Raw genomic sequence first — 72,089 nt, 5'->3', positions numbered from 1 at the left:
GTCCAACCACCAATTCTTTTAATACATTTTTATAAAAACCCTGGAGATTCATATATTTTGGGGCCTTAGTTTATAAAATAAAGTTTTGGGTGAAAATCCCACGTTAAAATAATGAAAAACGGAGTTAAAACGAAGTCGTAGTCGAAAAACCGGTAAAAAGGGGCCGTCTGCGAGGCCTCTCGCATGGGCTGTCTGAGAGGCTTCTCATGCGAGGCTTCTGTCCTGAGAGGCTTCTAATGAGAGGCTTCGGTCTTGAGAGGCTTCTCATGAGAGTTTTCGCTTCTAATAGGAGGGTTTTGGTTCCTTAAGGTTATTTTACCCGTTTTTACCCCGTTTCAAGTGGTTTTTTACCCGGTTAAGGGTCGAGATGACCCAAATGATTACAAAAAGTTAAAGTAACTTTTGAGAGAGATTCGGGAGAGATTTGGGAGAGATTTGGGAGAGATTTCAAATAGAAATAGATAGAGTGAAAACGATTTAGAGAGGTTTCGTTTGTGATTAATTTGAGTGTCCGGCTTCACAACGCAAGGTTCGTAAACCCCGTTAAACCGTCTTTTAGTGTCGTACACAATCCCGATGATTGTGCAATAGTGTTTTATCGCTTTGGTTCGTTGTTTAGCACTGTTAAGGCTAAGGAAAATCAAACACATGAACTTTCCAAATGATGATTTCTCATTAAAATAGCGAATTGTATAGTGATTACATAACGTAAACCCTAACATACAAGGGTTATTGGAGTTGACCGGTTTGACTTGTTGACTTTGTTTGACTTTGACTTGACCGAAATTTGACGGTTGTCACATCATCCCCCCGTTAGAAGGAATTTCGTCCCGAAATTTTCATTTTGACTGGGATTTCAAGAGTTTGGGAAGAGATGTGGATACTTTTGTTTCATCTGATCCTCGCGTTCCCAGGTGAATTCGGGTCCTCGTTTAGCGTTCCAACGGACCTTCACGATGGGAATACGACTTTGTTTCGTTCGTTTGATTTCCCGATCCATGATTTCGACTGGTTCCTCCACGAAGTGGAGATTTTCGTTAACTTCGATTTCGTCGAGTGGTATTACGAGTGTCTCATCAGACAAACACTTCTTTAGGTTCGACACGTGAAATGTGGGATGTACTTTGTCGAGTTCTTGAGGTAATCGAAGTTTGTATGCTACTGGCCCAATCCTAGCAAGGATTTCGAATGGCCCGATGTACCTTGGATTTAGTTTCCCGCGTTTGCCGAATCGTATCATTCCTTTCCAAGGGGAAACTTTTAGTAGTACACGATCACCCACCTGGAATTCCAAGGGTTTGCGTCGTTTGTCTGCGTAACTCTTTTGCCGATCGCGAGACGCTTTCAGTCTTTCTCGAATTTGAACGATCTTTTCTGTGGTTTCCCTTATGATTTCAGGGCCAGTGAGGGTGCTATTAGAGACTTGCCCTCTAGCTAGCTGTGTATCCCCCACCTCAGCCCAACACAGGGGTGATCTGCATTTGCGACCGTAAAGAGCTTCGAATGGAGCGACTTTGATGCTAGTATGATAGCTGTTATTGTAGGAGAATTCGATAAGCGGTAGATGGGTATCCCATGCTTTACCGAAGTCTATCACACAAGCTCTTAACATGTCTTCCAACGTTTGAATGGTTTGTTCGCTCTGTCCGTCGGTTTGTGGGTGGTAGGTCGTACTCATGTCAAGCCTAGTTCCCAATGATTTTTGTAGAGACTGCCAAAACCGTGAGGTAAATCTACTATCTCTATCGGAGATAATGGATATCGGCACACCATGGAGTCGTACAATCTCTTTGATGTACGTTCTAGTCAGCTTCTCCATCTTGTCGGTTTCTTTTATCGGTAGGAAGTGTGCTGATTTGGTCAATCTGTCTACGATTACCCATATGGTGTCAAGCCCGCCCGATGTCTTAGGCAGCTTGGTTATGAAGTCCATGGTTATTCGTTCCCACTTCCACTCAGGTATATCCGGCTGTTGTAATAGCCCGGATGGTTTCTGGTATTCGATTTTGACCTTGGCGCAAGTCAGACACTTGCTCACATAGGTAGCAATCTCAGCTTTCATGTTCGGCCACCAGTATAATTTCTTGAGGTCCAGATACATCTTATCCGACCCGGGATGGATGGAGTATCGAGTCTTGTGTGCTTCATTCATGACGACGTCTCGGAGTCCACCGAACTTCGGTGTCTAAATCCGGTTCATGATATAACGTGCTCCATCATCCTTGACTTCTAAGTTTTTATCCATTCCCCTTAATGTCTCTCCTGCCACCTTTTCTGGTTTCAAAGCTTCCAGTTGAGCTTCCTTGATTTGTATGGTCAGGTGGGAATGGATTGTCATTGTTAAGGATTTTACTCGGCGGCCCGAGTACTCCTTCCTGCTTAGAGCATCGGCCACTACATTGGCCTTGCCCGGATGATAACGAATTTCGCACTCGTAGTCATTCAGCAACTCTACCCATCTCCTCTGTCGCATGTTGAGCTCTTTCTGATTGAGGATATGCTGAAGACTTTTGTGATCAGTGAAGATAGTGCATTTCGTGCCGTAGAGGTAGTGTCTCCAGATCTTCAAAGCGAATACTACTGCTCCTAATTCCAGGTCGTGCGTAGTATAATTAACCTCGTGCGTCTTAAGCTGTCTTGATGCATACGCGATAACCTTCCCTCTCTGCATGAGCACACATCCGAGGCCTTGATTCGAAGCATCACAGTACACTACGAAGTCTTCGGTTCCTTCTGGGAGAGACAAGATCGGTGCGCTGCATAGGGCTTGTTTTAACGTTTGGAAAGCAGTTTCTTGTTTATTTTCCCACTTGAATATCACACCTTTCTGCGTCAAGGTGGTGAGTGGTTTCGCAATCTTGGAGAAGTTTTGTATAAATCTTCGGTAGTAGCCAGCAAGCCCAAGGAATTGTCGAATTTCGGTTGGCGTCTTGGGTGATGACCAATTCTCGATTGCCTTGATCTTGGAGAGATCCACATGTATGCCTTTCTCACTTACCACATGGCCAAGGAAATCCACTTCTCTAATCCAGAATTCACACTTAGAGAACTTAGCATAAAGCTTCTCCGCTCTTAGTGTTTCTAGCACTTGGCGTAGATGTAGGCGATGCTCTTCTTCGCTTCGCGAGTAGATCAAGATATCGTCGATGAATACGATTACAAACTTGTCTAGGTAGGGTCGACACACTCTATTCATTAGGTCCATGAATACCGCAGGTGCGTTTGTTAAACCGAAGGACATCACCACAAACTCGTAGTGCCCATAGCGAGTTCTGAATGTAGTTTTGGGAATATCTTCTTCTTGAACTCGTAGCTGATGGTAACCTGACCTTAGGTCGATCTTTGAGAAGAAATTTGCTCCTTGGAGTTGGTCGAAAAGGTCGTCGATTCGGGGTAGAGGATATCGGTTCTTGATGGTGAGTTTGTTTAGTTCCCGATAGTCGATGCACATGCGAAAGGATCCGTCCTTCTTCTTTACAAAAAGGACTGGTGCTCCCCAAGGTGAGAAGCTTGGTCTGATGAACCCTTTGCTCAAAAGCTCGTTCAACTGACTGGACAACTCTTGCATTTCTGTTGGTGCGAGGCGGTATGGAGCTCTGGCTACGGGGGTAGCTCCGGGTATTAAGTCAATTCTGAAATCGACTTGTCGTGCGAGTGGTACACCAGGAAGATCTTATGGGAACACATCCGGGAAGTTACACACTTCGGGGATGTCTTTGATGTCTTTCACGTCTTGTTTCTTGTCTACTACGTGGGCCAAGAAGGCGTGGTACTCCTTCCGGAGATACTTTTGGGCTTTGATGCATGAGATGATTTGTAAATTCGCACTAGGTTTGTCACCATAGATGAGAAGGGTTTCGTCATTTGGTAGATTGAGGCGAACGGCCCTTTCGTAACATAGAATGTCGGCACGGTGAGGAACTAACCAATCCATCCCGATGATTACGTCGAAGCTTTTTATGGTGATCGGCATCAGGTCAATTTTAAATGTATGGTTGTCTAGAGTGAGAGTACACTCTGAGTATATATCGCTAGTGCGTTCTACTTTCCCATTTGCCATTTCTACTACATAAGTATCCTTTAGTGCTTGGGTATTTTGTTCACGTAATTGTTTATATTGGTGGCTCACGAAACTCCTCTCCGCTCCACTATCGAATAGTACGCATGCATAAGAGTTATTGAGGAGAAACGTACCGGTAACCACCGCGGGATCCTCAACTGCTTCCCCATGTCCTATTGCCAGAATTCTTCCTACTCCACCAGCATTAGGGGCTTGTGCTTTGGGGCAGTTTCTTTTGAAGTGACCGGCGTCTCCACAGTTGTAGCAGGTTCGGGTTGCCCCCGTACTGGCGACTTGGTTGATTGGTCGAGCCGGCGCTTTACAGAAACGAGCAGTGTGCCCCTTCCTGTCGCAGTTGTTACAGTGCATCTCCCTACAAGCACCATTGTGGTGAAAGTTGCACTTGTTGCACTTGGGTAGGGTTCCAGCATATGGCTTCGGTGGTGCTGGAGTGGTAGCAGTAGTTGCACTTTTTACTCAAAGGATTATCTGAGCCTCGTCACATGTGATGGTATTCAGGTGATGACTAATTGGCATTACAAGGAGGCCTTCAGCAGTTGAGGACTGGTTTGGGTAGAGTCAGAGATATCTCTAGGGCAAGCCTAGGATGAGAGTAGCAGAGATCAGTAGTAGTAGATGTTGGGTTATGAGCATTCTAACACTCCTAAGTGTACATGAAACCCTAAATACCTTGGATCTATGTTTTCTCTATTATACATACAATTATGAACATTCAAGGTATTATCCTAATCTAGCATACAAAATAATAAATATAACAAGATAGAATACATACCTCTTTGATGTAGAATGTCTTCATGAAGCTTGAGTGCCTAGTGCCCCAAGTGTGACACCTCAAATGGTTCACACAACACCAAATACACTTGGAATAACTTGAGAGAAACTTGAACACTCCTTGAAATCGTCTAGCCCTCACACTCACATATTAGTGTACGATTTCTTGAGCCATGGGATTCTTTTATATGGTGGCTATTAGGGTTACACCATGTAACTCATAACTTTACCCATTCCTTATGCTCCATGGATTTTAACCTCCATGGAGTATCCATGGGTCACCCCATGGACTTAGTCCAACATAAGGAATCTTGGATCACAAGCCCACATATATAAGAATGAATGATTTACACAATCAACCCATATATTTAATTAGTCTCCTTTTCATCATTTAATTAATTCCAAATTAATTCTTGATCAATACTAATTAAATAACCTTATTAATATATTAGAACTTATAATATATTAACCAACCTTAAGTGTTATTTCTCTCATTATAGTCTATCCAAATGCATGATGCCATGCAACCCAAATGGACCATGCCGGGTCGGGTCAAGTCTTACCAATTATAGTTATGGACTTAGACATTAATCCAACAGTCTCCCACTTGGATAAGTCTAAAACTATTATTGCGTATGACTTCAGGAACCGATCAGCAATCGTAGCTCTCAAAAGCTGCTGTCGAACTCTGACCTTGTCGATGAACTCTGACCTTTGTCAATGACTTGTCCATTAGATAAGGGATCATATATTCCTCTATTCTAGATACCATATGGACTGAGACATGGATTATCAATCATTTTCTCTATCCATTTGTTGTTTCCCGATTTCCGATTCATGATGACTGACTGATTGAACAAATCAAATCAGTCCTGGCTTGGCCAAGCACTCACATGTATCATCTTTAAATTATCGAGGGGCCTACAGATATCGCTTTTATCCCGAAGGTAAAAGGAATGGATAAACTTCGACTCATATGGCTTGTTCTACTACTTGTTGAATCATACACAAAGGCACGTTTTATAACATCGAGTTACCGAATGCGTTTTCGTGCAATCAATATACAACCAACTCATAGTAACAACTCATATCTCTAGGTTTGAAGAATATAAGATATTATCGTCTCATGATCACTCGTGATAAAATCCATGAAGTGATTCAAATGAGCGCGGGTTGAATCCAATACTCAGAACTTATGAGCACTCATGAGTGTTGTAGCACCACTTTGTCCACCAACTTGGACCTCTACAAACCAACCCATGACAGTCTTGATTCATATCTACTTCCAACATATGACCGACTGTGGATGGTTTGAATAACTTAATCATTCAGGAAGAGCGACTTAGTTATTCTGGAAGTCAAAACATGCAAAGTGAAACACAAGAATAAATTAATCAAATATGGTATCAAACCCTATGAATATAAATAAACACTTTTATTTATCACCATACTGATTACTCATTATTCATTGTTTCGGTTTTATCAACTTTATACTTGAATTTAAAACAATAGTTGTCCCATGCTCCAAGCATGTACACTATGTTTTCTAAACACTAGTCATGCCATACACCAAGTATGCATACTATGTTTGTCTATGATCTTTACTTTGTAAAATAGATCAATTGAACATCACTTCAATGATCCTCTTTTCACAGTCCCAAATCCTTACTGCAAATGCAAGAATTCCAAATTCATGCATTTACTGAAATCTGTTAGATTCTAAACTTATATGCATTGATCCTCTTAATGATTATGCACAAAGTCAGAAAGACTTGACAACAATCATTACAGAGCATTCCAAAGGAGATCAGCTCCTTGGAAACATCCTTCTTTCATTAAGTTTCCTAATCTTACACAGATTGAATAATTTCTAACTTTGAAACATTTCCATATTCCATTTTGACTATCACTTCTGAACAAGAGTTGCCTCCTTACAGATTATGTCAATATGGTCCTTCCAGAATTAACATTATACTTGCAACTGTCCTTGAGCAACCAATCTTTGGTAAACCTTAGATTGTCCTCGACAATTGCTTAATCATTTTAGTCATATCCAATTCTAGACCTTTTCCCTTCATAATTCCCCAGGCATTTGGAAAATTTTAGAAAGGATGAATATAGCACATGTAATCGATCCTATATCCGAAGCATATGGGACACGATTCATGATGTCTCACATAAAGACTAAACCAGTCTTTTGCTATAATATTTCCATTTCAATTTGCCAAGTTCTCAAAATTCAGATTATGAAAAGGGATGTCGTAATCATAATCGAATTTTAGAACGCAAATAATGGACCCATATATAGAATTTCCTTATGTTGAGCCATTCCAACATGAAATTCATATATATATATCCTTGATTAAATACGATTAAAATCTCAATCTAAGCTTTTAGAATTGAAATGAAGTATAATTTCCTCTCCCTTAATTATAGCAAAACAACTTTTTCAACCCCTGCAACCTCACGAATTGAAACTTTTGTTTTCTATAATTAACATTGGTAACTTGCAACCTTTGTCATAATTATCATGCTCCCACTAACATGATGATTATTAGCATAACACTTATGCTCCCACTAGCTTTGACATGTACTCAGAAATCAGCTGACTTTCTTACCAAAGTTCAGATTTCTGATACTAGATTGTTTTGATAAAACTTTATCAAAATCATACACCTCTCTTAGATAGCTCACATGTGTGTCTAAACAATTTTAGAACTATGAAAAGGGATGCCGTAATCATAGTCTCAATTGTTTAGACCTTTGCCACTTCTCACAAGTCCATGTTAGTGTGCCGGTAAACCACACACGCTCCACTAACGACTTTGAGAATGCAAATATCACAATTGCTATCTAGCTAAAATCTACTTAGTGAAAGTGTTTCCTCACCATCATTTTCATGAATCGGAGAGAAACCTTATGACACTTAGATTTAATAGTATATGTGTTCTTATCCATGTGAATTTGTCAAAACCATAATCACAAGACAAGGTTAGTGACAAATCCAAACTCATATTGATTAAACTTGTGCAATCTTAAATTCTTGCCATTTGGCAGCTCAGGTGCCTGCCATTGCTTCCAAGTAGTTGTGCAACCAATTGAGAACTCTCAGAACTCCTATGCAAAGCCAACTTGAATAGGCACAAAAATTTCAACACGATAGGTTATAAACCTCAAGTCGTGTGCTAGTGAAGGACTTTAGGTTTTATTCTTGATTAAGTCTTGAAACTTTCAAGAGCTTTAAGACTCCCACTGTCCTCTTGACATATAAGACTCCCTTGTCAAATATTCAAGAGATAGCGCAGATTCTTTATCAAGACTAACACTTTACACAATTGGCCTAAGTTGGTCTCTATTTTATCCAAAACATCACAACTTACCAATTTCAAATGTACAAGAGTAGATAACCTTTTACTCTTACATTTGACTAGTGTTAAGAAACCCTCTTTAAGATATGTCACTCAAGTTACAATCTTGGAGTATGACTCTAAGAATTGTTTTGGAACGAAGTATGACTCATCTTTTTGATTTAACCATTTCAACAATTCATGACTCCTCTTCTTAGTCATAAGAATGCACTAAGATGACTTTAGAGGACCAATTGTGATATGGTATCTTAATCATTAAGATGATCATAAACATGATACTAAAGTACTCTCCCATCTTTTCAGATTTGAGAAACTTTTATCATTCTGCCATACTTTGATTCTTCTTATTCGTTCTGTCTCACATTGAAACTTCTCCAATGCTAAAGACTTATACTTAAACTTATAAGTATAACCATATTTACTGAACTTAAGTAAATCATGACGAATAGTCTTCTTGATCTTTTGTGGTGGACTTGACCAGTGCACAAGAATGTGTACTCGATCCCTTAGTCCTTTCCTTATTCACATAAGGAATTAGTCTTAATTTTCCAAGCTGAAAGTTCTCATTCATCATACTATACAACTTGCATGATTCCAAGTTTCGGTCCAATTGAACCTTGGGTGATGAGAATCTTTCCTTATTTGGTAATATTAGACACTACCACAACCGAAAGAATCAAATCCATTTTTCCAATATTGCTATCAATGGAATCTTATAAGCAACAACTTTTCACAAATGCCATTGTAAGGATACTTAAAATAAATAAAATCAAAACCTTTTTCTTTTATTTTAAAACTTTGCGGAAAAACTTATCCTTACAATCCATATGAAAACCTTGTTGTTATCTATTCCTAAGCAATATAAATATCATAACTCTTAAGTAATAGCCCAAAATTCTGATCACCGAACCATGCGATTGAAATCCATCTTCGCGATCAGAATCAGCATGTACTTAATAGAGTTAGACAATGGACTTTACCTGAAGTAGAGCCAAACTTATTGACTTTAACATCCTTAGGTAAATTTGGCAGCTTCGTAACCAATGCCCCTTCCTTTGGCAATAATTACCTATGGACCCTTGATAATGGGACTATCTCAGACTTCGCCTCTCTCTTTACCATTGGGTCAACCGAGTTGACTATGGCCGATCCCTTTCCATTGGGAAGAGAGAGCTTTACTGGATATCCAATGTCATCATTGTCAATGTCCATAGCGTTTTAGGAAGTTGATCTTAGCAAATAGATAAGATCATTAAGGGTCTTGTCTTAGTCTGTTTCATAGGATTCCCAAAAGAACTCACTATGCGACTTAGAAAGTAGTTGAGCCACCAACTTTCTCAAGACTTTGACACCCAACTCTCCCGGCTTGTCAATATGTGACTACATCTCCAAGATGTGATCACACCTAGACCTTGCCTTGCCAATAGGGCTTGAGTGACCTTAAACTTTTTAGGAACTTATGGGTTAGGGAGAATAATTGGAGGAGGTGAAAGAAGTATGATATCCATGGGACATCATCTTCATTTAGGAAAGCTTGTTTCAAGAGATTTGGGAAGATCATAAATGTCTAGACCAGACATCTTTTTGGGAGATATTCAAGATAGTTGATTTAAAGTCCTTAATATGACACCCAATATGAAATATTAAGGCTAGAACCCAACAAACTATTTTATAACTTAGAAGAGGGATGCCGTAATCCAAGCTATAAAATATTTGAAGGTAGGTGAATGACGATTCACCAATTTCCACCATGAAAAACGAAATAATTTATTAGGTTTTAATTGGATTTGAAAGTCCTAGATCTTTGAGATTCATTGAACTGTTCAAAGGCATGTTTCAATCTCGAGTGTCCCCTTCAGGTTTTGTGACTGGGATGCCGAGGATCACAAAACAAGGTGTGAATAACCATGCAAATATACTTGGTACCCTTAATATTTACCTCTTAATCAGTGTGCCGGTTAACCACACACGCTCCACCGATACTATGATAAATATTAAGTTACCCTTTGCCTACCTTGTTAAGTCCAGGTTAGTGTGCCGGTTAACCACACACGCTCCACTAACGACTTAAGCAAAGTGCAAAGTGTAATTTCATGGGTTAGCACCAAATTCACATTTTCCTAAGTAACTAAGATTGGGTATTAATAAGAGTTTAGTTACTTAGTATTTATCATTAATACTTTTAATGAAAGGAGAATTATAGTCCTTGTCCTACCCGTTCGGCTAACGACCCTCCACCAGTCAAGGAAGCGGTGGGTGAGAGTGGACACCCATTAAACTGTCATTTTATAGGCAGTAACCTTATACCCCCCTTATAGACCGGCTTCGTGAATGAGGCCTACTAACGGTAAGACTGGCTTTACTCTTATACATATATATATAAATATTATTAACTTATAATATTATAAAGTATAAGGGTTGAATTTTAACTTTTAAAATTCTAAGGGCTAACTTGGAATTAAAGTATTCATAAGTGAAAACTTTTCAAATTCCAAAACTTGAGGGCAAGTTTTGAAACTATTCAAAACTAATTAATTTCATAACTTATGAGTTTAAAGTAGTTTTAATTAAAAAAAATTAAAAAAAACTCTTCAAGTTCCATAACTTGAGGACAAGTTATGGAAGACTGTAAACTAATTAATAAAAAAAATAACTTTTTTTTTATTGTAACTTATGGAACTAATTAAGGTTACACTTTTTTTTTTTAATTTAATGAAGAGACTCTTGAACCTCCATAACTTGAGGACAAGTTATGGAGTCATAAAACCATTTAATTAGAACTAGACTCTTCATTTTGTAACCTTTGCCAACTTTTATGAGTTTTATGATTCTTAAATGTGACTTTTCATATAACTTGAGGACAAGTTACAAAAACACACTTTGGAATCAACTCGTAGATTAAAATGGATTGAAAACAACTATTTCACACAACTTTTCTATTAATCTAAGAACCTCATAAGAACAAGATAATTCAAATCATCAATCTTCAAGAAATTAGCATGAACATACAAACTAATACAAATCTTGAAATTATGACAATTATCTTAGAAATTGGATTAGCACGAACATTACCACATCAAAAACAAGCTTATAAGTCCAAAAACATCTTAGGGTAATGTTCCTAGTCCAATTCCAGCCAAAACAATCGAATATATGCATCCAACTCGATTTTTCAGCTACTTTTGCAAGTATAACAAGAAAACAAGCCTAGGCTCTGATACCACTGTTGGGTTATGAGCATTCTAACACTCCTAAGTGTACATGCAACCCTAAATACCTTGGATCTATGTTTTCTCTATTATACATACAATTATGAACATCCAAGGTATTATCCTAATCTAGCATACAAAATAATAAATATAACAAGATAGAATACATACCTCTTTGATGTAGAATGTCTTCATGAAGCTTGAGTGCCTAGTGCCCCAAGTGTGACACCTCAAATGGTTCACACAACACCAAATACACTTGGAATAACTTGAGAGAAACTTGAACACTCCTTGAAATCGTCTAGCCCTCACACTCACACATTAGTGTACGATTTCTTGAGCCATGGGATTCTTTTATATGGTGGCTATTAGGGTTACACCATGTAACTCATAACTTTACCCATTCCTTATGCTCCATGGATTTTAACCTCCATGGAGTATCCATGGGTCACCCCATGGACTTAGTCCAACATAAGGAATCTTGGATCACAAGCCCACATATATAAGAATGAATGATTTACACAATCAACCCATATATTTAATTAGTCTCCTTTTGATCACTTAATTAATTCCAAATTAATTCTTGATCAATACTAATTAAATAACCTTATTAATATATTAGAACTTATAATATATTAACCAACCTTAAGTGTTATTTCTCTCATTATAGTCTATCCAAATGCATGATGCCATGCAACCCAAATGGACCATGCCGGGTCGGGTCAAGTCTTACCAATTATAGTTATGGACTTAGACATTAATCCAATAGTAGAAGGGACTTGGTTGAGTTAAGGTAACTCTTGAGGAAAGTACGGATAGATGTGGAAGGTAGTATGGGCCCGCACTACTGAAAGCAGAGGATCCGTACTCGATTCAAGAGGGGCCAAGACGAAACCAGGGAAATTGTAGAGTATGTGTGAGATCCCTCAGCAGCGATGAGTATTTTGACAGTTATTGTGATATGTTTTCAGCGTGGTGATGTTACGCGAGATACCAGTTGGCAGTCCAGGTGTCGGGGAGGGATCTGGATCTGGCTCTAGAGCCGGGCAGCTTGATGGTCGGATGAGAGAGTTTATTTCAGCAGAAATTATGCGCAACATCATTGATCAGACTCCTGTGATTTTCGGTTCGGTCAAGAACGTCGTTGTGGAGCTTTTGGATAGCCGCCTCGGGGCCTTTCGGGCCGAGATTGTAGCAGAGCAGGTGGGGACTCATCTAGAGCCCGAAGCTTGTGGACCTCTGGGATCCTTCTGGAAGGAGGATCTTACCCCTAGCGTTTGTAGCTTGGGTTCAAAAGTGAATGGTGCACCATGTTTTCAGGGGAGTCAATTACAGGATTAGATTGCTGCAAAGGTTTCGCGGGCCCTCCACGAAGAGTTACCAGACACCATCGGGCGAGTCACCGATAGAGTGGTCGCCGGGATTGAAAGACGGACCTCAGCTATTCAGGCGATGGGTGAAATGGTCACTGTGACCCGGGAACAGGGGATTGGTTCAGATAGTCAGCTAAGGAAGAGGAAGCGGTCTTCCGGTCTAGTTCGGCAAGACGGGCATGTGGACACTGCCGTAGTTGGTGTCAGGGACCCACAGGGTCGAGATGGTTGCACAGGGAAGGAGGGAGCACGGGATGACGTGCGTAGCAAGTCTAAGTGCGGCAGATACGGATGGAAGGGTCATAGACGCCAAGAATGCACAATAGAAGTAGAGTTATGCCATCGTTGCCATCAGCCTGGTCACGTCAGGGCAAATTGCGCCGCTCAGCGGATGGGGCAGCCTCAGTATCATCGCAGGCCTCGGAAGGAAGGAGGATTCAGGGGTTCTTTAGAGCAGGTTGCGGGTATGAATCTTCCTCTCTCTATCAGCTTATGTTATGATTTTATTTTATGGTTCTGCATCAGTAAGGATAATGATATTTCAGAATTTTGTGGCCTGCTTGTGATTGAGTTATATGCCAATTGCATACCGAAAATTATTAGCGGATAGCGAAAGATCATATCCCAAATCGTGGGATTGGGAGAGTATAACGTCATCTTGGTTTATTCCAAGACTGAGGAGCAGCACGAGAAGCACCTGAGGGAGGTGCTAGAGACTTTGAGGAAGGAGAGACTTTTTGCAGGATACTCCAAATGTGAGTTCTGGTGGCGCGAGGTGCAATTTCTTGGGCACCTTGTCAATCAGAAGGGTATTTTAGTCGTTCCGGCCAAGATGGAGGCCGTGATGCAGTGGGAGATTCCGAGGTCTCCAATTGAGATTCGGAGTTTCCTGGGTCTAGCGGGTTATTACCGGAGATTTATTCGGGTTCTTGAAAGTGGTGTGATCTTTTGGACTGACTGGTGTTGAAAACACTAGCAATGGTAAGCCTGGTTTCTAGCAGATTGGTCATGGGTGGTGAGAAGGATTGGGAATTCTTCCAGTTTTGTGTGCTGTAAGGCATTAACTGAATCAAAGTGGGGGAGAATCATCCAAGGATTCAGAAGTAGGAGCAATTTTGAGTCTAGGATAAGTTTTGCATCCTTGTCTGAAAGGAAGACAGCCTATGTGGTTGTATGGTTCGAGGAGAATGTGAGATGGAAGTTCGGAAAAACTTGCCAAGGATGAGATCGAGTTCTTGGAATGTTTGCTAGCAAGTCTTAGGAAATCAAGTTGGGGATTCCAGTCAGGACATGAGTTCAGTTGAGTGCGGGTCAAGCGCGTGTCGATCCAGTATTAGAGTGTTGTAAGTCTGCGGGTGTAGCCGTAGCATTCACTAGCAGCCAGATAGTGTTAGAGTTCTGTAAGTCTGCGGGTGTAGCCGTAGCATTCACTAGGTTGGTAGATAGCGTGAGTGCGTTGTTAAGACGCGGAAGGAACAGTAGTACCCACCAGTTCGGGTGTAGCAGTGAGGATATGGAAATCCACGGATTGGATTTCGGAATTACCTAGACGGATTAGACCTGGTTAAGCCAGTGATAAGACTAGAGAAGCGCCACTACATCTATGAAAGCAAGGAAGCAGGGGTCTGCTTAAGGTCATTCATGACATGAGGCTACCAATGGCCATGTAGCAATCACATTTAGCCTTGGGTTTGGTGACGTCAGGATTCAACGTATGGACTCGATCAGTTAGATCAGAAAGTTATTAGAGCCTCAGGGGCATGGTAACTAGTGGTAACTAGTTCTAGAGAAGGAATTCGTTCAGAAGACGTGTGAGGCGACTAAGTGGGAGTCCTTTGGCTCTGCAGCTGGGCCGGAACCCGATATTTCGGATGACTGACGAATGAATTAAGACCAGGAGGGCCTAGATAGATTTTGGAAAGCAGCCATGTAGCAGCATGCTGTTTCAGGCAGTTCAATGTTTCAGGCAGTTCAGTTTTTCAGGCAGTTCAGTGTTTCAGGCAGTTCAGTTTTTCAGGCAGTTCAGTGTTTCAGGCAGTTCAATGTTTCAGGCAAAGCAGTGTTTCAGACAGTTTTGGGTCTCCAGCAGTAATAGTATTTTGGGATTTTATGTGCGGTTCACGTCCAGGTTTTGGAAGAAGTTTCATGACGAGCTGGGTACTCGTCTGCACTTTAGCACTAAATTTCTTCCACAGACAGATGGTCAGAGCGAGCGGACCATCCAGACTCTGGAGGATATGCTGCGGGCATGTGTGTTAGATTTCGGTGGTAGTTGGGATGCTTACCTCCCATTGGCTGAGTTCTCGTACAACGACAGCTACCACGCGAGTATTGACCGTCCTCCCTTCGATATGTTATACGAGAGGAAGTGCAGGACCCCGATATGTTCGGGTGAGGTTGGCCAGAGAGTCATGGGGAGCACCGAAGTGGTGCTCAAGACGACAAAGAGGATTCAGCAGGTTCGGAGCAGGCTTCAGACTGCTCAGAATCGGCAGAAAAGTTATGCCGACAAGCGCCGATCAGACCTGGAGTTCTAGGTCGGGGATATGGTTCTCCTGACGGTGTCGCCATGGAAAGGCGTCATCCGATTCTGGAAACGGGGCAAGTTAGGCCCCAGGTACATTGGACCGTTCAGAGTCTTAGCCCGGGTGGGCAAGGTGGCGTACAGGTTGGATCTGCCAGCCGAACTCAGCCAGATCCACAGCACTTTCCACGTCTCCCAGCTGCGGAAGTGCCTGGTGGAAGACTCAGCAGTGGTACCCTTAGAGGATATTCAGGTTGATGACAGCCTGAGTTACATCGAGCGACCTGTAGCAATCCTCGACCGGAAGACGAAGGATTTGAGGAACAAGAGGGTCGAGCTGGTGAAGGTGCAATGGCAACACCGGAAGGGATCGGAATGGACTTGGGAACCAGTGGACGAGATGATGGAGCATTACCCAGGACTTTTCCAGGAACGAGTAGCAGACTTCGAGGACGAAGTCTAAAATAAGTGGGGGAGATTTGTAGCACCCAATTTCTGGTACGCATTTAATTCAAGCATTTTTATGTTTTTCTCTGGGACTCGACGAGTCGAAGGACCCACTCGTCGAGTAGATTCGAGATCCGCAGACATCTTAAGTGACCTACTCGACGAGTCGGAAGACGGACTCGGCGAGTAGGCGCTGTGCGAGTAAAACCCTAAATCTGAGGGTTTGCACCCTATATAAACACCTTAACTCAGCTTCCCTTGTCCCTAACACTCCCTTAGAGCTGGATATCGAAACCCTAGCCGTTTGTGTGTGTGTTAAGGCCATTTTGGTGTTCTTGGTTGGTTTGTGAAGCTTGGAAGGAAAGAGGAAGCTTGGGATTTCGAGTTGGGACTTGTAGATTCAGATACCTTACTTCATCTTCAGCTTAAGCAAGGTAAATGCCCCCTGTTTTGGTCTTCCTTTTTGATTGTTCATCTTTAGGGCCTAGATTCATAGTGCAATTAGGGCTTCTTAAGCCATTTTCGGATTTGTAAGGTGATTCATGGGGTTCTACTTCCAGATCTGAGTCAGCATAAAGGTGCCAACTCTATGGCCATGAGAGCCCCATGCACATTGTAGAGCACCTTCTATGGACTTTTGAGCTAAAAACCCCATGCATGTGCATCAAGTTTGGAACTTTACGTATAAAATGGACATTAGGAGGCCAGATCTATGGTTTTGGTGTGTTAAATCCCATTTAGATCGACTGTATAGAAATGGTCAAGGTTGGACTCGGCGAGTCGTTCTTGGGACTCGGCGAGTCGGTGCGCTTTCAGCCATCTTAAACCCTTCTGCGATGGTCAGTTGTTAGAAGAGGGAGTCCCATAGCTGTTTAGACGTGTTGGGAGACCTGGAGTTCATGGGACTCGACGAGTGCTAGAACAGACTCGGCGAGTCCAAGGCAATCTCCTTATAGTCGAAGATGAACTCGACGAGTTGTTCATACAACTCGGTGAGTCGGATGAAGGTTCATTCGAGGTTCGTATAGAAGGAGAACTCGTCGAGTCATTCCTAAACTCGACGAGTAGAGTCGTAGATGAAGCCAGTTAAAAGGATTGGGACTCGACGAGTTGGCGGTCCAACTCGGCGAGTCAGGTCAACTGGAAGTTGACTTTGACTTTGACTTTGACTTGGACTTGGCCAGGGGTAAAACAGTCATTTTACCCTAAAAGTAGATATCAGATTCTGACTGAATGTTTTGTAGGGATAGTAGTCGGAGGATTTCCGGAGCAGCCGCAGACAGAGATTTCCCGAGCAAGTTATCAGCAGCTACTTGTGCGAGGTGAGTTACCTTCCAGTAGCGGTGGGTCTACGGCCACAATGCCGGCCCACCAGTAGGAGTTGGTGTAGATGATTGTCTTTGTGATAATTGTCTATGTTTGCTACTACCTGATATGTTTATGTGCTAGCATGATATGTTATATGTGATAGTGGTAGTAGGGGGAGATTAGTCCCCAAGTTCGGTCGTTAGGACCGACGGGTAGGTCGGGCACCCCAGAATTGCTTGACAGTATGTTCATGCTATGATATTATGTGGTAGTAGTAGGAGGTGAAATAGTCCTCGGATGTCGGGTGAAATAGACCGACGGGTAAGTCAAGCACCCCAGAATGGCTTGACCTGGGTAGTCAGGCACCCCAGAATTGACTGGCAGTATATGTGTGTTATATGGTAGTGGTAGGGGGTGAAATAGTCCCCGGTAGTCGGGTGAAATAGACCGACGGGTAAGTCAAGCACCCCAGAATGGCTTGACCTGGGTTCGTCAAGCACCCCAGAATGGCTTGAACTGGGTTCGTCAAACACCCCAGAATGGCTTGACCTGGGTAGTCAGGCACCCCAGAATTGCCTGACAGTATGTTATTGTATGGTGTGTGGTACGATGGGGGAACTCACTAAGCTTCGTACTTACAGTTTATAGTTTTGGTTTCAGGTACCTCTTCAGCGAAGGGGAAGGAGCTGGCGCGGTAGCCGCACATCATACACACTCGCTTAGATTTTCCGCACTTGAGATATTCTGGGATTGTACTCTGACATGATACTATTTTATGACTTGGGTTTTCAGACATGATATATGGATTACGGAATGATATCTCTTATGTGGTTTTCTTATGAATGCTTTTATAATTAGTTAATTAAAATGAAATTTTTGGACTCGAAATTTTGGGGATGTTACACTATAACTCATTTCTATGTCGTTTATGTCAATTGTATGCTAGTTGTAGGCTTAATGCTTTGGAAACAATATTGAATGTATAATTAGAGAAAACATAGATCCAAAGCATTTAGGGTTGCATGTATGCGCACCATAGGATCTTGTAGTATATAAAACCCAAACAATAACTCACCTCACACTGCTGAAGTCCATTGCAGGAAATCCTTCGCTACTGTCCTGACAACTCCCTGGGCCGTCAATACCAAAACATCACCCATTTAGCAATTGGGTTCCAAACTGTAATGGCCGTATTTCTAGCCTAGGCATTAATGATGATGTAATAGTCTAGGTCAACCTTTGTAATTTGTTTTGAAATAATAAATGGTATTATTTGAGTATTATGCTTAATTATTATGATTTAATGAATTAAGAATAAAAATAAGCGTCGAAAATAAATATTAGATAAACCCAATATCTATGAAGGAAGTTGTAGTGGTCGTGACATGGATTCCGGATATATAAAGAATACCGAAATCCGAGTTATAACGAAGAAGTTATGACATGTCGAAGTTTCGTGACAGAACCGACACGACACTCCTCGACGTAAATAGTGAATTTACGATAGAGCGATATTTGGACTTAGAGATCTAAACGAAATTCGTAGAATACGTTAAACCGAGAGCGTGCATAAAAACAACGTCCAAATCTGACTTTGTATGAGGAAGTTATTATTTTTCTAAGTTTCAGCTTAGCAGTATGCAGCCCAAAACTCGATATTTAGATCGAGTGATTTTTATCCAAAACAATCTAAACGAGAATCGAAGATCTCGTTAATAGTAGTGCAACGGTAAAAAGACATACGAAAACGGACGTCAGATGAAGAAGTTATGAATTTATAACGGACTTTTCCTGTCCCGACCTACTAAACATATAATATTAAAAATAAAGTCAAAATTAGCTGACGGAGTCTAAATGAAAGTTATAGAGCATAACCTCACCTACGCGTGGATATAAAGAACGTCGAAAACGGAGCTCGTATGCGAAAGATATGAATTTTTGAAGTTTGGGGCACAAACTTCAACCTGTGTCAGAACGCACGACGTGAACATAGAGTTCACGACATGAACTCGGTGATTGACACCTTCAGAGCCTGACAGACTGATGTCGCGACTACGCACCTGATGAAGACCAAGTTCACGACGTGAACAAGCCTGGTTCACGATGTGAATAGCGAAATTCAGCCCTATAAATAGAAATCGAAGGCAGCCGGTTTTGGTTGCTAATTTCTCAGCCTCTCTCCTACTTTTCTCACCATTAAGCCTACTTTTAGCCCCCCGAAGTCCCGATATCATCCCGACACCCGAAGCAAGTCCTGAAGCCTCGAAGATCCCGAGAAAAAGAGTTTTCGAGCCGAAACTCTGCCGGCGAGAAGCCCGATTTTTGGAGAAAACATCCCGGTTTCAACGAAGAATATTACTTTATAGAGCCGTAGTGCTGTCCGATCATCGTCTTATTATGTGAGTGCATAGTCCCTTTCATGAACATGATTTTAATACAAGTATTGTTTTAATGTATTAAATATATGTTTTGTGTGAGTTATTTGATGATGTCTGAATTAAGTGTTAAAGAACATACCTGATTGTTTATGATAACTTAGGTTAAAGAGTAAACCTAAGGTTTGTTATAATGGTTATGGGGTAGTATCTCTTTATGAGTACGAGTGAGACATATACGGAGAATAGAACTTTAAAATATGTCATTGATCCGGAACCATGGATTAGATATACTTATTCGTCCCTAGTCCGAGAGTATGGATTGGACTTAGTTAATTGTCATTAATCCGGGAGTATGGATTAAGACTTAGTCAGTTGTCATTAATCCGGGAGTATGGATTAAGACATAGTCAGATGTCCTTAGTCTGGGAGTATGGACAGGACATAGAATTTGTCATTAATCCGGGAGTATGGATTTAGACATAGACCAATTGTCCCTTATCCGAGAGTATGGAATGGACACAATCATGGATTCGAGAACATGGATTAGATTCGGGAGTAAGAGTTATAATTTAAGGTCCGAGAGTATGGATAGTCTCGTTGAGAGGATTGATGGGGTGGGGTAAGAGTCTGTTAAAGAGTTAAATATATGCTAAAGAGTTAAATATATGTTAAAGAGTTTATGTGTAAGCGCATAGTCCCTTTCATGAACATGATTTTAATACAAGTATTGATTAAAGTATTAAATATATGTTTGTGTGTGAAATATATATTTAATGATATACAATGTGCAAACCAGTTGTGATTCTATATGTGTTAAGATGTGTATATATATGATATTATTACTTAAAACGTTGTGTTAAGTATACACTAGTTAGCGTTGCCTAACGGAGATAGTATTGAAAATCGATTATAAGCATTGTAGTTTCGCCTAGTGATGGGTTAGGACTTAAAAAGGGATGTTTAGTTCAATTAAGTTTGGACATTGGGTAGCCTTTTATTAATAGTACGTGTGTGGTGCGATTGATGATCAGTGGAGTATGTCCTACGTACAGAAGTACAGTTTATGTACGAAGTCTTTTTCAAAGCTCTGTGTCTTAGGTGCTGCTTGTGCTGGGGTATTATTATGTTCTCGGGTACGAGTCCTACTCATACCAGGGTACTATAATGTGCCAGAAGTACTATCATGTACAAAGTCTTTTTTGACACTATTGTGTGTCGATTGCGAGAGCGTACGGGAGTACTCTATTAGTATTTCCCCATACTTTTTATTTTGAAAGAGCTTTGGAGTCATCGTTTCTTTTATGAAGTGATCAGACGAGCTTCATGTGTCAGCGTTTCCTTTGACGAAGTAATTGAGGGAACTCCGTAGACTGCCTAATAAAGTGTGTCGGTAATAGACCACTACTAGGTATGTATATTGCCGGATAGGGTGAGTCTGGGGGTAAAATACCTCACGATGTCAGACCACTGCTAGGCACAATTATCTAGATAACTACCCCTGACTTAACTGTCTTGTGGTTTTTACGAACGGAGGTTCGTGGTGAAATTTATTCCATTCCCCTCATTTGATGTCTTTATTGATCCTCGTTTGCTGCCAGGGAATTTCCGAAGCAGCTTCGTCAGTTTGTTGTTCATATCGATCCTCTAGGCTAGATCTCGTAAGATGATTAGGATCAGTACGTGGGGATCGAAGGGATGGGATAGATTGTTTTAGAGATATGATATATCTGTTTTAAATATAATAGTGGTTTTGCAGGTTTGAGATATATATTATTATCACATTGTGGGATTGAAAACCCTATGTATCTCACCAGGTTTCCCAACCTGACCCACTCAGTTTTTCTTTGTATTACAGGTAGTGGCACCAGAGCGTAAGTTGGATGAATTATCAAGATATTTCGGATTATAGGCCAGTAGTTGTAAATAACTGTTGTAAGGCTTATAATCTGCCGTTTATGCTTTTGGTCTGTATCGGAACATGACATCCCAAGATTTTGTTATATAATGAAAATACATTACTTTAAGAAATGCTTTGATAAATTTTTATCATATTTTGTTTTGGGAAAAAATTCCGCAACTCTTTTAATCAAACGATTACTTTGATTTTATTTTAAAAGCATAAATTAAATCGGTCTTTTCTGGTCGTGAAATTGGGGATGTCACACAAACTATGATCCCTAATCCTTACTTGGGGTAAAATGACCATTTTGTTGGGTTTTATGTACTCTAACATCCCTATGGTGCACATACAACCGTAATGATTTGGATCTAAGTTTTCTCTAGTTATACATGCAATATTCTTTTCCAAAGCATGAAGCCTAACTAGCATGCACATTTGATATTTGAATCATAAAACCTAATTAGATGATTACCTTTTGTTATAACTTGTAGAAGTTGTCCTTTCAAGAGCTTAACACCTCAAGTGTGATGCCTCAAATAGTTCACAAAACACCACCAACAATTGGAGGATAATGAGAGAGAGAGAGAGGCTAGGAACCACCAAAATCGTCTAGGGTTTCCTCATGGAACACAAGTCACCTGTTTAGGGTTGAAGGGGTTACATATATAGTGTAGAATTCCAAGGGTCACTTGTAAACCCTAATTCATACACTTAGGCTTTTGATCCAATAATTCATTTCATGGACTCCATATAAACTTAGTCCATTACTAATCAATCATGGATCATTAGCCCAAACTATATGTATCACTGATTTACATAATCAGCCCCTGTCAATTTAATTAGACTCTTTTGATCACTAAATTAATTCCAAATTAATTCTTGATCAATACCAATTAAATAATATGATTTCTCAATTAATATATTATACTCATAATATATTAATAAATCACAAATAACCTCTTTCTCAAATATTCATCCTATCAAATTGTTCTGGTGAATGCAACCCAAAATGGACCATGCTACTATCGGGTCAAGTACATACCAATTATAGTTATGGGCTTAGATACCTAATCCAACACATTTTACCCCTGGACCAACAAGATACATAACTAAGGCCCAATTCTGAAACCAATCAAGCCCAAAACTCCAAAATCCATAAAGGCCTACTAATAGCCCAATTTCCAAATTGGGCCCTAAACCCTTACATGGGCCTTTCCTAAAGCCCATTTACTTTTCTGAATCATTATACATGTCCATAGCTAGCCTAAAGAAATCCATGTACTTACAATCCCATTAATGGCCCAATTTTCCAAATTGGGCCCAGACTCCTTATTGGGCCTTATCCTATGATCCAATCCTTCAATTAGCCCATAACACAACCAACCAGATAGCCATTAGGGTCCAAGAATCTAGGCCCAAACAGATGGCCCAAACCCGAAGTCCGAAATCTGAAATCCCAAACAGAGGCGTACCCCTTTGGTACGCTGGGCGTACCCTCGCCTCGCATTGACCACCTACGGGATGGTTTACTCTGTACGCGGGGCGTACACCGACTTAGGCGGGGCATACTCGTTGTTTCCTCAAGACTCATGTTAGGACTTAATCCGTTAAGTCCTTTGCATCCAAACTTCCGGGGAACCTCAAATAAGGCTCTTAATGCATAAAGTCGGCACCTTTATACATTTGCATGACTCAAAGGGACCCAATGACCAACTTAACACAATAATACTCATCTAGAACATGCATGAATGGTTTCTAGCCTCAAAGATGACAACTTTATGGACTTATAACCTCTGAAATGCTAGGAGTAGCAACTCAAAGCTTCTGAAGTGGTGTCTAACCACTAGATCTTGCTCATGAGGCCTAAAAGGGACCAAAAACCCACATATTCATAAATAACAACATCTAGTGATCAAGCTCAGAACTTTTTACCTTCTTTGAGCTGAAAATGTAGCAAGAAGTCCAGATCTACAAGTCCTCCCTTAAACCACAACATTGTGTTGAGCTTCCACTTCTTGAAATGCACCAAAAACCACCCAAAATGCACCCACAAAGCTCACAACACTCTTGGATGAAGCTACCACTCGAAATTAGGGTTTAAGGCTCTGAGAATGAAAGAGATGCGCACCCCTTGGACTTAAGGTGCTTTAAATAGTGAGCCAACCCTTGAAAATTAGGGTTTGAAGATCTTGGGCGTATGTTGGGCGTACACCCTGTACGCTGGGCGTACGTCTTTCGCATCCGTGTTTCACTTATCCAGCACTATGCTTGGCGTACTCACTTGTTTGCCACCTTTGCATGCATGGGCTGATTTGCCAAGTATCTCCATTAGGGACCAAAATTGCCAATAATTTCAAAGTGCCATAACTTCCTCATCTGAGGTCCGTTTCCAACGACCTTATATCCACGAAAAGGTGGCGAGAAGTCCTACGCTCCTAACCACACACCCAAGACTTAAGACCTTCCGAATAAGACCCAAAACGCGAGATATCCATTTACAGTCGTACCCTTGGCTCCCGAAGACACAATCAGATATATGGATCACTTAAATCACAACAACAACATCCAAAATGGATAAACCCTTCATTTCCTAAAGCTCTAATCCCCATGGCAGCTGATGATTGAGCCGCATCCCCAATTAATAAGGCAAATCTGAAACCGGGTGTTACAGTCGCCAGGTCCAAAAAATCTAAGATATTCGTGAAACTTCTTAATGGCAGTCCACACCAATTGAGAATCCACTCATGGATGGTCCGGACAAACTCACAATGTAGCAAGAGATAATCAACTGTTTCCAGACACATATTAGAAGGTGGACACAACTGACTTTGACTATAAACACCTCGACCTGCCAATGCAACAACCACCGGAATACAGCCCATTGAAGCTCGCCACACAAAACATGTAACATCCGGATTTCCAGGTATTATGTTTGATCATTTATTCTTTTGAGTAAAAGGGAGGGACTCGACGAGTTGAGGCGTAGACTCGTCGAGTAGGAGCGCGTGTGCTGACTGGATTAATGACCGGACTCGACGAGTCAGAAAGGGTGGACTCGACGAGTCCGCGCTGTAATTTGAAACCCTAATTCTCGGGGTCTGTGCCCTATTTAAAGGCCTTTATGGCCTCCATTTGCAGCCACTTCATCCCAGAGAAACCCTAGAGAGAGCAGTAGGAGAGTTTGAGAGCAAGAAGAGGTTAATACATCACTTTTGGTGTAGTTTTGCTAGAAGGAAGAAGGAAACACCAATCTAGAGCGTGAAGGGGGCTTGGATCTGGGCTAATCATCTTGAGATTTCATCTCTGGAGGTATAATCCTTTCTATTTCATGTTGATATGATAGATTTCATGATTTTAGGGTTTTTACCTCCATTTTATGTAAGATCTAGTGAGTATGAGGTCTCCTTTGTGCTAATAGCATCAGATCTGGACCATGAAAGGTCCATAGAGTCACTATCCCTCAGCTTTATGCAAGCAAATGAGAGATTGGAGACTAGGTTGCCATTTTTAGAGTCATTTCTCCATTTGTGACTTGATGTGGGTTGCATGCACGTAAAGGTTGCACCTTTACGTGACATTTGAGCACTTGAAGGGTAGATCTGATAGTTAGGGAAGCAGATCTGACCTTAGAAGGTCATTTGAGTATGAACATGGAAGCAACTCGTCGAGTCCATAAGTGGACTCGACGATTCGAGTCGGGGTTGCCCCGCGATTCGTGACAGGAGAAACCCGTCGAGTGGAAGGATGACTCGACGAGCCAAGAGAGGCTAGAAGGATTCAGAGGACCCGCATGGACTCGCCGAGTCGCCCATGTGCACTCGACGAGTCGGGTCAAAGTTTGACCGTTGACTTTCGTTGACCTTAGGGTTCTGATCAAGACTGATTCAAGAGAGTTCAGGGAGGGGTAGAACGGCCTTCTACCCAATCTTTTAGAGATGAGACTATGAGAGAGTATTGATCGGGGATGTTATTTGAATGATAGGAGGAGGCTAGGTCGGGACGTTGAGCACGAGGGTTATCCGACTTCATCGAGGTGAGTCTTCTCACTATATTGTACCTGGAAGGGTACCTATGTGTGACCGGACGGTCTTGTATGCTATGAGATGTATGTGTTATATGCGGTTATGTGATGTGTGTGTGCTATGTATGTTATGTATGGTAAGGACCGGAAGGTCAAGATGATATGGACCGGAATGTCAAGAGGTTACGGACCGGAAGGTCGATACGGGTAGGACCGGAAGGTCTACCGGGATTCGGGACGGAAGTCCCCTGAGACACATGGATCGGAAGATCCTACAGAGTTATGGCCTGGAAAGGCGTATGTGTTGTATGTGGTATTTTGGGGAACTCACTAAGCATTTATGCTTACAGTTGTTGTGTTATGTGTTTCAGGTACTAGCGAGGATCGCGGGAAGGCGCCGGCATGATCCGTACACACTCATAGAGATTATGTTTTGAGATTCTGGGATTTGTTTGTTATGATGACATTGGATACAGTTTGTTGATATTGTTTTTGATGATTTAAAAACGAAAAATTGTTTTGAAAATTTACGTTGTTACAAAACACCTTACTTCCAGAGGGATCAATTATTGTTATGAATTTGTAATTAGATAAATTTAAATTACAATCACGTCTTTAATGATTAGTAAGTCAAAGGTAAACTTTTTTTTTTTTGAAAATTGGAATAGGGTAACGGATTCCAAACAAGGAAACAAATAATTCTGCATGAGTATGAGTTTAGCTGGTAAACTCAAGTTTACGTCTGTTAGTTCCTAAAACGCTTTGATTGCTTTAATTTAGGCATCTATCTTGTCACATTTTATCAATTTTTATGTAGTTTTAAATTTTAAATTGGTTGCTTAAGGTTGTTTCTTTTGTCCCACGGTAAGTACTCATGGGACATGTAGGCCTGGAAAGACTAAAAAAAGCTAGTAACAAATGGATTACCACCTAATCTTCATGATTTTTAGTTTGTTAACTTTTAACACATTGTTTAACGCAACCACCTTAAGAAGCAATACTATTTCTTTCCTAAATGAGTAATTTCATAATTTTTTTTACTTAAAAAATATCGAAAAGGTTACGTACCTTTGAGTCACGAAAGACCGACTCATGAACACGTATCTGTCATACACCAAATAATCTTTGCTTAATTATCAGAAACACTTGGTGTTCTAATCAATCACAACTCAACATAGATGTGGTGCTTGTTATGGAACTCAATCTCAATCCGACGCATTCAATACCCAATTCTACTTGATAGACTTATAATATATAGTACAAGCTATATCTACGTTAGGGATGTATATCTTTTATGAAGAAACTTGAGACTAAATATGTCTATAACATCTATTACAGATCAAAATAAATACCCGGAACGCTCACACTCAAACGCCTACATGCATATATAATGTTCAAATACAATATGTCCTCTACAGTAGAATAATTAGGAATCATCATCATAATTCACTAATCAACCTTTTGCTCTTCACTTTCTTTTCTTCAAATAATTTGATAAATGAATCATTAGAGGGCATCAAACAAACAATGTGCACATAGACCTACCTTTTTTTTAGCAAGAGGTATATAGAAACTAAAAATTGTGACCTACCTTTATTATTTTTAGTGAATTACCTTCATATTTTGGAAAAAAAAAAAGTATAAATCAAGATTTTTAAAGTCCATATTTTATATTTCAATAGCCCAAATAAATAATCTATATATTCAAGGTAAAGGTGTACAAACGTTAGTTGTAACCAAAACAAGTTTTTTTAAAAACCGGTTCGGTTTTTAACCAATTTTTTGAGATAGGTTTCGGTTTTAAAAAAAAAAGTATTCGTAATGATATAATTGTGAAAATATATCAATGTATAAGACATCGTCAGGTATTGTAAGAACTTGTTTTTGCTTATACGACCAGAGGCCGGACCCGCAACTAATTTTTTTTATTTTGATTTTATTTTCTATCGATATCATTTAAATAGGGAACCATATGGTTTTAGGTTCTAGACTCGTCATTGATGTTAAGCTCCATAATAGAGTTGCAAAAAGATTTTTATATATCAGTTTTTCTTTTTTTTTAGTATTATTAACATATTTTAGAGTAGTTATGGTTAATATCGAGATAAACTGAATTTTATTTACTCACCGAGACTGGAGGTGCAGAATGCACACTCAAAGTGATAAATGTGAACTCAGGAATACGATGATCTGGGGACATCGCCTACCCAGGGTCTCAAGAGGCAGTGTTGCGTGGTCCAAGGGACAGAGTCCCTAGCTAACCGTGGTTCCGCTTCTGACATCATGATGATGTAATTAGGTGGTTGTGTCTTATAACTACCTTTCTGACCACCAATTTTGGTGCCAAATGGAAGATTAACCGCCTTATAACCACCAACTTCCTTCTATATAAGGAAGATGGAAAATACAATGCAAAGGTTACAATCTGATACTCAAAATTCGATTACTTTGCAATTTTCTATCTCGAAGAACACATCAAATCAAAGGTATTATTTGTTTCTTGATTTGAATTAGGCATGTAGTTCGAATTAGTTTTGTTCTTGGATTATCCCACTTTTGAATTTGTGTACCTAAACAATAGGTATGAATAATAGATTTCGGAAAGCGTTGATAAACACGATCCTAAAAAAAATTATTCAAGTGAATATTGTTATTCTGATTCCCTGAAAATCTAACGGTTTTTGCAAGATGCAACCACCATTTGTTGCTTGAGCCATCAATAACTCCATCTCCTTGGAAAATGACCCCATTGAGATTAGAAAAGTAGAGCCAAATTCTAGGGTTTTTAGGCTCCCAATTTTGGGGCTCATCTGGTGTTCCGTCAATCTGTATCAATATTATACATTGCTTTGACAACTTAAATTTAAAGTTGAAGATGTTTAGAGAAATAATAAACGGAAACAAAGGTAATTGTTTGTGAAGTATTGAACATTTAGATTTTTTTTAATATCTCATCCATTATGGCATTCAAGTATGAAAATGGTAAATCTTTATATTTTCTGGCATGCAAGTGAAGAGATAAATAAGCAAAGCGATAATGTTTGATTGACATGTAGAAATGGAATAAAATCTCCGTATGATTTTTTTATATGACATGTAAATACAATATATTATTTTAACTATAAAAAAACAAGAATTTAAACATGATTGAAACTTATTAAAACCAATATAAGTTATACTACATTTTTTTTTGTTATTTCCAAAATACAAAACTTTGATTAACTAAAACAATAAAAAAATCTAACAAAATTATGTATTTTATAAATAATAATGGATTATATTTTCATTCCATTCCATGACGGTATAAAAAAAAAAACACCCCCTGCATCAGGGATGAAAATTAACAAAATAGAATAGTTCATTCAGTTCCATTTTATTTTTGCAAAAGAATAGATTTTTTTCATTCCAATGGAATGAACCATTCCATTCCTTACCTGATTCCATCATACCAAACACTACCTAAATGTTAACCATTTCTCAAATATCTCATATGCCCTCTAATAAAGGATAAAATAAAGGAATCCAGGGGTTCACAAACACCAAGACAAAAGAATGAAACGTATATCTATTATGAAGAATTATTTGACTACATATGTATATAACATCTATGACTATATACACTCATTACAACTCAAAATAAACACCCAAAACCACTCACAAAGTCACAATCACATCACATGACACTAAAATGCCTCGGGTAATGTTCATATACAAAATGACCTCTAGAATAACATCTATATACACACACACTCATCAGTCATCACAACTCAACACATACATACTCATTACAATATATAGATTGTTAACACATAATTAAAGTTCACTATGAATCAACCTGTGACTCTTGAGGAGTTCATCTTGTTGAAACAGGTTAATGAATGAGTCAGAGTCATTGTTAGACTGTGTCAAACAGTCTGCAGATGGTTGCACATACCCATACTTAAACCCCTTAACCGAGTTGCAGAAAGTTTGAGCTGCTTTCCCATCACTTCTCTTCAAATAGATGTTATTCAGAACAATGTGGTTGCAGGGAACCGTGTCACTGCATGCAAACTTCATTGCATTTTGACTCTTTGATGTCCCACTTATGTCCTCAAACATAACCTGACTTATCTCCACAGCCGATGTCTGTTATTAGAAAAAAAAAAAGACGATTATACCCTTGGAAACACTTGTTTTTGTTGTGTGAAAGATGATAGACTACGTAAACACTGACCTGATTTTTACAACTTTTAGGTGAATCACAGTAAAACTGATCAATTATTATCGGGTTTTCTACATCTACCATTTGGACATTTTGGTAACGGATGGCTCTAACATAACCAGATCCTCCCTGTCACCAAGGGCAAATAAGTAATTTTACAATGAAAAGAAATGTTTAGTGTTGTATAGTATACCTGCCATGTCTTGATTCTTAGGCCATTTGTAGTGCCTTTAAGAAATGCTGTATCTAAAACTACTGCTGTCACAAAGCCTGTTGAGTTATCTTTTCCAAGGCTTCCTATACTGTAATAACATAAATTTTGTAAAATCAATAAAAGATTGTGTGGGAAAACGAATAAAAAAATTTATTTAAAAAAGAACCTGATTCCATGACCGGGCCCACAATATATCGACTCCATCTTGATATTAGAACAACCACTGACAATTGAGATGCAATCATCACCTAAGTATCACATGTCAAACAACATGATTCAGTAACTTTAAATTAAAAAAAAATATAGGAATTTAAAATGCAAAAAAAGAATTAAGAACCTGTTCCAATTTTACAGTTTTGAAGAACTATATTTGTTGATGCAGTAAGATGGATTCCATCAGTGTTTGGACTGTCTTCAGGGGAAGAGACCAAAACATCCAAGATGCGAACAGATTCACATTTGGAAATAGCAAAATTCATTTGTTGGCTGTTTTGGACAGTAATGCCCTTCACCTCTATATTTGAGCTTTGATCAATTGTTAATGCCTGTATCAAGATCCTTCCATTTTAAAACTTCATTCATAAATTTTAAACTAAAAGAAAAAAAAAAATTGGAATTCTTACCGTGGGAGCTCCTACACAAGGCTGTAGAGAATCCAAAAAACAAAAAGTGTTATATATTGGTTAAGTTGGAAAAAATAAGAAAGAAAAAGATTAATTTATACATTTGTCTTGTTCTTTTTGCAAGATGCAGCCCACCATTTCTTTCCTGACCCATCTATAACTCCATCTCCTTGGAAAAGGACGCCTTTGAGATTAGCAAAGTAGAGCCAAATTCTAGGGTTTTTAGGATCCCAGTTTTTGGGCTCATCTGGTGCTACAATTGTTCCATCAATCTGTATCAATATTCAACATTGATATAACAAATTAAATTCAAGAATTAATAAACAAAAAGAAAGCATGTACTAGAATTACCTGAATGATTAGATTTTCAGCACAAGGTCCTTTAAATCTTGTTGCATTAACAAGATAAGTTCGATCAGGAGGAACCAAAAGCACTGCTGTTGCTGTAGAACATGCTTCCTTCCATGCATCTCCAAAGGCCTGTTATGTAACAATACACCAAAATAGAGAGCATCCTATTAATGAGTTGATCAATACACTCAAGAAAGACTATATATATTCATATTCACCTTTGTGTCATCAGAAACTCCATCTCCAACAGCACCAAAGCTATCAACATTCACAAGAACCCTGACACCACGTTCATCACCTGACCATGATGGCAAGTCAGAATCATCTTCTATTTTTAAACTTTTATCCTCAAGCATGTCCAGTGAGTCAGAAAAATTGCTTTCTGCATACTCACAAACCAACAACAGAGACAGAGAAAGAAAATAAATAAATACAAGAGTGCTCATGATTTATAAGTTGTGAATGCTGTTTTTTGATGTGTAGAAATCAAATGAAGACATGATATTTTAATTTATATGTATAGATTAATGCTAAAATGGTCAGTTTTATGGTAATGTATCTGGCTTTGGCTTGGCTTTGAAGTACATGAAGGTGGAAGATTTACCACATGTCCAACACTTCAAGTGTAAGAATATACATTTCCTGGAAATCTTTGCTTCACTCATCAAACATTTTCTTAGTGCATAAATACTTTCCACATGTCAAAAAGACTCCATGCTATTGACCCCTCTCTGGCAGAATGTCAGTTACTCTTTTTCTTAGTGCATAACTACTTGACACTTTTGTGATCTTCCAATTTCGCCAAAACCACTCTGGAAATGATTCCATGTTGCCACATTTCTCTTCTGTAAATCATTAAACAATCTCAAAGTAAAACTGACAACAACCATGCTCATGTAAAGATTAATTAATGCAGTTCCCACGTACGCTATCAAATATGAACCAAGAACAATCAATCATTGTGCTGTGAACTTGAAGTCCTTGATATACATCAGAAACAGTCGAAAACGTAGATGAACTCAACTCTCTTTGGGAAACCATTTGACTGTAGAAGGACAATGTTCCTCTTGAAACCCACGAAATTATTGTGTCCCGTGTAACTGCGTTTCGTATAGGCATTCCGTCGAACAGCTTAAGAGCAGAATCAGTTGATTCTGATTTCATTAAACGCTCAATGTCTCTGTTACAGGTGTAAGCCATGTCTCGTGGATTGGATCGGCAGTAAGGGTCCAATTGGGGGGAAAGAAAAAAAAATAATAATAAACAAGACGTGGTTGGTGCGTTTCGGAGAAACGTAGGAGTGAAGATTGAGATAAGTGGGGCCAGCAACGAGACCAAAATTTTGTTCCCAACATCGTCTTTTTACAGCGATCGTGTAGGAAAATATAGGGTTTGCGTACCAACTTGGATTGTGAGAACACTTTTCGAACTGATATTTCTACTCTATGTCTGGGTTATAAGAAATTCAGCCTAAGATAATCCAAGTGGGCACTTACGATTCTAGGCACAGAAATCGTAAGCCAATTTGCTAGAGAGATTCTGTGAGAGCTTGATGAAAACGAGAGCTAAAATTCGTAACCCTCTTATAAGAAGGAAGAGTCGTTTATATATTAAACGAGATTAGGGTTTTATTAGGGTTGGACCGTCATTAGTTGCTTTGGAAGCAAGTCAGGATAATCCGGATTTAATGAGAATTTTAGGTTATCAAAACGAATGAGTTTTGTTAGTTTTACCATAATCATCCTCAAGAAATTGAATTTTCCACTATGTCCCCAGCCAGGGGCTTTGCCCCTTGGACCCCGCTAGGGGCGCTGCCCCTAGACCCCGCCAAAGGGGCGTTGCCCCTTTGAAAACCCCGGACCCAGGGGCGCTGCCCCCGAACCCCTGACTAGTCGTCGAACCAATTTCTAATTTGATTTTATACATGTGTGCACTCTGCACAACCCCATACATATATTATAATACAAATTATGAAACCCTTTAGCTCACATGTTAGTTCCAGTTACTTAAAATGACATGGTGACACTAAAATCACCAACAAATCGATATGGGGCATTTGTGCTCCCGTTATGGGTGAGGTGGCGCCATAACGTCTTAACGTCGGCTACACCACCCCCAAACTCGTTTTGGTGATCTCGGGTTGTAACGAGGACGACATAAAACGGCTAATTTGATTGGCTAATTTGTTTTTGAACGTTATTTGTGACCGTTTAACCCAACAATATTTAGAAAAAGATTATTTTTTTTTACCTATAAAGACATAATATCTATCCTTTTCAATTCACACAACTCTTCTATTTTCTTTATATTCTATATAATTTCAAAACTTTTCAAAAAAAAAACTATTGATCCTTTCGATTCGTCCGATGATGATATATTCATCACTATGATGTATCGGTATTGCACCAACGAGCTATTACAACCAGACCCGACCCCTCCACTAACAAGACATGTGATGTTAAACAGAAATCGCGAAAAAGGACACGAACGTCTATATCGTGATTACTTTGCGGATAATTGTGTCTGCGGGTCAAAGGAGTTCAAAAGAAGATTTCGTTTAAGTAGGAACGAGTTTCTACGGATCGCCAACGCCTTGGAAAACATGTATCGTTTTTCTTTAATTCTAATACATATTTTTAATACATATTTACTGTATTTTTAATACATATTTTTAATCCATATTTACTATATTTTTAATATATAATTAATATATGTTTAGGTATACATTTTTCCAATTGAGGTATGATGCTAGAGGTAGACGAGGATTCATAATGTTGCAGAAATGTGTTGTGGCCATTTGTTTGAGGCTATGGGGGAGTCACCTGATACCATGGACGGTTATATGAGAATGTATGAAAGAATTCAAATGAAAAGTTTGTATAGATTTGTCAAAAGGTGTTGTTGAAAGATTCAGAGACGTATATTTGCGGAAACCTTTGTTGCATGATATGCAAGAACTGTATGCGGCACATGGGTTTCCCGGAATGCTTGGAAACATTGATTGTACACACTAGAAATGAAAAAAAAAAGTGTCTAATAGCATGGAAAATGCAATATGCAAGTGATCATCATGGATCGCCTTCGTTAGTACTAGAGGCTATTTTGTTTCCCAAGATTTATGGATTTGACATGCATTTTTCGAGGTTGCGGGTTCCAATAACGATGTCAACGTTCTTGATCAATCACCAATATTCAACGATCTTTTGTCAGGAAATACATCGGATGCTTCTTTCACAGTTATTGGAAATGAATACAAGTTTGGGTATTACCTTACGGATAGAAATATATTATGTATATTCGACATTCGTGAAGGCATTTTGACACCCGGTTGAACCAAAAGATAAATTATTCAAGAGAATACAAAGAAGGAGCATGTAAGGATGTGGAACGTGCTTTTGAAGTTCTAAATTCGAAATGACACATAGTTGAACATGCGACACGACCATTAGACTTAGAAACTCTACGATATATTATGTATGTGTGTATCAGAATGCATAACATGGTAGTAGAAGATAGAAGATGAGATATTGCACACTATATTCCAACGGAGTCCATACACAATCAATTTCAATCAGAAACAGTAGAATATTTATACATAGTCATTAATATTCAATATGCAAATAAACACAGACAACTTCGAAAAGACTTGGCGGATAATATCTACGACAGGAACAATGATGAATAGCATCGTTTAGGAAAAATAAATTATGTATTTTTTTTTTTGGGAAATCTCCAGAAAAGTCTCAATATTTACAGAAAAATTACACTTTAGTCCCAGGATTTTTTTTTTTGAACAAAAAAGTCCTGAAAACCGGCAAAAATTTGCAGTTTGACCATTTTTGACCTGTTGAAACCAGTGCTAAATTAATTTGGGACTATTTCGTAAACTAACCCAAAATATTGGGACTTTTCTGTAAAAAAAATATTATGACTTTTCTGTAAACAAAAATATTAGGACTTTTCTGCAAACAAAACCCTTATTATTATTATTATTATTATTATTATTATTATTATTATTATTATTATTATTATTATTATTATTATTATTAAAAATATAAATAATAATACTATTTTTTGAACTTGTATTATTAATATTGTTAATAAAACATATAAATGCATTTAAATGAAAAAAGAATGACATTGTTTAAGGGTGGAGGTGGAGGAGATGTTGATGCTTTTAGCATTGAAATCATGAATTTCTGCTTGTATATTTTTACTTTGTATATGGTTATTTCACATTTGTTATTATTGTTTTCAATTCTGAATATTAGTAATTAACAATTTAAAAGAAATTGCATATTTGTAAAATTGTTTATAAATAGTTTAAGGTAGAAGGATTTCTCAGTTTATATATAAAAATTGCTTAAGGTAGAATGATTACTTTCCAAATCCAACAGATCCACTACAAACATCTACATATATAGGTAGCCCATATCAAAATTCAAAAGTATTAATTACAATATATTGTTTAATAAAAAGTAATAGGATATGTTTTTTGGATTAATACTTTTGAATTTTGATTAATACTTTTGAATTATTCCTATTACTTTTATTAAACAAGATATTGTAATTAATACTTTTGAATTTTGATATGGACTACCTATGTAGATGTTTGTAGTTGATCTGTTGGATTTGGAAAATAATCCTTCTATTATTTTTGTTTACAGAAAGTCCTAATATTTTGGGTTAGTTTACGAAATAGTCCCAAATTAATTTGGTACCGGTTTCAACCGGTCAAAAAGGGTCAAACTGTAAATTTTTGCCGATTTTCAGGACTTTTTCGTTCAAAAAAAAATCTTGAGACTAAAGTGTAACTTTTCCGTAAATATTGAGACTTTTCTGACAATTTCTCTTTTTTGTCTTGTAAAGTTTTTTTTTTTAATTTGGATGTTATGTCTAATTTAAATGTTACGTTTTTTTTAAGTTTATAAATGTTATGTTTTGATAAAATATATATCTTTTAATAAAAAAAACTCGAAAAAAATACAATAAAATATGACATAGAAATTAGTGGGTGTTATAACATGTTCTTAACATTGTGGTCATTTCCCCAATTTGTGTTATAACACCATGGATGATATGACACCAAAATGATACTATAACATGTTGCCCATGCCCAATGCTTTTAGTTTTTAGTTTTTAGTATTGTAGTATTGCTAAAATTTATATACATTAAGGCTTCTACATATATAAATTTAAAATTTTGATTTGTGAAAAAAATATATAAAAAATAATTTTATATATTCCTACAATCATACATGCATATAAATAAATATATAAAAAATTAGAAAATTAATATAAAAAACATTTTTTAAAACTGGAAAAATCTTTAAAAAATATGTATAATAAAAAAATGTATAAAAATGTAATATTGTAAATAAAATTTCTAAATACATTAAATTGTAAAAAAAAAATATAGAACATGAAAAAAAAAAGAAGGTAAAAGAAATAGTAAAAAAATAATTTCGTAAGAAAAACTAAGTTTTAAAATGTATATACATAGATAATTTTTTTTTAAATTGGAAATTTTTGTAAAAAGTATTTATACATAATTCATACTAGAAATTAAAACTCGGAGCAAAATCGTAAATAAAACTTCAAAATTTTGTAAAAGATGTTTGAATTGATATTCATAACTAAAATTTAATGTCTGACCCAAAAAAACATGAAATTTTGGATACATAATCAAAGGTTTCTTGATTTCTACAAGATACAATTTATAAATCAACAAAAATATTAGGGTTGAATATGTACAAAAGCGTAATTATGAGCTAAGAAAATTGATCTTAAAAAAAATATATGTTGTTGTTGTTGGGGATCTAACCCAAGTTACCCGTGGTAATGCTATATATCCTTTTTCCTAAAAATGGTCATGTTGTGTACTAACTTATCGAGTGCTCAGGAAGTTGATTTAGCTCTCGGGCATCGCGACTACACCACTCGCTATGCATTTGGTTCACCGAAAAACAACAATTTACCGATGAACCACTGAGCCTATGTCCATTTTCCTAAAAATGTTGACCAACAGAAAATTAAAAAGAGTAAATTACACGAATGGTCCCTATGGTTTAGGGTAATTTGCGCATTTGGTCCCTAACTTATTTTTTTTAACTCGGAAGGTCCCTACTATTTGTTTTTGTTATGCGTTTGGTCTCTGTCTTACCTAAAAACACTATTTTCCCCTTGATTTTTTAATTAATTTAAATAAACACACTCCCACCTCCACCCCCATCACCTTATCTTACCTACCACACCATTTTTTTCTATTTAAATAATAGTCTTTTTAGGTAAGACAGGGACCAAACACGTAACAAAAACAAACAGTAGGGACCAAACGCGTAACAAAAACAAACAGTAGGGACCTTCCGAGTTAAAAAAATAAGTTAGGGACCAAACGCACAAATTACCCTAAACCATAGGGACCATTCGTGTAATTACTCAATTAAAAAACTTGATTATTTTTATAACCATATATACACACATATTACATATCAAACACATTCTCACAACACTCTCATGACACACTTTCCATCATGACACACTTTCCATACTCTAATTAATACTTTCAATATTATATCTAAACAATCCGTTTAATTACACCTCTTTGTCATCTACCCGTAACACACCTCCTGGTGCAACTGAAACACCTTTCTTTCGGTTGATGATTTATAAATCATTTTGTATAGTTTTAAAAATAATAAAACGTCTTTTACAAAATTCAGCCTCAAAGTCTTTAAAATTCTCAAAACAGTTTTAGTTTCAAAGAGGTTTTAGAAAAGGTTAATCAATTTAGAATATCATTGTAACATCTTTAATTTCAAATCAAAATTTTCGTTTGCAAGAGTAAAATGTAAAGATTAAACTTCGTACCCAAAAGTAATATAAAAAACTCATTTATGCAACATTATAGACCTGTCCAAAACTGATCCTTTTTGTTCATGTCTACTTATTATACATGAAAAACCAATTTATCTTTTTACTAATATTTAACAATATAAAACCATATTAAAACCATAAGGGTCGTAACCTCATTTTTCCTTTTTAATAACTACTCACACACATACCAATTTACTTTGTACCATGGTCATTTTTTGTCATTTTATATGTATAAGTAAATATTACAAACACTACAAATCAACTTATCAACTTATTGCGTTTTAGTATCACATAAGTTAATCCAAACACTTTTTCCTAAACTCCGTTTTAAAACCGTTAATAAACACTTAAAAAAAAATTATAAGTTGTTTTACATAAAGTTACAAACAAAATCCAAACACCCGCTAAAGTTTTAGTTTGTACACAAATCCAGATTTGACTAAATACCCATTTAAGTCATCTTATATGACTTTAACCGAAAGTCAACCTTTCACATGTCAAAAACTGTGGCAAAATGTCATTTTAAATTTCTTCTTTTGACCCGTCTCAGAGAATGTACAAGATCCTTTAAACTTTCTTCATCAACTCATTCACCAATTAGCTTCCTATCGATTTAACATGTCCAAACTTGGAATAACTATTGAGTAAAGAACAGGATACTGCAAGATGATGATCAAAACCGGATTTCACAGCACAATTATGCAATAATTTACAGTTTGTCAAGCTACCAAAACATGACTTTGACAATGCATTAAATGTGGTTGATAGGCTAACTTCATCAAACCCAATGCCTTCATCAACCATCAATCCAAACAATTCAATCACATCTTCAACAACACCACACTTTGCAAATGATGTCATCAAGGAATTGCATACCTCGAGAGTTTTTACAGGGACGTTTTCGTAAATTGACACCGAGCTTTCGATTTCACCACATTTTCCATACATATCGATTAAAGCAGATTGAATGTAAATACTGCCATGATCAAACCCCAGTTTCAAGACAAAACAATGAACTTGTTTCCCAAGGAGAATATTTGAACTCCCACTAGATAGATTTAATAAGCTAACAAATGAACGAATTGATGGTTTTTTACCACATGTTTGCATTGTAGAAAAGATTTCAAGAGCATTGCTTGCAAGCCCATTATATGCGTACACAGAAACTAATGAATTCCAAGAAATCACATCGTTTGTTGGAATGATTTGAAATGATCTTTTGGCATCTGTTAGAATCCCACAAGCACTATAAAAATCCACCAAAGCATTTGAAACAAACAATTCTGATTCACCCCATCCCACCTTAATTGCATAAGAATGGAGCTCTTTTCCTTCATTAATCAACTTTTCGTTGCCAAATCCATGGATCAGATAACAAAAGGTGAGTGGATTTGGCACGATACCTTCACTTTTCATCCTATAATACAATTCTAACTTTTGTGATCTTCCAAATACACGAAAACCTCTCAGCAACTGATTCCATGTTGCGATGTTCCTCTCTGGTAGATCGTTAAATAATCTGAAAGCAAAACTGACGAGACCCATGTTCATGTAAAGATCAATCAATGAAGTTCCCACATACACATTCAAACTCAAACCAAGAACGATCGCCCTGCTGTGAACTTGAAGTCCTTCTGGGTATAACCCTTCATCGCTAAATACACCCAAAACAGTCGAAAATGTAGATGAACTCTCGATAAATCCTTGGGAAACCATTTGAGTGTAGAAGTACATTGCTTCTCGTGAATACCCATTACGCTTATGTCCCGAAATAATTAAGTTCCATGTAACTGCGTCTCGTATAGGCATTCCGTCGAACAGTTTAAGTGCGGAATCAATCGATCCTAATTCCATATATCGCTGAATGTCTCTGTTACAAGTGTAAACTGTGTCCCGGGTATTGGGTTGGAAGTAAGTGTCGAATTGGGAGGGAAAGAAAATGGGCGTGGTTGATGCGTTTCTGAGAAACGTAGGAGTGAAGGTTGGGATGAGTGGGGCAACGGAGACCAAAATTTTCTTCCGCATTTGTGGAGTTTCCTGGTTGCAGTCTGGGCTTTTTTTTAGTTTAGAAAATATGTACCGATTATACGGAAATTACATACATCAAATTTAGACAAAATTGCGAAAATGGTCTGTCAAAATTAAGTGGATTTTGTCCCAAAAAAAAGTTTGGTGGTGCATAACTCGTCCAATTTCGGATCTTTTTAGTGATTTTGGTCCCTACACATTTAAAAAGACGAATATGTCCTTATAATTTATATTTTCTATTTTTTTAATTGCTGAAATACATAAATTAATTTGAATTTTTTTTAACTTAAAACAAAAAAATAAATAAAAGAAAATAACCATAAACCCCTCCCATAGAAGCCCTTTCATCACCAACTCCATCCTCCACCACCGGTGAATGAAACCACCGTCGCCAGACACCATTCTTGTCGGAGTTCCCTCAAGCTTATTCTCATTCTCTCTCTTTTCTCGTATACACTGTTTTCCCATCTCTTTACATTTCTTTTTCCCCAAGATAGCTTTTCATCTTCTCCAGCTTTTCTACGTTCTATCAAAACTCACTAGAAATCTCTCAAATCAACCACCTTTCTTTACTGGAAGATTGATCAATCATCGGAGTACAATCCTCATTCACATACTCGAAGTCCATTGGAACCCTAGCATGATTTTGATTTGTTTGACTAACATTGTCAAACTGCTTTGCCATCGCAACTCTAACCTTTGTGTGTCGTCATCGGAACCCTAGACGTCATCTATCAACGAATGGGAAGGTTTTGCTGCCATTTCTACATCCAGCGAAACCACCAGATCTGCACTCAGCCACCGGATCGCCGCCATCATCGACCTCCTTATGCCCCGATCTGAAACCACTGGGCCTCTTCTCGTCGTTGAAACTAAGGTAACGAAGTTTTAGATCTTGTTGTGGATCTCATTTTAAGGTGTGGTGGGGTGTGATTTAAGAGGAATGGGTGGTCCGGTAGGTGGTGGATCAACAGGTCGGTATTCGACAGGTGGTGGTCCGATAGTTGGAGGTCCGACAGTTGGTCGTCCGGCAGTCGGAGGTCCGACATGTGGTGCTCCAGCGGTGGTAGGGTGATGGTGTTTTTAGAGAGAGAGAGAGAGTGTGTGTGTGTGTGTGTGTGCGTGTAAGAGAGAGTGAGTGAGTGAAGTGAGTGGGTAAGGGTGTACTTTTTTCTTTTTCTTTTTCTTTTTAAATAAAAATAATAAGAAATTAAATAAAAACTAAAAATAATTATATAAGGGCATATTCATCCTTTCAAGTTGGGTGTGGACCAAAACCACACAGAAATGTTAATCACAGGGACCAAAACCACACAAACTATCCAAAATTGGACCAATGATGCACCAATAAACTTTTTTGGACTAAAACTACATAATTTTGACAACCATAAAGACCATTTTTGCAATTTTGTCTCAAGTTTATAAAAAATACAATCTTCTAAAAATAAGAACCAAAAATGAAAATAACCAAAACACAAGGACTAAAGACGGACAAAAGGAAATGTGTTATATACCGTCGAATGAAAATGTATTATATGTGACCCGACTCATACGTAGAAAACATATATAAAAATAAGCACGGAAACATACACAAAGTTTACGTCGAAACGTAAAAGAGATCGAATTTATACCGACACGCATATCAAAAAATACAACTATTTTTTTTTGTTATTGTCACTGTAGCCCAACAATGTTTAGTATATTAGTTTAAATGGTCCCTCATGATTTTTTTTTGCCTTTGAAGGGTACGAACTTGTGTTTTACTGGTTAATTTGGTACCTTTACCCATTTTTGAAGGTTACAGTGCCTTTTCAACTGCTAACTAGGCAGGTGAGTCAACGATGACTCAGTGGTGAGTCGACTCATCATTGCCACGTAAGCCAAAACCTAATTGTCACGAAGATAGAACTAATCCATCAGTTTACATCGGGACGTGAGGGCTTACGAACAGTAACAATGGAGCTTCTTCTTTGTCATTAACGTCATGTACTTCTCCTACGTTCTAATTCCAAAACCAGAATCTTGGAAAGTGTAGGTGAGATTTCCGATGTGGTGGTGGGTGTAAACAGAGAGAAGGGGGTGGCGGAGAAGACAACGGTGGAGCCAACATCAAGGCCACCGCCCTCGATTTCGGTATTCATAGATTTTGTTCTTCTTCCCTTCAAGCATATTACTTGCAGATTGATTAAGTAAATGAAGTTTGTGTAATGCGATTGATGGTTGAAGAAATTCCATGGCTCGATCTTTGAGCTCGATATCACCATGGATTCGAGCAGAATTCATCAATGATTCCCATATTTCAAATGTAGGTTCAAAAGGAATGTTTTCGATGAACTCAAAAGCTTCATTTAGATGCCCAGATTTCCCCAAAACATTAATAACCCCAAAATAATGATCAATTTCTGGATCTAGATTGTAGTCGTTCTTCATTGATTTGAAGTGTTTGAAGCATTCTTGAATTGAATTAACACTGGCACATGCTGAAAAAAGTAATCGGAAAGTCTCATTGTTTGGAGTTAACCCCAGATCTTTCATCTGGTCGTATAACAACAAACCTGCATCGGGTTCCCCGTTATCTGTGTAGCCATTTATCATTGAATGTCATAAGCTTAATTCGTCTTGTTCACGCATTCCGTCGAACACCCTGCATGCATCCCTAATGTTGTTGCATTTTATTTATAGTACTATCAATTTAGAGTTCAAATTCACAAAACCGTAGTAGGGAGATTGAATAAGAAGCTGCTGAACCTTCTTCCCCAGTTCAAGATCGTCACACGAATCCAAAACATGCTCGAAACATCGGATCCTGCGGGCACACCTTAAGACATTAACTCAATCGTTTCTTTAATCGACTCATTTTTGCATAGCGCCATTAAATCCACATCCGGTGGCGGAAATGGGTTGGCGCGTTTTTGTGTTTTGGGAAGAGTTGGTGGTTTTGTGGATGTGTTGAGTCGGCGATTGTTGTTCAATTCTACCGGAGTCAACATCAGGGCCACCGCCGGAGCCGAAGAAGACAGAGGTGGAGCCGGAGAAGACAACATCAGAGCAGGTGAAGATGAAAGACGGTAAGGTATTTGATCGGATTCAGGTTCTACAGAAAGCATTACATTAGGTGTTATACGTGGCAATTGAGTTGGCATCTAAACCCGGTGATTAGGATGGGTGTAACCGGGTGACCCCTTCAAATTTTCCAAAAGGACCTTTTAAAACCTAAAAATACAAGTTCGTGCCCTTCAAATGCAAAAAATAGTCACGAGAGACCATTTAAACCAATATACTAAAGTTTGTTGGGCTACAACGACAATAACCTTTTTTTTAAATTAACAAACGAAAGGTTTAAATTTAGACAAAAATGAAAATTTGGTCCTTATGGTTTGCAAAAAACTATGGATATGGTCCAAAAAGTTTTCGAATTGCATGAAAGGTCCAAAATCAAAAATTTTCCGTGGTTTGATATTCCCGTAGTTTTGGTCATTGAAAAACCTAAATGGTTTGCCCTTTTAATTTCTTTTTTACATTATTTTTACCTTTTTTTTAATGTTTTATAATTACAAAATTAATATATATATATATATATATATATATATATATATATATATATACACCCCACCACTACCCCACCCTACTCCATCATACAATCTCTCTCTCTCTCTTTCTCTCTCTCTCTCTCTCTATATATATATATATATATATATATATATATATATATATATATATATATATATATATATATATCTTCTTCTTTAAAACCAGCAGCAAAACAAAAACACAAACCCACTTGAAGATTGAGTGTAAGCTTCATTGCAACCCACCATTCCTCAATCCGCGTTTCTTCGTCGGAAAACCCTAAAAAAACCCACCGGTGACTGCCACCCCTAAACTGCAACCAGATCAAAAACACCCATCACACATCGAGAATCGATCTGTCAAAAAACCAACAAAAACTTACCTTAAAAGCTTCAATTCATCTGTAATACAACCAAATCGCCGATGGTGGTCGTGTTATGGCTCTCTGACGTACAGATCTAGTGATTGGACGATGGTGGTAGTGGTGTGGCTCTCCGGTGACCAGATTCTTAGCCTTTGATGAATGATGGTTGGTTTGATTTTCTTAGTTCTTCCTGATTTTAATCTTGATTTCATAAATAGGTCAAGAACAAATCGAGAGGTGCACTCGATTCTCGAAATCCCAGACTTCACTCCTTATACAAAATCCGTCATTATAAAAATCGAAACCCTCACCCCAGATTGGTTGTCGACCATGAAAGTTGCCATCGGTGTAGCGACTCAGTTGGGTAAGCCTTGGGTTCTCGATCCAGCTGTTGTCGGAGCTTCTAGCTTCTGTTTAAAGGCATCTCTAGAATTTGGTCTCTGGGTTTAATGTGAAAGAAGATGAATGTAACATCCCAAAAACCATGATAAAAATTTTCATTTTACAAAACATTTCCACAAAACCATTCGATAGTAAACCATTGTTTTTAAGTCAAATCCATAGAATCAGGGTATCGAACTTCTCTCAAAACATGAACCAGTCTTAGGATGTGTACTATCACGCATTCGTCTTCCCACAATCAACAATGGTACCTGAAAAATATTTATAAACAATTACGTAAGCACGAAGGTTCATGAGTTCCCCCAAAATACCCCACACAAAATTACATAAACAATACATGCACACCGGGCCCACAGTATAAAATTGGATTGCCCCTGGGCCCACCGTCTCCCGACTGGATTTCCCCTGGGTCCATAGTCTCCCGGCTGGATTGCCCCCGACCCACAGTCTGGTGACTGGATTGCCTATGGGTCCACAGTCTTCCGGCTGAATTACCCCTGGGTTCACAGTCTCCCGATTGGATTACTAAACACAAAGTCTTATCGCCTCAACCCAACCGCACTATGTCGATGTTAGATGCATTTTATATGCATCTTTTAGCAAAATTTCCTTGGTATTTTGTCATAAAAAGCTAACTAACTCCCGGTTATTATTATGTATTGTGTGTTTCGTGATTATTTTGTAGAATGCCCGTACTGCTCATGTTTGTTATGATTTTTCAGGGCAATTTGGAGCACATGGATGATTACGAGAGTTCGGGATGCGTTGGTGGATGCTTTGGAGCTTAACTGGAGCTTAGACTAGAGAAGGATGCCGAGGAATGATCAAGAACAGCTTGGAAGGAGGAACGACGATCGAAAAGAGACAAAATTAAGTGCATGCAATCGCATACCCCATACATGCGATCGCAGCTTTACCCATGCGATCGCATCGTTGGTCGCAGCTTCGCTTCGTAGTTTTTTCGTGCCAAAAATTCACCAAGATGAGAAAAATTGATACATGCGATCGCAACAACAGTACATGCAATCGCAACCTAGCTTCATGCGATCGCAACTAGGCTAAAATGTATCAAAATGGTAATGTACTTCATTTAAAAGGCTCGGGACGCATTTTCGGTGATACATGCGATCGCAACTTGCATACATGCGATCGCATGCACGAAGTTTTTAATTCTGGACGTATAAATAGAGCCCCACACTTATCCAGTAACCCTAATTGGCGATTCCTGGCGATTCTAAGGCGATTTTCAGAGGGTTTCAAGTGAAGAACGCAGATCTAAAGGAGACGATTCAATTTCTTTTCATTGTTTAGTAAGATTTATCGTTTAGACTTTATTTTCTACTGTTTGTAATCTGTTTTTAGCCATGTCAGGCTAAAAACTCAGATTTCAGTTTCGCAAAGACGTAACCTTTTTGTATGATTAATCATTAAGCACCATGTTTGACTGTGATTACTGTTTAGTTTGATAAATTATGTGTTTAATTGAGTGTTTGATTTTGATTTCAATTTCTGTTGGCCACTTGAATTGTTTGTGAATCATTCTAGTTATCTAATCGTTTAGATCCGTAATTGTCTAGACTAATTGGTAAAAAGTAACGTATATTTAGATTAATTCTGTGTTCAGGGTTAACTCTAATATGAATTGATCAAACAAGTTCTAACGCCTCCGAGCCTATGAGAGGTATTGGACTTTACTGGGAAATTACACTGTGTCTAATGCAACTTTTCTTTGTTAATCAAGAGCTTGTTTGGTTAATCTGGTAAAAAGTCAGATTTAATTCAAAGAACTTATTTTGATTAAATGATTTTTGTAATAGAGGTCATTAGAGCTTGTTAATGAACTTTAGTACCAGTGTAAACAAGTGCACTGTCAAATATTGTGTTGAAGGTTAATTACAAGATCATGGGAGTCACCGCGAAACTGGAATTGCTTTCTCTTATTTGAATTGTTACCACTTTTAAATTCAATTAATCTTTTATCATTTTTGATTTTTATTAGTTTAAATTTTCAGAAATAACCCCCCCCCCCCCCTTTTATGTTTTGTTCGTTTGTCAAGAATTAGTCTGTGCCTTACGCAAAGAGGCTAAGACTTTAGGACGTGTCCCTGAGGATCCGACCCTCCTTACCCGTATTACATGTTAGTGCAAAAGAGCAGTCTATTTATACTTTTATTTGTTTAAATCGTGCACGAGAGCGGTTTTAACAAATTGGCGTCGTTGCCGGGGACACGGTAAACACTAATAGTTTTATGTCAAGATCTTCACGTACATGTGATCTAATTTTTTATCCAGAGATTGAGAAGACTGATAGGAAGCTAAAGAAGGAGGCAAAACTTCGGAAGCAACAAGCAGGAACCTCAGCCTCCTCCCCCCCCCACATTATAAAACACCCACACCACAAGGCACTCCCTTGTGGAACGAACCCAAAGCCTCATTTCAACCTTTTCCAAAAGCACCACCTACCTCACACGTTAACATCCCGTTCAAAACATACTCCTCATCATCTTCAGACAAACCCGAACTCATAGATTCTTCTGAAACCGAAATAGAATCCATCATGAGCGAAAATAGAGACGATGCTGAAAAGACTCTCCGCGAATGGGCAACACAAGAGGTTACCCAGCAACCTCTGTGTATCACCTTTCCAGAAACTCATAACTTTGAGATCAAGTCCGGTTTAATCCATCTGCTGCCCCCGTTCCGAGGCCTTGAGAATGAAGACCCTCACAAATTTCTCAAGGAATTCTGTGTCATGTGTTCTGGTATGAAACCCCATGCAGTTATTGAAGACCATATCAAACTAAGGGTGTTTCCTTTTTCAGTTCAAGATGCAGTAAAGGAGTGGTTATATAACCTCCCGTCTGGTTCAATAACAAGTTGAAATGAACTTGCCAAACTTTTTCTAGAGAAATATTTTTCTGAGGCGAAAGTGTCAAACATGCGCAGAGAGATTCTTGGTATAAAGCAAGGCAAAAGAGAGGCTCTCCACACTTATTGGGAGCGGTTCAAGAAGTTGCTGGTCTGATGCCCTCAACATGGCATTAGTGATTATCAGCTGTACCAGTGTTTCTGCGAAGGCTTGATACCCATGGAGAGGCGACTTATAAATGCATCAAGTGGAGGGTCACTTTCAGATATGACACCAACAGAGATCTAGACATTGATTGAAAAGTTGGCAAATGAATCTAAGCATTCAGCAACTGAAGAAGAATGGTACCCAGACCAGCCAAGAGGAGTCAAAGAAATAAGTAACGTCCACTTGGAATCCCAGATTTCAGAATTGACAAAGGCTGTCCTTCTGTTGACAAAAGAAAAAGGTATTGAAGCAAAAGTCAAACCTTGCGGGATCTGCTGCAAAACCAGGCACCCAACTGATATGTGCCCACTACTTCAAGAAGATAATGAATCTGTGCAAGCTATGGGAGGATTTCAGCAGAGGCCATTTGATCAGCATCGCAACAACCAAGCTTGGGGAGGGCCTCAAAATAACAATTTCCAGCCAAGGCCTCAACAGAACTTTCAGCAAAGGAACCAATATCAAGCTCCACCTAGATTTCAGCAACCTTACCAGCAAAATCAGCACCAAAGCAACTTTCAGCAACCACCTGTTCAGTCACAGGCTAGTAGTTCCAGCATGTCTTTGGAGGACATTGTTAAAATTCTTGCTACCAGTACCCAAGCTTTTTAGAATGAAACCAAGTCTAGCATCAAAAATCTGGAGCAACAGGTATCACAACTCGCGAACTCTATGAGCAAACTGGAAGCACAAACGCAAGGAAAATTCCCATCTCAGACTGAGAAAAACCCAAAGCACAATGCTTGTGCTGTCACTCTCAGAAGTGGTAAAAACTACAAAGGACTAGATCGGCAAGAAGATGAGGAAGAAGAGATCATGGTTGAGCAAGAATCTGAGGCAACTAAAGAGGTGCAGAAAAGAGATAGACCTGCTGAAGCTGAAGTAAAAATTACTCCTCCTTCTTTTCCCTCAAGACTGAAAAACACGAAAAAAGAAAAGGAAGACAAAGATATTATGGATTTCTTCAGAAAGGTTGAGGTAAATATTCCCCGTCTTGATGCCATTAAACAACTACCCCGATATGCTAAATTTTTGAAAGAGTTATGTACTTCAGAAAGAAAATTAAAAGGAAACGAACAGTTAAAGTAAGCGAGAATGTTTCAGCTGTCTTACAAAAAAGGCTACCCCTAAGTGTAAGGATCCAGGAGTATTTACTATTCCTTACAAGTTGGGGAACCTTTCAATTCTGCGAGCTATGTTGGACTTAGGAGCTTCTATAAATGTTTTGTCATACTCACTTTTTAAAACTATCGGGATAGGGCCTTTAAAAAGAACATGAGTCATCATTCAGTTAGCTGATCATTCTCTGGTGCACCCAAAAGGTGTGCTGGAAGACATTTTGGTTCAAGTGAATGAACTCATTTTTCCAGCTGATTTCTATGTTTTAGATATGGGAGAGGACGACTCACCAAATTCAGGTTCCGTTCTTTTGGGGAGAACATTTTTAAAAACTGCCAGAACCAAAATAGATGTTTATTATGGTACCCTTTCCATGGAATTTGATGGTGAAGTTATCAACTTCAATATTTATGATGCTATGCGTTATCATGATAATGTTTCAGCCCTTAATTTCATTGATGTATGTGAACCATTATCTGCAGAATATTTTGAGATTGCTAACCGTGACTCACTAGCATTAGTGCTCCACAGAAATTTGTCTATTAATGCAGCTCAGGTTTTATCATAAATTTATGTGGTTGACAGAGAAATTCAAGAAATGGCAACCCATATGGACCGGCAGAGAAAGTTGAGGTATGGTACCCAAGCTCTTAAATTACCAGTTTCTAACTCCAAACCTTTTCCTTCTGTAGTGCAAGCTCCTATCTTGGAGCTGAAGACACTTCCAGAACACCTGAAATATGCATATCTTGGAGAAAAAGAAACATTACCAGTCATCATATCCAGCAAGTTGTCAGGAAAAGAAGAGTCAAAACTGATCAGAATTTTGAAGGAGTATAAAAGCGAGATTGGGTGGACTATTTGTGACATCCCCAAATTCACGGCCAGAAAAGACCGGTTTAATTTATGCTTTTGAAATAATTTCAGAGTAATCATTTGATTAAAAGTGTTGCGGAATTTGTTCCCAGAAAAACATAATAAATATGTTATCAAATCATTTCCGAAGAAATGTATTTTATTTATTTAAACCATTGGGATGTCATTGTCAATACAAAAACATAAGCATAAACAAAACTTACATTCATTTACACTAGTGATCTACTTCTCTTTTAATCTTTCAGTGTAAAGCAACTTCGTATCGATACCTGTGATACAATTAAACTGAGTGGGTCAGGCTTGGGAGCCTGGTGAGCATATAGGGTTTTCAACCCACAATAAATAATTTATTATGCTTAAACATCAAACAATCAACCTAATTACCCAATCCCCATTGTCTTATTTATTTCTTAAGGATTTACCCTAAGAATCAACTATCACTCATTCCTAAGGATTCATCCTAAGGAATAGGAACGAAGTCCATCGTTGCCCAAGGCTTATACTACAAGCACTAACAACGTCGATCCCTACATACTGATCCTATACAATGATCTTACTAGATCTAGCCTAAAGGATCGATATGAACAACCAACTAACGAAACTGCTTCGGAAACCCCCTAGCAGCAAACAAGGATCGATAAAGATATCGAATGAATGAAATAAGTTTAACCACGAACCTTTGTTCGTAAAAGAAAGAACCACAAGACAATTAAGTCAGGGGTAGTTATCAATGCCTAGGCTGTGGTCTGAATATCGTGAGATATGTAGCCCCCAGACACACCCTATCCAACATCGAACTTTGCCTAGGCTGTGGTCTGAATATCGTGAGGTATATAACCCCCAGACGCACCCTATCCGACAATGGAAATGCTGACTAATGCCTAGGCTGTGGTCTGAATCCCCAGACTCACCCCTATCCAGCATTGGAAATGAAAACACTGACTAATGCCTAGGCTGTGGTCTGAACCCCCAGACTCACCCCTATCCAGCATTGGAAATGAAAACACTGACTAATGCCTAGGCTGTGGTCTAAACCCACAGACTCACCCCTATCCAGCATTGGAAATGAAAACACTGACTAATGCCTAGGCTGTGGTCTGAACCCCCAGACTTACCCCTATCCAGCATTGGAAATGAAAACACTGACTAATGCCTAGGCTGTGGTCTGAACCCCCAGACTCACCCCTATCCGACATCGAAAATGGAAACACTGACTAATGCCTAGGCTGTGGTCTGAATATCGTGAGGTATATAACCTCCAGACGCGTCCTATCCGGCATCGGAAACGCTGACTCATGAAGCTCGTCCGATCACTTCATATAAGAAACAAAGACTCCAAAGCTCTTCAAAATAAGAGTATAGGGAAAATACTAATAAAGTACTCCCGTACGTTCCCGTACCTCGACACATAATAGTGTCAAAAAGAAGAACTATCGGATGAACACATAGTTCAAAAACACCTAATGAACATATAGTTCGAGAACACCTTATGAACATATAGTTCAAACATACTTACCGATTACAAGTCTGCTAACGTTCCACTGGACTATCTAAAATAGTATGTGGCCGTTGTCTATACTCTGGTAGATGACTAGATCATCTTAAACATCAGTACCTCTCATCACTTTTATTTCATCACACATCATCTAATTCATATACCCATGTTTTACCCAACATATTTGTAGATAAAAATACATATACAGTTTAAAACTTGTATAAAACATCAATTCAACAGTCAACTCAAATAAACAATTAATATATTTACACATAGCACGTACTTCAAGGTAAATACTTCATATCTATGTGTAAGGTGAAAGTAACTATACACTCACCTGATTTAATGAAAATAGGGCAGCAATTCGTTTCTTAAAACGATCGTTTCTAATAAAACCGGGAGTTTTATTGAGAAGCCGGGCTCTGCGAAAGGTCGGGTTTCAAAACCGAAAAGATAAATTTTTTGGGCCTTCGAGCACTCCGGGATGTGTTCCGGGCGTTGGAAATGATCTCGGGGCATCGGGGGAGGTCAAAATGCTAAAAATATGAGTTTAGGGGTGAAAAAGGGCAAAATCCCAAAATTACCCGGGAAGTCTCGCAACCCTCTATTTATAGGGGGAAGCTTCTGATCGGACGGCTGAGAAGCCTCCAGGTGGCAAAGATCCGAAGCTCGCAGTACATAGGCTCGCACGTGGCTGCGCATGCGAGGCCCTCGCTGGCATGATCTGATTGGACCGAAGTCCGGGTCCGATGAGGGAAGCCCGTGGCTTCTGCGAGGGTTCGGACACAAGGAAAAGAGGGCACGCGTCGGATGACTCAGCAACATTCCGGACAGGTGGCACATGCGAGGCGAAGACACGTGGCCGAAGTCCACGTGTGCGAAAATTCCCGGTTTTGGCATTATTCCTCGATTTTCGCGCCAAAACTTCTAAAATCCATAACTTTCGTATACGAGCTCCGTTTTTGACGTTCTTTATATGCACGCATAGGTAAAATTATGCTCTACAACTTTCGTTTAGACTTCATCGGCTAATTTTGACTTTAATTATTATTATTATTATTTTTAACAGACCGGGACAGGAAATCCGTTAAAAATTCATAACTTCTTTATCCGACGTCCGTTTTCGTCAGACTTTTTACCGTTGTGATAATAATGACGAGACCTTCGATTCTCATTTAGGTTGTGTCGGCTAAAAATCACTCGATCTAAAATTCGAGTTTTTAGCTGTCTACTGCTAAGCTGAAACTTCGAAAAATCATAACTTCCTCATACGAAGTCAGATTTGGGCGTTCTTTTTATTGAACTTCTCGGTTTAACGAATACTACAAGTTTCGTTTAGATCACTAAGGCTAAAAAGTAGTTTATCAAAAACTTACTTTTTACGACATTCGGCCCCGTGCCGGTTTTGTCGCGAAACTTCGACAGGTCATAACTTCTTCATTATAACTCGGATTTCGGCATTCTTTATATATCCGTAATCCTTGTCACGCCCACTACAAGTTTCTTAATAGATATCGGCTTTATCTAATAGTTAATTTTGACGCTCATTTTTATTCTTAATTAATTAAACCCTAATAATTAAGCATAAAACACATAATTCACATAATTGCTTTTCATTTCTTCTAAATGAGTTACAAAGATTAACCTAGACCATTATGTCAATATTAATGCCTAGCCTAGAAACACGGGCGTTACACTATTGCAGACATCAAAGGACTCAGCCCATCTCTCTGCATGCATAAAATTTTGATGGAAGAAGATTATAAGCCATCGCGGGAAGCCCAACGTAGATTAAACCCACCAATGATGGAGGTGGTTAAAAAAGAAGTTATGAAGTTATTGGATGCTGGGATGATATAGCCAAATATCTGACAGCAAATGGGTCAGCCCAGTTCAAGTTGTACCCAAGAAGGCTGGGGTGACAGTGGTAGAGAACAAAGAAGGAGAGCTGGTTCCAACTCGGGTTCAGAACGGATGGCGCGTTTGTATCGATTACAAAAAATTAAACGCAGCCAACCGGAAAGATCATTTTCCTCTCCCATTTATAGATCAGATGCTAGAGAGGCTTGCTGGAAAATCCCACTACTGCTGCTTGGATGGATTCTCAGGTTTCCATCAGATTCCAGTTGCTCCAGAAGACCAGTAGAAAACGACCTTCACATGTCCATTTGGGACATTCGCGTATAGGCGTATGCCCTTTGGACTCTGCAATGCACCCGCTACCTTTCAAAGGTGTATGGTTAGTATCTTTTCTGAATATGTTGAGAATACCATAGAAGTCTTCATGGATGATTTTACTGTCTATGGAGACTCCTTTGATATTTGTTTGAAAAACCTCACAAAAATTTTGCAAAGATGTATTGAAACAGACTTGGTCTTAAATTTTGAAAAATGTCACTTTATGGTTGACCAAGGTCTGATTCTTGGTCATATTGTTTCAAAAAGAGGTTTGGAAGTCGACAAAGCAAAAATAGATGTTATAAAAAACTTACCCTACCCGAAGAATGTTCGGGAAGTACATTCCTTTTTTAGTCATGCAGGTTTTTAGTGGAGGTTTATAAAAGACTGTTCGAAGATATCAGTCCCCATGTGCCAGTTACTACAAAAAGATGTTGAATTTTACTTCAATGAAGACTGCACGAAAGCTTTTGATGTGCTGAAAAATCTTCTTACTTCAACCCCCATTATTCAGCCACCAGATTGGAGTTCACCATTCGAGATAACGTGTGACGCCAGTAACACTGCTGTTGGAGCTGTTTTAGGATAGAGAAAAGACCGGGTTCCCCACGTTATATATTACGCATCAAAAACTTTGGACATCGCCTAAGAAAATTACTCCGCTACAGAAAAAGAATTGTTGTCAATTGTTTTTGCATTAGAAAAATTCAGACAATATCTGCTGGGCACGAAAGTTATAATCTTTTCTGATCACACAGCTATCCGGTACCTTCTTGCTAAAAAAAAGACTCAAAGCCATGGTTGATCAGATGGATTTTGCTGATACAGGAATTTGATATAGAGATCAGGGACAAAAGCGGTAGAGAAAATTTGGTGGCTGATCATTTGAGCCGACTCACTCCACCTGAAGACCCGACACTGATTCGCGAGATATTTCCTGACGAGCATCTATTCGCTGTGCAGAACCCTCCTTGGTTTGCTGTAGTGGACTACTTGGTCTCCAGAGAGCTCCCTTCAGATCTTACCCGAGCCCAGAAAGATGAAATAAAGAAGGAGGCGAAAAGATATGTTTGGGACGAGCCGTATGTATGGAAACACTGTGCTGATCAGGTGATTAGAAGATGTGTGCCTCAAGATGAAGTCAAGTCAATTCTGAATTTCTGCCATTCAGAAGCTTGTGGAGGGCATTATGGTCCATAACGAACCGCACGCAAGGTCTTGGACAGCGGTCTTTATTGGCCTCATATTTTTCGTGACTCTTTTGTGTTTTGCAAAACTTGTGAAAGGTGCCAAATAAGTGGGTCTTTGACATCTCGGAATCAAATGCCACTTACCCCAATCTTAGTATGTGAAATCTTTGATGTTTAGGGTATAGACTACATGGGTCCGTTTCCGCCATATTTCGGGTTTGTGTATATCTTACTTGTTGTGGATTACGTGTCCAAATGGGTCGAGGCAAAATCTACACGAACAGACGATGCCAAGGTTGTACTTGATTTTGTCAAGACAAACATATTCGCAAGGTTTAGGACACCGAAAGCCATTATTAGTGATCGGGGTACGCATTTCTGCAACCACACCCTTGAAGCAGTTCTCAAGAAATATGGTGTCACACATCGGGTATCCCCAAAATATCACCCACAAACCAACATGCAGGTAGAAGCTTCAAACAGACAGATCAAGGGCATCATAGATAAAACCGTTAATCCTGTCAAGAAAGATTGGAGTATTCGATTGGATGATGCGTTATGGGCTCACAGGACAGCATACAAGACTTATATCGGTATGTCACCATATCGAATTGTTTTTGGCAAACCTTGTCGATTACCGGTTGAACTGGAGCATCGAGCATATTGGGCTGTCAAAAATTTGAATATGAGCATGGATGAGGCTGGAAAGAAGAGAAAGTTAGATATCCAAGAGTTAGAAGAAATCCAAAACGATGCTGATGAGAATGAAGTAATTTATAAGGAGAAGACAAAAGATTTCCACGACAAAATGATCTCGCGAAAGGTATTCACTACCGATCAAAAGGTACTCTTATGTCATTCTCGTTTCAAACTTATCTCCGGTAAATTGAGGTCTCGTTGGGTGGGACATTTTGTTGTTACTAACGTGTTTGATCAAGGTGCCATAGAAATAAAAAGTGAACAAACAGAAAAGATTTTTAAGGTTAATGGTCATCGTCTCAAACCATTTTATGAAGGGTTTCAAGTTACGAACGAGGAAGTGGAGGTAGTCGAGGTCCCGACTTACCGCAATTGAGGAAACCAAGTAACAATGTCGAGCCAACGACTGTAAAAATGGGCAGCTTACCGGGAGGCAACCAGGGCATTTGTTTTTGGTTTTCGTTTTGCAACTTATTTTCACTTTTTGTGTGTTTTTAGTTACTTAGGTCGTCTCCTTTCAATTCAATCGTGCTTTTCATACGAAAAGGAGCAGAGAGAATTTGCAAAATTTTGAAGAAAATCAGTTTTTGTGGTACATGCGATCGCAGGTTGTGTTTTTTGGGTCGCAAGAGATCATCGAGGACTTTTGGAACGATTTTTGATGAAAAAAAGATTTTATGCGATCGCAGGTATGCTCCTTGCGATCGCATGTTTTTGTTGTTTAAAAAATATAGCATCCTCGAGTCTTTTTACGACGGAAACAACAATTTTTGCCAAACATGCGATCGCAGGTTCTATACATGAGATCGCATGTATCATTTTTTTTACAGCTAGACGATACTCACATCTTAAAACAACCGAATAGTTAAAATTTTAAAAACTTGCGATCGCAGCTTCCAGTTTTTCTATATATATCGATCACATGCTCATTTGACACATACCACAACTCAAAAACTCTTTCTGTATTTCGATTATTTTCGAGTTTTTTCACCAAAAACCACACAAATCACTCGTTTTTCATCCAAATCAAGCACAAAAGGTATCAATATCTTCTATTTTATTTCTACTACATCTTTACGGTAACGAAATCATGATTCCACGGTTGAAATTCTTCAAAAATCTATTTTTCTTCATTTTAAAATTTGAATTTTTGTGAGTTTCTTTTTTAGATCTACGCTTCGTTAGCACTCCGCAGGTCCCAAAAACTTGAAACGTTTGCACCGGATACAATTCAGAAGAGGTTCATCCGGAAGGAATTTCAAAAATCAAAAAAAATTTCAAACGCGAAAAATATAATGCTGTTCAGCGCGCAGTTAGATATATTCGTTCTGAAACTGAACTCTTTTGTTTTTGTCATATATTTGCACGGGCTTGCATATCCGTTGTGGGAGTAGTTAGAAAAATTTATTTTTGCTTGATTATTGTTTATCTGGAAATTGTGCCTGATTTGTCCCAGTTTTTGACTTGAAAAATGCCTCCTAGACCTTCCCGTTCACGCAGAAATATTGACAATCCGGACCCGTTATACACTGTTCAGGCGGACAATGTGACTGTAGATTTAGGTTCATAGGCTGCATTTGACTGTTACCAGCGACTTCTCGACCGCGTGATTTTACCACAAGCCTGGCCCCCAACCGCGCATTAATGCAGGAACTCCATATCTACGATGGTGTTCGTGCTCTTTTTGCCAATATTGGCTGGGAGCGCCTTTTATCTGCGGATTTCCCTACCTGTCCCTTACTCACCCGAGAGTTCCTAGCTACCCTCAGTGAAGTCAACCAAGAGGGAAATGTTGATTTTCGCTGTTTTAGTACCCCATACTCTATCCACATCCACCAGTTATGTACCTTTTTCCGCACACCCATCACCAACCTATCCCAGTCCACCGCCGCCTTCAATGTGTGCGATTTTTGGCACTCCATCACAGGATTGGAATTTTACAAGGCGTCCCAATCCGTTCAGACTAGTATTGTTCATCCAGTTCTGAAAATTGCATTGAAAATTATATGCAATATTATTTATGCACAGGTTGAGACCACCAACGCCGGTAAAGCCGAGCTTTTCCTTTTATGGTGCACGATCACCGGGTCGTACCGCCCTCATTTTGGTGATGTAATCATCAAAAGATTCCATAGGGTTAGAAAGCTCAGCACCGGTGATGCCATTCCTTGTGGCGGTCTGATTACAGTCATTGCTCGCACCGTCGCGGAGCAATCTCTTCCGGAGTACACCTTCTTTTCGGGCGAATCCTTTCGTTTGACCCTGTAGAACCTTCGGGCAATGCACATGTTACGTCCCGCCTCTGGTGGGAATGTCTGGATGTTAGGACGATCCACTTATTTCAAAGTCACTAGTCCTAATGACATCTCCCTCGTTGATCCCATTAGCGAGACTGCGTGGGTTCTTCCATCGAACATTCCACCACCTCTTCGCCCACACAGGTCACAACAGGCACCCGCGCGTCCGCATTCTGACCGACCATCTTCATCTACTATGCACCCTAATTACACTGACGCCACCCCACTCTCCTATAGCCAGCCTGATCCCATGCATACTGACTTTCAGGAGGAGCCCCAGCCCACCCAGCCACCTCACCCTGACCCCAACTCCCCCTTCACTTACCAGCATTATCTTGACATCCGCCAGGATATTGCCCTTCAGTAGAGTATGACCGGTCTTCGCTTAGATTACTAGCTTTACAGAACCCAGGTTTTCGGGTTTCGTGACAAGGTCTTAGGTTATCGTGAGGATTTCACCGACTTCCGCGAGGAGTTCTTCCGTCGCTTTCCATCCTCACCCGAGTAGTCATTTTCCACTCCTCCCTAAGCATTGAGGACAATGCTTAATTTTAAGCTTGAGGAGGGGATATGTTATCCGTTATCCGTTTGTAAAAAAGTTTTTTTTAAAATTAAAAAAGTTTAAAAAATCCAAAAAGATTTTTCATTTATGTTTTTTTTATTTGTCATTTTTCTTCCTAGTTTTTTTTATATTTAATATATATATATATATATATATATATATATATATATATATATATATATATATATATATATATATATATATATATACGATATGATGACACTCTTTACATACGATAGGTCCATGAAGTGGGATATTGAGAATTAAAAATGAAAAAAATCTGAAGCGACATGATTGTTATTGGAAGTGTAGAATCAACTGTCATAACTAGGGGACCCAAGACACTGTGATTCGAGACCCCAGCCTTAGATAATAAAAAAATTGCGTACTGAAACGTTTTGTGGGCGGTAATAACAGCTTTAGGATGATTTGCTTCTGAATGTTTAAAAAGAATCTTTATCGACAACTCTGGATCCACAGAACATGGCCCTATTTGTTGACACGTGTTACCTTCGCGGTAACAGAGAGCTTAAGTATCAGATCCACACAGTCAAAGAAAGAAGAAATGGTACAACGTTATATCCAATACCCAAATCGAGAATTTCAAGCGCTCAATTGAAGAAATTTCAAGAAATTCCAAAAAAAAAAGATTGAAAAATTCAAGCTCAAAACGAAGTACAAATCAAAGTTCAATCAAATTAGAAGCCGTTTCAAAGTTACATCTGGGGAATGAAGCGCTGTGTGATATGATACTTGTGGCTCTCGAAAAAGTGAAAGCATAGAGCTCGGGCTCTTACGGGGGTTGGCCATTGCTGCTTCGGCGAAAGCTGATTTGGTCATGCGGGTTCTTATGGATGCGTCGATTCTGATTCTTGACCATCTAGTCTTAAGGACATGAGATCCGGACTGTGATATTTTCGCTCATAAAGCTAATTAAGGTATAAAGTTTAAATAAAACTAGAGTAGGACTATTGGTTTACACCGTTTCGTGGTCTTCCTTACTTTGGGAGTTTGTGATACATGAAAGGTAGTAGGATGGTTGCTTAGGTGTTAGTGATTGGAGCCCTTTTTGATGTAAAGTCTGATTGTATATAAAAAAAATATAAAATATATATAAAAAAAGCATGTTTTATTTTTAGTTGTTCGTTTCTCTTTTTCATATTATTTTCGTTCATTATTCATTTTCTTTATTTTGGCATGCATATTTTATTTCTTGTTCTGTTTATTTTCTGTTGTTCTTGTAGTTAGGTTTTTCCTTTGGTTGTTAGTGTGTCTAGTTTATTCCTTTACTACCCTTGCCCTCTATTCCGATTACAACGTTTATCCTTTCCTTACTCGAGGACAAGTAAGTTCTAAGCTTGGGGAGGTTTATTAGATGCATTTTATATGCATCTTTTAGCACGATTTCCTCGGTATTTTGTCATAAAATGCTAACTAACTCCCAATTATTATTATGTATTGTGTGTTTCATGATTATTTTGTAGAATGCCTGTACTGCTCACATTTGTTATGACTTTTTAGGGCAATTTGGAGCACATGGATGATTAAGAGAGTTCGGGATGTGTTGGTGGATGCTTTGGAGCTTAACTAGAGCTTAGACTAGAGAAGGATGCCGAGGAATGATCAAGAACAGCTTGGAAGGAGGAATGACGATCGAAAAGAGACAAAATTGAGTGCATGCGGTCGCATACCCTATACATGCGATCGCAGCTTTACCCATGCGATCACATCTTTGGTCGTAGCTTTGCTTCGTAGTTTTTTCGTGCCAAAAATTCACCAAGATGAGAAAAGTTGATACATGCGATCGCAACAACAGTACATGCGATCACAACCTAGCTTCATGCGATCGCAACTAGGCTAAAATGTATCAAAATGGTAATGTACTTCATTTAAAAGGCTCGGGATGCGTTTTCGGTGATACATGCGATCGCAACTTGCATACATGCGATCGCATGCACGGAGTTTTTAATTCTAGACGTATAAATAGTGCCCCACACTTATCCAATAACCCTGATTGGCGATTCTAAGGCGATTTTCAGAGGGTTTCAAGTGAAGAACGCAAATCTAAAGGAGACGATTCAATTTCTTTTCATTGTTTAGTAAGATTTATCGTTTAGACTCTATTTTCTACTGTTTGTAATCTGTTTTTAACCATGTCAGGCTAAAAACTAAGATTTCAGTTTCGCAAAGACGTAACCTTTTCGTATGATTAATCATTAAGCACCATGTTTGACTGTGATTACTGTTTAGTTTGATCAATTCTGTGTTTAATTGAGTGTTTGATTTTGATTTCAGTTTCTGTTGGCCACTTGAATTGTTTGTGAATCATTCTAGTTATCTAATCGTTTAGATCCGTAATTATCTAGACTAATTGGTAAAAAGTAACATATATTAGATTAATTATGTGTTCAGGGTTAACTCTAATATGAGTTGATCAAACAAGTTCTAACGCCTCCAAGCCTATGAGAGGTATTGGACTCTACTGGGAAATTACAATGTGTCTAATGCAACTTTTCTTTGTTAATCAAGAGCTTGTTTGGTTAATTTGGTAAAAAGTTGATTTAATTCAAAGAACTTATTTTGATTAAATGATTTTTGTAATAGAGGTCATTAGAGCTTGTTAATGAACTTTAGTACCAATTTAAACAAGTGCACAGTCAAATATTGTGTTGAAGGTTAATTACAAGATGAGGGGAGTCATCGCGAAACTAGAATTGCTTTCTCTTATTTGAATTTTTACCACTTTTAAATTCAGTTAATCTTTTATCATTTTTGATTTTTATTAGTTTAAATTTTCAGAATAAACCCTCCCCCCTTTTATGTTTTGTTCGTTTGTCAAGAATTAGTTCGTGCCTTACGCAAAGAGGCTAAGACTTTAGGACGTGTCCCTGAGGATCCGACCATGCTTACCCGTATTACCTGTTAGTGCAAAAGAGCAGTCTATTTATACTTTTATTTGTTTAAATCGTGCACGAAAGCGGTTTTAACAGTCGACATATGCAAACAGTAATTAATAACTAGTAAGTACATGTAATCATACAGATCTACTACTCTAACACATCACTACAGCATATCAACATCCTATACACAAGGATACATAACAAAATCTAGTGGGATGACATTGGTGCCTTCGACCCACGAGTATAGTGAGAAAACCCACCTCAATATGACGACAAAATGGACCACACACCCAAGCTGACGATATTCAGTCCTCCTCACGCTAAATGCATAATAAAACCTTAATTAATAATTAAGGTAATAATTAACCCCCAGAGAGTCTTGGTTCATAGCTAATCCTCCTTGGCAAAAAGACCATTTTTCATATTTAAAATAAAATAAACACCCATTTTTTAATAAAGTTACATTCAGTTTCAACCATTTGTTCATAAACCATTATTCAGAAATCAGAGTTATAAAGAAGACAATGTGGAATCTCGAATCATAAAACTGTTGATGTGTGTGTACAGTCCCGCATTCGCAATCTAATAAGTACCTGCAAAATATTTAATCCAAAACTACAAACATAAATCTTAGTGAGTTCCTAAAAATATCACATACAACACATCATAATAATCAGCTAAGGGTTATCAGCAACCTTGGGATTATCAGCAGTCTTGAATATCACATACAACACAACAATATAAATAACTATGAGTTATCAGCAACCTTGGGGACTATCAGTGGTACTAGTGGGCTAACAACATGCCATGTGGATTAACAGCACACCTCACGGGTATCAACAACCCTTGGGGACTATCAACAGTCCCATGGACTCACAACAGTCCAAGAGTTATCAGCAACTCAGTTCATATATAACAACAATCAACAAATAAGACCCAACTGGTCAGCATGTATATACTACCACACAAAAAAGTATAGTGAGAAGACTCACCTGAATGAAGAGCTAAACTCCGCTACTCAAAGTCCCATAGAATCAGTTGTCGAACTTCCTAAACCATACACAAGATAAACCTTAGACTATAGCTTAAAACCCCTTAAAGTTTGACCAAAAGTCAAGGTGGTCAAAGTCAACGGTCAACGGCCAAAGTCAACCCCCAGACGACTCCCACGCCGTGATCACTCATTGGTCACATCGTGGCGTCTTCACGACAAAACAATTGTGATGGCACCGTTTATCACGTCGTGGCAAGCAGACTACCACATCGTGAAAGCTGAACTCTCACAACTTAATGGGTTAAGATCTTAATCCTTCAAGCCAACCATTCATACTTTCCAAAAGGCTTTATTACTTCTATGCCAACATAAAAATCGTATATTTACGAACATGCATGCCTAATGAAAGTCTAGATCTCAAACTAGGTCAAAATGAGGCAATAAGACCAAAATCTCATGCATGGAGTTCAATACACAAACAAACTTGTAACACCCATAAAAATCACAAGAAATTTAAACTTTTAAAATCAACCCCATTCATAAATTGTTTACAAATCATAGTTTTCAAAACATTTTCCTAACATCAGAGTCTCACAAAATCATAAGTCATAAACAAGAGGATGTGTACGGTCACGCCTTTGCCCTCCCGCGGTCATCCGAAGTACCTGAAAACATAACCCAAAACTGTAAGCCAACGCTTAGTGAGTTCCCACAAAGTACCACCACATAAACATAATAACAAATAACATGCATATAGAGTCTTCATCCTGACTGTAATGTCGCACTGGACTACTGACTATCTGGTGTTGGATCAATGTCTAAGTCCATAACTATATTTGGTATGTACTTGACCCGACCCGACATGGTCCATTTGGGTTGCACTTCACCGGCACAATTTATATGGATAGTCTTTTGAGAATAGTATATTTATGATTTATATTAATATATTATAAGTTCTAATATATTAATATGGAATCATATTATTTAATTAGTATTGATCAAGAATTAATTTAGAATTGATTAAGTGATCAAAAAGAACTAATTAAATATGGACTCTTATATATATGGAATGGGCCAAGTTCATTTAGGTTGGGCTAAGCTTTCATGGATGGTCCATGGAGCTTTTAACCCATGGATCCTATGTAAATGAAAGGTCATGGGTATTAGCGTTTACATGGATGTAACCTTAATCCTCCATAATATATAAAGGGGTCCTTGGCTCACAAAATTGGCACAAGTGTGTGAAAATAAGAGTGGGCCGATTTTAGTGTGCATACATATTCTCTCAAGTTCTTCCAAGGTGTTTTGGTGATTTATGATTCCATTTGAGGCTTCCACACTATTGGGGCTAAGCTCTTAAAGCTTGAAGACATCAAGCTACATCAAAAGGTATGTCATCTAACTAGAACTTTGTAGTATAGGTGCTTCATAATATGCTAGTTAGGATGAAACCTTGGAATAGTTAATATTTGCATGTATAATAGAGAAAACATAGATCCAAGGTTTATAGGGTTGCATGTACACCATAGGAGTGTTAGAATGCTCAAAACCCAACAGTGGTATCAGAGCCAGGTTGTTTTCTATTATATTCATGCAAATGTTTGATTGTCAAAGTTGGAAAAAAAAAGAAAAAAAAACATGAAGTTTGTCAAATTTTAAGATAATTACTTGTTTTGTGAAAAACTAATTATTTGTAAAATTTAAATCATTTGCTATATGAGTTGAATTAGGTCAAATTTAGTAAAAGATAAAATGATATGATTATTTTATTAGTTTTAAAAGTTTGATCTAAATGTTTTAAGGAGTTACAAATTTTGTCATAAAATTTTAGAGCTCAAAAGTTTTCTTTTTTAAAGTTGTGATCTTAAGAGTTTTGAAACTTCCATAAGTTATGGACATGAAAGTTTTTTTTAATAAAAAAAATTGATTCAAAGTTTTTATGGAGTTACAAAACTTGGTGTTAATGTTTTAAAGAATTCCATAACTTGTTCTTAAGTTATGGAACATGGAAAGTTTCATCATAAAACACCATTAATTCCATAAGTTATGAAATCCAAAGGTTTTCAAGAGTTACAAAACTTGCCCTCAATTTTTGGAATTTGAAAAAAGTTTTTTATGAAAAAAAAGGAATTGAATTCTAAAACTCTTGGGTTCATAACTTAAACAATTAATTAAATGGTTTTAATTTTGAATTTAATAATTGGAATTATGATGTTTTATTGAATAATTCAATTAACTCTTATGGACTTTATTAATAGATAATTAAAGTGTTTAATTAAAAGAGAATTAATAATTCCATAATGACATGGTTTAAATTTAATTAAATTAAGAGTATAGTTTAATTAATAGATTAAACCACCAAGTATTTTAAATGTCTAAAATACACCCTTATACTATTATAATATTAAAAGTTTAATATATTATATGTATAAGAGCAAGTCGTCTTACCATTAGTAGGCCTCATTCACGAAGCCGGTCTATAAGGGGGGTATAAGGTTACTGCCTATAAAATGGCAGTTTAATGGGTGTCCACTCTCACCCACCGCTTCCTTGACTGGTGGAGGGTCGTTAGCCGAACAGGTAGGACAAGGACTATAATTCTCCCTTCATTAAAAGTATTAATGATAAATACTAAGTAACTAAACTTTTTATAAATTCTCAATCTTAGTTACTTAGGAAAATGTGAATAAGGTGCTAATCCATGAAATTACACTTTGCACTTTGTTTAAGCTGTTAGTGGAGCGTGTGTGGTTAACCGGCACACTAACCTGGACTTAACAAGGTAGGCAAAGGGTAACTTAATGTTTATCATAGTATCGTTGGAGCGTGTGTGGTTAACCGGCACATCGATTGGGGGGTAAATATTAAGGGTACCAAGTATATTTGCATGGTTACTTCACACCTTGTTTTGTGATCCTCGACATCCCAGTCACAAAACCTGAAGGGCACACTCGAGATTGAAACATGCCATTGAAAAGTTTAATGAATCTCAAAAGAATCTAGGAGTTTCAAAACCAATTAAAACCTAATAATACATTTCGTTTATCTTGGTGGAAATTGGTGAATCGTCATTCACCTACCTTCAAATATTTTATAGCTTGGATTACGGCATCCCTCTTCCAAGTTATAAAATAGTTTGTTGGGTCCTAGCCTTAATATATCATATTGGGTGTTATATTAAGGACTTAAATCAACTTTACGTGAATTTCTGCCATTGTTGATGTCTGGTTTAGACAACAATGATCTTCCCAAACCAAGCTTTCCTAATGAATATGACTTCCCGAGTTTGGATCATGGAAGTCATACTTTTCTTCCTCCACCTCCTCCAATTATTCTCCCTAACCCACAAGTTCAAGGTCACTCAAGCCCTAATGGCAAGCAAGGTCTATGTGTGATCACATCTTAGAGATGAAGTCACATATTGACAAGCCGGGAGAGTTGGGTGTCAAAGTCTTGAGAAAGTTGGATGTTCAATCTCTTTCTAAGTCACATAGTGAGTTCCTTTGGGACTACTATGAAACAGACTATGACATGAACCTTAATGATCATATCTATTTGCTTGGTGCTGCTGAATCAGCAATGATTTGGAACGATAGTAAAGCAAATTTGATTAGAAGATCAACTTCCCAAAAACTTTATGGACAGTGACAATGGTGACACTGGAAATCCAGAAAAAGCATTCTCTTCCCAATGGAAAGGGATTGACCATAGTCAACCCGGTTGACCAAATGGTAAAGAGAAAGGCTAAGTCTGAGATAGTCCCATTACCAAAGGGTCCATATGTTTATTTTGCCAAAGGAAGGGGCGTTGATTGCAAAGCTGTCAAATTTACCTAAGGATGTTAAAGTCAATAAGTTTGACTCTACATCAGGTAGAGCCCACTATCTAACTCTGTTAAGTTCTATTCTGAGACCCTCATTACATGATGTGACTGGGTCACATGTTGATGTTTTAAGAATCAAAGAATAGAGAGAAATCTTAAAGGAAGTATATGCTGATTCTGATCGCGAAGGTGGATTTCGATCGCATCAGAATTTTGAGCAGTTGCTTAAGAAGTTATGATATATTGCTAAGGAATAGATAACAACAATTTTCCATGTGGATTGTAAGGATAAGTTTTTCCGTAAAGTTTTAAAATAAAAGAAAATTGTTGCTTATATGATTCCACTGACAGCAATATTGGAAAATGGATTTGATTCTTTCATTTGTGGTAGTGTCTAAATTTACCAAATCAGGAAAGTTCCTCATCACCCAAGTTTCAATTGGACCGAAACTTGGAATCATGCAAGTTGAATAGTATGATGAATGAGAACTTTCAAGCATTGGAAAATCAAGACTAATTACTTGTTCACATGGATGTGTGAGTCAAGTGAAGGACTAAAGGGATCGAGTACACATTCTTGTGCATTGGTCATGTCCACCACAAAGCTCGTTAAGACTATTTAATTTACTAAAGTTTAGTAAATATGGTTATACTTACAAGTTTAAGTATAATTCTGAAACATTGGAAAAGTCTCAATGTATGGCAGAACGAATGAGAAGAATCAAATTAGGCAGAAAGATAAAAGTTTCTCAAATCTGAAAAGATGGGAGAGTACTTTAGTATCATGTTTGTGATCATCTTAATGATTTAGAAATCATATCACAATTAGTCCTCTAAAGGTCATCTTAGTGCATTATTATGACTAAGAAGAGGAGTCATGAATTGTTGAAATGGTTAGATCAGGAAGATGAGTCATACTTCGTTCCAAAACAATTCTTAGAGTCATACTCCAAGATTGTAACTTGAGTGACATATCTTAAAGAAAGGTTTAAAACACTTGTCAAATGTAAGAGTAAAAGTGTCATACTCTTGTACATTTGAAATTGGTAAGTTGTGATGTTTTGGATAAAACAAAGACCAACTAAGGCCAATTGTGTGAAGTGTTTGTCTTGATAAAGAATCCGCACTATCTCTTGAATATTTGGCAAGATAGTCTTATATGTCAAGAGGATAGTGGGAGTCTTAAAAATCCTAAAAAGAATTTCAAGAACTAATCAAGAATAAAACCTGAGGTTCTTCACTAGCACACGACTTGAGGTTTATAACCTATCGTGTTGACATATTCTGTGCCCATTCCAGTTAAAGTTGGCTTTGCATAGGAGTTCTGAAAGTTCTCAATTGGTTGCATAACAACTTGGAAGCAATGGCAGGCCCTGTACTGCAAGGTGGCAAGAAGTTAAGATTGCATAAGTTCAGTCCATATGAGTTTGGATTTGTCATTATCCTTGTCTTGTGACTATGGTTTTGACGATTCACATGGATAAGAACACATACACCATAAAATCTAAGGGTCATAAGGTTTCTCTCTGATTCATGAAAATGATGGTGAGGAAACACTTCCACCAAGTAGATTTGAAGCAGATGGCAAAAGGTCTAAACACTTGAGACTATGATTACGACATCCCTTTTCATAGTTCTGAAATTGTTTAGACACACATGCTTGCTATCTAAGGAAAGGTGTATGATTTTGATAAAGTTTTATCAAAGCATCTCGTATCAGAAATCTGAACTTTGGTAAGAAAGTCAATAAAGTATTGATTCCTAGAAGTCCAGCTGATTTCTGAGTACATGTCAAAGCTAGTGGGAGCATAAGTGTTATGCTAATAATCATCATGTTAGTGGGAGCATGATAATTATTGTTAGTGTTGCAAGTTAGCAATGTTAATTATAGAAAACAAAAGTTTCAATTCGTGAGGCTGCAGGGATTGAAAAAGTTGTTTTGCTATAATTAAGGGAGAGGATATACTTCATTTCAGTTCTAAAGGCTTAGATTGAGACCTTAATCATCCTTAGTCAAGAATATATATATGAATTTCATGTTGGATTGGTTCAACTTAAGGAAAAATTCTATATATTGCATTCTCAAAATTCGATTATGATTACGGCATCCCTCTTCATAGTCAAATTTTGAAAACATGGAAAATAAAAATATTGTAGCAAAAGACTGGTCTAGAATCATGTCTTTATGTGAGACATCATGAATCGTGTACCATTTGCTTTGGGTACAGGATCGATTGCATGTGCTATAATATTTTTCATTTCTAAATTTTTCCAAATGCCCAGAGGCATTAAGAAGGGAAAAGGTCTAGAATTGGATATGACTAAAATGATTAAGCAATTGTTGAGGACAATCTGAGGTTTACCAAAGATTGGTTGCTCAGGGACAGTTGGAAGTATAGTGCTAATTTTGGAAGGACCATATTGACATCTTCTGAAAAAAGAGGCATCTCTTATTCAGAAGTGATAGTCAAAATGAGAATATGGAGTTGTCTCCATAGGTGGAAGTTATCTGTGTAAGATTAGAAAACTTAATGCAAGAAGCATGTCCAAAGCAATGTACTTTGAATATGAGACTTAGTTTCCATGGAGTTGATCTCCATTGGAATACCTTATAATGACTGTTGACAAGTCTTTGTGACTTTGTACATATTCATTACAGGAGGGTCAGTGCATATAAGTTTAAAATCTAAACAGATTTCGATAAATGATAGGAATTTGAAATTTTCACATTTTTCGATAAGGATTTGGGAGTGTGAAATTAGATTCATTGAAATTATGTTCAATTGGTTTATTTCACAAAGTAAGGATCATAGAAAAACATAGAGTGCATACTTGGTGTATGGCAAAGCTATTGTTTAAGAAAAACATAGTGTACATGCTTGGAGCATGGGACAACTAGTGTTTTTAATTCAAGTATAAAGTTGATAAAACCGAAACAATGAATAATGAGTAATCAGTATGGTGATAAATAAAAGTGTTTATTTATATTCATAGGGTTTGATACCATATTTGATTCATTTATTCTTATGTTTCACTTTGCATGTTTTGACTTCCAGAATAACTAAGTCACTCTTCCTGAATGATTAAGTTATTCAAACCATCCACAGTCGGTCATATGTTGGAGGTAGATATGAATCAAGACTGTCATGGGTTGGTTTGTAGAGGTCCAAGTTGGTGGACAAAGTGGCGCTACAACACTCATGAGTGCTCATAAGTTCTGAGTATTGGATTCAACCCACGCTCATTTGAATCACTTCATGGATTTTATCACGAGTGATCATGAGACGATAATATCTTATATTCTTAAAACCTAGAGACATGAGTTGTTACTATGAGTTGGTTATACATTGATTGCACGAAAACGCATTGGTAACTCGATGTTATAAAACGTGCCTTTGTGTATGATTCAACAAGTAGTAGAACAAGCCATATGAGTCGAAGTTTATCCATTCTTTTTACCTTCAGGATAAAAGCGATATCTGTGGGCCCCTCGATGATTTAGCGATGACATATGTGAGTGCTTGGCCAAGCCAGGACTGATTTGATTTGTTCAATCAGTCAGTCATCATAAATCGAAAATTGGGAAACAACAAATGGACAGAAAGAATGATTATAATCCATGTCTCAGTTCATATGATATCTAGAATGGAGGAATATATGATCCCTTATCTAATGGACAAGTCATTGACAAGGTCAGAGTTCGACAACGGCTTTAAGAGCTACGATTGCCAGTTAGGTTTTGAAGTCATACTCAATAATAGTTTTAGACTTATCCAAGTGGGAGACTGTTGGATTAATGTCTAAGTCCATAATTATATTTGGTATGTACTTGACCCGACCCGGCATGGTCCATTTGGGTTGCACTTCACCGGCACAATTTATATGGATAGTCTTTTGAGAATAGTATATTTATGATTTATATTAATATATTATAAGTTCTAATATATTAATATGGAATCATATTATTTAATTAGTATTGATCAAGAATTAATTTAGAATTAATTAAGTGATCAAAAAGAACTAATTAAATATGGACTCTTATATATATGGAATGGGCCAAGTTCATTTAGGTTGGGCTAAGCTTTCATGGATGGTCCATGGAGCTTTTAACCCATGGATCCTATGTAAATGAAAGGTCATGGGTATTAGCGTTTACATGGATGTAACCATAATCCTCCATAATATATAAAGGGGTCCTTGGCTCACAAAATTGGCACAAGTGTGTGAAAATAAGAGTGGGCCGATTTTAGTGTGCATACATATTCTCTCAAGTTCTTCCAAGGTGTTTTGGTGATTTGTGATTCCATTTGAGGCTTCCACACTATTGGGGCTAAGCTCTTAAATCTTGAAGACATCAAGCTACATCAAAAGGTATGTCATCTAACTAGAACTTTGTAGTATAGGTGCTTCATAATATGCTAGTTAGGATGAAACCTTGGAATAGTTAATATTTGCATGTATAATAGAGAAAACATAGATCCAAGGTTTATAGGGTTGCATGTACAAAATAGGAGTGTTAGAATGCTCAAAACCCAACATCTGGAACGCTCACTAAACCTTCAGCATGACTGAAACGCCTCACTGTGCCTTCAGCCTATATGGACCATTCTCTAGGCCTTCGGCCTGAATGGTACCCCTCTCAGGCCTGCAGTCTATCCAGAACGCCCTGGGTCTCTTGGCCTTCAGTCTACACTGGTCTGCCTCAACCCAACCACACACAACATGTCGATATATACATAACAAATACACATACATATAACCAGTCAACAAACAGATCTAACAGATCACTAAGCATAGCATCATCCTATATACCAGGATACCGATCTAACAGATCACTACAGCACGATAACATACTATCACATAACAGGATATCTAATCCAATGGGTTGGCCTTGGTGCCTTCGACCCGCAAGTACAGTGAGGAAAAACTCACCTCACAAACTAGACAAAAGCTGATGCGGTCTCGACTCTGAATCTCAGATCTAATCGACACCTATTTCAACCAAATGACCAACCTCAATCAAAATCACAAAATACCCAAAATACCATTAAGTTCAAACTTGGTCAAAGTCAAAGTCAAACTGATCAAACCAACTGAGTCAACCAAACCAAATCAACCCAGCCGAGTCACCACAGAGTGAGTATGCGGGGCGTACTCGCATGTTGACCACCATCGGGGTGGTTGACCTCATACGTTGGGTGTACTCCAAGTACACGGGGCGTACTCCGAAAAGTCCCAAAAACTCAATAAGTGCTTAATGGCTTCAGCACTAACGTCCATTTTTCAGATCCATGGCTAAAATACCCTCGAGAGTCATAAAGTTTCCAACTTTATGACTTTGCATGTCCATTAAGTGCTTGACTCAACTTATTAATCCATTAAGACCTTCTAAATGATGCATGGAGCAAAACCAACCATTTGGAATCCATTTTTATGACTCAAGACCCTTCTAAGGGTCTGAAAGGACATCTTAATGGGTTAAGAACATGTTATGTTCATGAATCATCATTTTGGGTCCAAAAAGTGACTTTAAAGAGCAAAAACCTAGATCTACAAGATGGAGTGGTAAAGATGCAAGCCTTATACCTTCAAGATGTTGCAAACCAAGTAGAAATCCCAGATCCAAGGTGCACTCAACTCCAAGATCTTCTCACCACCTTCATCTTCCTTCAAAACCACTCCAAAACTCACTTAAAGGCTCAAAGTTTGTTGTTTCTTGCTCTAAGGTTGCTTGAGGGTCGATATCACAGATGGAGGTTTGGTAAGAAGAGGATATGAGTCCATAAGGTTGCTTAAATATGAGCCAAAGCCCTAAAATTAGGGTTTGTATGCATTCCACGTATGCCCTGCGTACGAAGTGTATGCCCAACGTACTACGGCGTGCCTTAGTACGCTTAACATACACACACGTACACACGCCATACTCATCCCATCCCAACTTTCACCAAAATGCCACTTTGGGCCCCCCTTCCACTATTTCTTAACTTAGGGACCAAAAATGCAATATTAAAATTATAGAGTCCAAAACTAGAAGTACCTTAACATCGAGATGCTACAAAACTTCAGATCTAAAAGATATAGAGACCAAGGCACAGAGGTGAGTTATAATGTTGCAAACTTTAACTCATCTAACCAATCCAAACTCGAAAATGAGCCAAGAAATTCCATAAATTCTACATCTATGGAGAGAGAACCAAAAAGGTGGAAGCTTTATACCTTCCTAAGCTTCACAAGATACAAGAGATGCAAGACCTGGAGTGATACACTCTTCCAACCAGTAAGCACACCATCTCATTCTTCTTCAAGGGCTAGAATCATCAGAAAGAGCTCACAAGGTCAAAATGAAGTCTAGGGTTTCATGGAGGGTGAAAGGGAGGTGATGGAGGCTGAGGGTGTGCAAACCCTAGCCCTCACTTCCCTTAAAGAGGGGCACAATTTCCAAAATTGGGGTTAAGTCTTCAAGCGGCCGCCATATCGTGACCATCAGCTTGTCACGTCGTGGCACACAATATTGATGCGCGTTTACATAACTATTGCCACGTCATGCGTAACGCCCGTAGATCCGGGCTAGTCAATTTAGAGGCAATGAGTGTCGAAAACGAATTTTTGGCAAAATATTATTTATAATAAATAATCTTAACCAAGTTGTAGAATATTTCTCAAGGTTTCCGTACATATAAAGAACCCCGAAATCCGAGTTATAACGAAGAAGTTATGGCCCGTCGAAGTTTTACGGTAAAACCGGCACGGCACCGGGAAGCGTAAATAGTGAATTTACGATGGAGCGACTTTTAGCCTTAGTGATCTAAACAAAAGTCGTAGAAAATGTTAAACCGAGAGCGTCCATAAAAAGAACGCCCAAATCTGA

At 38.2% G+C, this 72,089-nt stretch overlaps 3 protein-coding genes and 1 pseudogene across 4 annotated transcripts; 1 reads left to right on the top strand and 3 right to left on the bottom strand.

The window, feature by feature from the left end:
• Positions 1 to 28,927: 28,927 nt before the first annotated feature.
• On the bottom strand, positions 28,928 to 32,082 carry LOC145165781 (putative polygalacturonase At1g80170). Of its 2 annotated transcripts, XM_079084669.1 has the most exons (10): positions 31,377 to 32,082; positions 30,991 to 31,070; positions 30,773 to 30,901; positions 30,523 to 30,693; positions 30,422 to 30,442; positions 30,136 to 30,343; positions 29,965 to 30,046; positions 29,778 to 29,886; positions 29,597 to 29,713; positions 28,928 to 29,508 (listed from the first exon to the last, which is right to left on the bottom strand). In XM_079084669.1, the coding sequence occupies exons 1-10, from the start codon at positions 31,435 to 31,437 to the stop codon at positions 29,194 to 29,196; spliced, it is 1,293 nt and encodes a 430-aa protein (XP_078940795.1). In that variant the 5' UTR covers positions 31,438 to 32,082; the 3' UTR covers positions 28,928 to 29,193. The 2 variants fall into 2 exon arrangements, with proteins under 2 accessions (XP_078940795.1, XP_078940794.1); XM_079084668.1 differs by lacking the exon at positions 31,377 to 32,082 and having other exon boundaries at positions 30,991 to 31,358.
• A 5,842-nt stretch (positions 32,083 to 37,924) lies between these two features.
• LOC145162338 (PPR superfamily protein) lies at positions 37,925 to 39,703 on the bottom strand. Its single transcript, XM_079081512.1, has one exon. The coding sequence runs from the start codon at positions 39,671 to 39,673 to the stop codon at positions 38,246 to 38,248; it is 1,428 nt and encodes a 475-aa protein (XP_078937638.1). The 5' UTR covers positions 39,674 to 39,703; the 3' UTR covers positions 37,925 to 38,245.
• A 2,082-nt stretch (positions 39,704 to 41,785) lies between these two features.
• LOC145163564 (pentatricopeptide repeat-containing protein At2g15690, mitochondrial-like) lies at positions 41,786 to 42,819 on the bottom strand (annotated as a pseudogene).
• A 10,346-nt stretch (positions 42,820 to 53,165) lies between these two features.
• Positions 53,166 to 56,913, top strand: LOC145163563 (uncharacterized). The gene is made up of 4 exons (XM_079082392.1): positions 53,166 to 53,333; positions 53,585 to 53,866; positions 54,125 to 54,991; positions 56,674 to 56,913. Exons 1-4 carry the CDS (start codon positions 53,166 to 53,168, stop codon positions 56,911 to 56,913), a joined length of 1,557 nt encoding a protein of 518 aa, XP_078938518.1.
• The last annotated feature ends 15,176 nt before the right edge of the window (positions 56,914 to 72,089 follow it).

The sequence above is a fragment of the Lactuca virosa genome, chromosome 3 (genome assembly GCF_052849685.1).
Source record: "Lactuca virosa cultivar CGN04683 chromosome 3, Lactuca_virosa_CGN04683_v6, whole genome shotgun sequence".
Classification (NCBI taxonomy): Eukaryota; Viridiplantae; Streptophyta; class Magnoliopsida; order Asterales; family Asteraceae; genus Lactuca; species Lactuca virosa.
Note: the sequence above shows the minus strand (reverse complement) of the source record. Positions and strands in the feature narration are given on the sequence as shown.

What these genes read in the sequence shown, in the direction of transcription:
- LOC145163563 (XM_079082392.1), top strand. Translation starts at nt 53,166, where the DNA reads ATGTGCCAGTTACTACAAAAAGATGTTGAATTTTACTTCAATGAAGAC. An exon ending in GTAACACTGCTGTTGGAGCT is followed by an intron (nt 53,334 to 53,584) that starts GTTTTAGGATAG and finishes TTGCTGATACAG; the next exon opens with GAATTTGATATAGAGATCAG. An exon ending in GGAAACACTGTGCTGATCAG is followed by an intron (nt 53,867 to 54,124) that starts GTGATTAGAAGA and finishes TTTGATGTTTAG; the next exon opens with GGTATAGACTACATGGGTCC.
- LOC145165781 (XM_079084668.1), bottom strand. Translation starts at nt 31,218, where the DNA reads ATGAGCACTCTTGTATTTATTTATTTTCTTTCTCTGTCTCTGTTGTTG. An exon ending in GAGTTTCTGATGACACAAAG is followed by an intron (nt 30,902 to 30,990) that starts GTGAATATGAAT and finishes GTTACATAACAG; the next exon opens with GCCTTTGGAGATGCATGGAA. An exon ending in GCAAAAAGAACAAGACAAAT is followed by an intron (nt 30,443 to 30,522) that starts GTATAAATTAAT and finishes GATTCTCTACAG; the next exon opens with CCTTGTGTAGGAGCTCCCAC.
- LOC145162338 (XM_079081512.1), bottom strand. Translation starts at nt 39,673, where the DNA reads ATGCGGAAGAAAATTTTGGTCTCCGTTGCCCCACTCATCCCAACCTTC.